This window comes from Sycon ciliatum, chromosome 4 (genome assembly GCF_964019385.1).
Source record: "Sycon ciliatum chromosome 4, ocSycCili1.1, whole genome shotgun sequence".
Lineage (NCBI taxonomy): Eukaryota > Metazoa > Porifera > Calcarea > Leucosolenida > Sycettidae > Sycon > Sycon ciliatum.
In genome coordinates this window covers 21,667,002-21,739,090 of record NC_088646.1, presented here as the reverse complement: position 1 = coordinate 21,739,090, position 72,089 = coordinate 21,667,002, and the positions used below count along the sequence as shown (strand labels likewise).

Genomic DNA, 72,089 nt, shown 5'->3' with positions numbered 1-72,089 from the left:
GCCTCAGAATCCCGCGGATAAGCCCACCCGCATATAAGCCCATGCCCGCGCAAAAGCCCAGGGAAAGTTCGAACATCACAAGGCTTCGTCGCACAAGCCCATGGGCCTAAATATTGTGCAGTCAGACCTCGTTTATCCGGATCCCTCGCCATCCGGAAGAAAATCGCTGGTTACCGATGTGCAGCATATGTTAGGGAGCATCTCATAAGTTCGCATTTATTTTGCAAACGTAACGCATTTCGAATAGACTTTACCCCCCTACCTCCCCCCTCTATTCGAAAGTCTTATCGCACATTTTCTGTGTTTATCTACTGTACACATCCATGCCCCATGCTATGGTATGCGCTTATGTACATGATTGTACAATCAGTCATGTACATGTACACGAATGTTTTGCTAGAGCGGTCGTGAATGGCATACAGTAGTACCGCATTTTAATACTGAGTACAAAGTACAATCAATGACATGTACCCGCAAATAAGCATAGTTCCTCCACAACAACTGTACTGCTGTAAACGCTGGCCAGGTACACAGTTTGATCAGGCTGGTGTGACATTTGACACCTCTGAGTAGCCTGCATGCATGTAGCTGATCTGCAAACACAGGTAGATCTCCACCTAAACACACTCATTTGCTGCAGGGATCTAGCACTAGTACTAGTAGTACAGTAGATTGTACAGTTCCAGAAAATGTGCGAACAGTCATTTTTCTATTCGAAATGGCCGCTACCCCCCTACCCCCGTTTCGAAATGCGTTACGTTTAGAAACAAAATGCGAACTTATGAGATGCTCCCTTATGCATACAACATTCAACATTCACTTCGCGGTCCGCATACCGGTGCATGATTTTGTGTACAAACTGGTTAAAATGTGTACAAAATGCTTCGTCGTATCCGGTTGCATGTGGCTGGCTAGCGCTTGCAGAAGCTAGTATCAAGGAGTTGTACAAGCAATTGAGGTCCTTGACCTGCTGGGTGTGTGCGGACAGCACTCAGTTGCATGCACTTGTCATTTTTCTCGCTTGTTTTACATACTGGGCACGCTAGTTGTACTGCATAGGACCTGTCTACATGTATGTATGATGTCACTGCTTTTGACATGCCACATGCATATACAGTATGTGTGTTCAGTTATCCGGTTACCTCGCCTATCCTGATGTTTTTGTAGAAAACAGATGTGTCCGGTTAAGCGAGGTCTGACTGTACCATGAGTCTTTAGGGTTTTACGTCGGGCCCTAGACGACGGCTACTTTGGCCAACCGGACAACGAAGAAGTTGTGACCAAAGAGAATGATTTTATTTCTTGCGCATGCGTTTGTAGAATGACGTAATACTCAGTGAGTCAGGTCGCTACAGTACTCCCCCGCCAGTGGTGAGGTCGGGAGGAGCGAAGCACGATAAACAAGAAACAAGAGAAGAGAAAGGAAGCGCAGCATGTACAAGGCGGAAAGACAAAACTATAAGAATATGATACATATGTACAAGCGAGAGCGCTGCGTGTATGAAATTTGTTTGTGACGTGGCAACAAAGGCCGAAACAAAATCAAAAACAGTACAGAAAGCAGAAATGAGAGAGATGCATGACAGAGGCGGTTTAACATGTCAGAGAGGTGTTAACGTGACAGAGGTGGAGAGCATGTCCGAGGCAGAAAGAAAGAAAAGAGGAAATGTACGCGTGACAGAGGAGTGTTATCGTGTCAGAGGCGGAAAGAAAGGAAATGTACGCGTGACAGAGGAGTATTATCATGTCAGAGGCGGCTGCATGTTGCAGGCTTGGCGGGATACCAGCAGGAGCGCTGCACTGGGGCGAGGCCGGTGCCGACTGAGGCGGGGACAGATGGAGGCGAGCGCAGCTCCATGGGGTCCGGTGCCGGGCGTGTGCCTGAGTGCGTGCACAGACTCCTCAGTGAGTGAGCTGGTACGACGGGTGGAGGTGGCCAATTTCCAGCTTGAGGCCAGGACGAATGCGGACGACGACGACTGGACGATGCCGTGGCAGGATAGCGGGGTATCCAGGTGGGCCGGGGAGGGTGGCAGGGGCCACAGCAGCTCCGAGGCGGATCCAGTGGTGGTGAGGCTCAAGTTTTACGTCAACAGCCGGCGATTGACGGGATCCCGAGAGTTGAGGCGAGCAGGAAACTGCGGCGGGCCGAGCTCAGGGATGGCATGCTCAAAACTCCGAAGAGCGCAGCGTCTGGGGTCACCAATTTAGGGTTTTACGTCGGGCCCTAGACGACGGCTACTTTGGCCAACCGGACAACGAAGAAGTTGTGACCAAAGAGAATGATTTTATTTCTTGCGCATGCGTTTGTAGAATGACGTAATACTCAGTGAGTCAGGTCGCTACAAGTCCATAAAATTTAATTATGGACTCTTGGTCGTACCATGTACATGTATGATGATTGTACATGTACGTAGTACGAGTGTTTAGGGTTTTTTTTGTTTTTTTGTACATTTCAACACGATCATTGGTTGTTTTTGTTTGCACAGTGGCTTTCAGCAATGTACTTCTCACTTCATTGGCACTTTTCAATAGCACAATGTTGGTGCCCGCGTATAAGCCCATGCCCGCGTATAAGCCCATGCCCGCGTATAAGCCCATGTTCTTGTATAAGCCCACCGAAATGTCCTTGTGAAACAGATAAGCCCATGGGCTTATCCGCAGGATTCTACGGTACCCATTTTGGACCCTTTTTCAAATTTCAAATTTCGCAGCACTGTGTACGATGAAATCTTAAAATCGCCAAATACGGGAGCTCGCTCGAGCCAGGGCCCATCTTTTTGTGAATGGACTGTAGTTCTCGATTTAGCCACCTTGACCCTTTGGAGCTGATCGTTCGAATTCGAATGTCATGTGTGCAAGTGCACTCAACGAGTCACAACTCAGTCAAATCTCAACCGAATTCAACAATCGAAATACCTACGGCTCGAAAAACTCCGGGGTCGATCCGAGCTAGTATAACAGAGCGGCAAGTGCTCGAACGTTCGCTCGATTTCTCATGCGTCAGTGAAGTGCAAATTTCGTTCAAAAGTGGGATTTTTCCCTCTTCCTGCCTACGCAGCGTGTGACATCACTCCCAGTGCTTTTTGTCACGGCTTTTGTGAGGCTGTTAGAAAAAAATGAATGATTTTGAGCTAGCACGAGTGAAATGGCGAGACAAGGACTTACCGTTTTGGATTTGGTATTCAGCTGGCGTTCCTGGCATTCAGTAGCAGTCAGCAATCGCTCTCCTGAATGAGTTTGGGCTCGCTGTTATCCTCGTTCAAAGAGCATTCCAACGAGCCCAAGATCGTCAAAATCGGTGAAGTAGAACCAGCGTTATGATGGAAATTGGAACGAATATACTTGCAATTGCAGCTATCTCCTGACGTCGTGTGATCAGTGCAGTTCCAAAGGGTTAAAGCATCCACTGACCACCAACCATCTCCAAACGAAGAACGTGATTTTTTTAGCCCTTCACAATCCTGATGCTAGACCCTACCAAGCACAACCATCAGCCCTGTGTTTCACCGTTCATTTGACAGTCGTAGTATGCACCGCACCTACTTTTTTGTGAGGTTTATGCTCCGGAAAATACGGTACTCCACAGTGTTGATGGTGACCATCTGCTCTTTTTTTCCATTTTGATTCTCTCAGCCAAGCTGAAGATACTGCATACATCAGATCAAACATATTCGGGCCTATGTGAAAATGTGATTTAGTTTCCAGCTCCCTTCAAATCTGTTTCGATGGTGGATGTTTAAATGCAAAGATCTGGATGTGCCTAATTTGTTATTTGTATATTTGTTATTTCTGGCTCCCTTTTACCATTTCCTTCTACAGGTCATGAGAGATGACAAGGCCCACAGCAAGGGATTCGGTTTTGTCTGCTTCTCATCTCCCGAGGAAGCTACTAAGGCTGTGACTGAAATGAATGGGCGGATGATCGGCACTAAGCCACTTTACGTTGCCCTTGCTCAACGCAAGGAGGACCGAAAGGCTCAGTTATCTCAACAGTACATGCAGGTTCGATCACAGCCAATGCGCATGCAGCAGGTAGGTTTTGTAGTTACTTCCCTGCTCATTTGTGTAATCACGGTCCTGGAAAATGCCGGTGTCCTTGACACCTGGAATCTCCGTTCGCTTGGTGAGCAGGCCCTACTGTACGACTTGGAGAAATAGAAATCGCTCACACTTTCGACGAATGCAACATTGTCAAGAAACTGATGACCTCTGATCTGCCGTACTGGCTAGAACAGATCAATTGACTCGTCTGGTTGATTTTTTTCTTGCCAACAATTCGAAAAGGTTCGCGGTGACGCGAAACATAGAAATAACTTGAAAATGTACTAGTAACACTAAGCCAGAATCTCACCGGGTATTTTTTGATTATGTTGTTGATTCAGGGTCACCAGATGCAGATGTTCCAGGCTCCAATGTACATGCCCATGCCACCAGCAGCGGTAAGTCATGTTGTGGTTGGGGCGTTTTACCTTTACATTGTGGGCGGGTGTATCATTTGCAGATCTTCATTAGCTAGAGGAAGGTGAAAATAGGGGTTAGAATGGTGTCCCTCATTTCTGTGTTGATATGCTGTATTGTAATATTGGTCATCCTTGATGCAGGTCTTTGACCACATGCTGGTGAGCTGATCTACTCACCTCCCACCGCTTTAGGAGCTGCATCTGCGCATTGATCCTTGAAGGGTGGTGGCATTCCTACGGATTCGGAAAACTGGGCCTCTATATAGATAAACCAAGTCTCGCTCAGACCGTGATTTTTTTTAATTTGATGCACATGCGACGTGTGTGGTTTGATGTCACAGTTAAATTCATGTTTGTTTATTGGAGGCTGTTTTTTTGCTTTTGTTTTTAGGGTCAGCGTGCTGCCTTCATCCCGCAAGCTTCTGGCATGCGCCCTCAGCAAGGTAGATTCCAGCAGATGGGACCTCGCAACCAGGGCATGATGCCAGCAAGCGGTTTTGGTGGCAACATGCACAACAGACCAGGTGGCAATGCCCGTGGCCGTTTCCCTAGCAACAGATCGGTGCAGGGTCAACCTCAGGGTGGTCAAGCTCAGCCTCCAGCTCGTGGCGCCAATGTCCCACGTGCTGGTGGGCCAGCTGCTAAAAGCCGGCCAATGACCTACAATGCTGCCGGGGCTGCTGCTGGTGCTGCTCCTGCCGGTCGCCCTCAGGGACCAAGTACGGCTTCTGCTCAAGCTGGTGCTGTACCTAATGCTGCAGCAGCTGCTGCTCCTGCCCCAGCCAAGTCCGACACTGATATCCCTCTGGACATGAAGGCTCTATCTAGTGCCAACTCTGATGAGCAGAAGCAGATCTTAGGAGAGTACCTGTTCCCTCTCATCTTCAAGGTGCAGCCAGAGCAAGCAGGCAAGATCACTGGAATGCTCTTGGAGATCGACAATGCTGAGATTGTGCACATGATTGAGTCGCAAGAGTCTCTGCAGGCCAAGATTGACGAGGCTGTCGAAGTTCTCAAGGCTCACCAGACCAACCCCAAAGAGGCAGCTCAAGCCTAAGGTCATCGGCATCATCATTCATCACATCATCAAGAATGACTCACTCATCGTGTTTTTTATGCTCTTTTGTGTGATGTACGTTGTGTGTGGTGTGATGTGCATTGATATGCTGTTGTACTGTGGTATTATCCTCGGTCCGAAATAAAAATGCAGACTGATCTCTCACTTGGTATGTGTTTGCGCGCTCGCGTCCGTACATGTATGTGTATGCAATGCATTGTAGCATGGGAATGGCGACGATCACACAGCCCCACCCCAGGATTTTTATGCTGTCTTTTGGATGTCTAGATACAGTAGAGTCGCTTGCCCAAGAATTTTGTTTCCAAGTATTAAAAAGGGGTTAGCCTGGGACGTTCTTATCTTTCAGCAATCTGGCTGCGTTCTTAGAAGTTATCAAGAGTAGATAAACAAGAGTGTGCAACTCCGGATCTCTCCTGCACAATCTGCAGATAGCCCCGCCCACGGCGGAATTTTTTGTTGACGTCACCTTTTTTCAGAAGAACGCGGATTTCGCCGCAGAGCAGTGTGAGAGCACGTGCTGGGCACCGACCTTGTAGTGTGAATTGAAGCCGGCCAAGAGCACGAGGGAAAACTTTCCGAAAGACTCGCAGCGCGCGCGTGCGTCGTCGAAAAGATTACGTCAACAAAAAATTCCGCCGTGAGCCTACCCATCCGGAGTTGCACACTCTTGTTTTTCTACTCTTGGTTACCATGGTTACCCACCCTTTGTTAATTCATTGTTTAACGTCCTTTTTTTGCGAAAAGGTACGCGGGAGGGCGAAAAAAACAAAAGCCCATTCCAAAAACTGGAAACCCCAATCAAACATTTTGACCAGTAAAGTGATAATATTTCTGGGTCTAACGGCACTTGCAGGCATAGAACAACACTCTTTGATGGTACATTGGAGCACATGCCTGATGAATCCAACAAAACAGGTACATAGCATGGAGTTAGCATGTCATGAATTCATTACATCTGGATTTTTAGGACACACACCGTACGATATATTATAACTACACAATCATGTATTTACAACTTCGCATATTATTGGTAGATCTACTACATTGTACTACTTTCTTGGGTTTTTTCCGGTCGGAGGCAAAAAGGTACGCGGGCGCGGACGTTAAACAACGAAAAAAGAAAGGGTGGCCTTATACCGTAGAATCCCGCGGATAAGCCCACCCGGTACCCGCGTATAAGCCCATACCCGCGCATAAGCCCAGTAGTTTTTTTTGGTTTGTTCGAACCAGGGAGTAGTCAGGGAGGTGACGTGACACGCCACTAATCGTGATTTTTGATGGGTGCCTCGCGCTTGTTTTTTTTTCTTTCGCAAAAAAAGATGATCTGCTGAATCAATCTTGAGTATTTGTCGAAGAACTAATTCCGTGAAAAGGTCTATCCATCTCATGGAACAGCATTTGTTTTGTTCTTGTGATACATCTGTGTCATCGTCATATGGAAAGGTACCACCAGGGAGTCGTCAAATACCGGGAGTGGAAACGCCGTTAATCTTGATTATCCATGCTCGCCTCGCGCAAAATTGTTGCAGTGCCTTGAGTACCTCAGCGTCGTCAAATGCAATTTAGAGTAGCCTTGAGTATTTTTTGGGAGAAAGCGTCCATCAGAACGTGTATACAGAGATATTTGCAGTGGTCTGCTCGTTTACTAGTAGGAGGACACCTAATTTATCGGTAGGCGTTATCGCAGTGTTGCGATGTATGACTGGAGGCCCGATTCACGCGCGGATAGTGACGTGACTTTTGATGTAATTTATCGAGGAAAATAGCTCAGCCTCAGTAATCAAAGCCACTTGGTTCGACCCACGAAAAAACTTCTCGTAACCATTGTCCTTTCCATATAGGTGCTACCTGTGATTTTTCTCGGTGTAAGATGATATGCCATTGACTTTTTGAGGGACCCTTTGTTTCTAAAACATTATTGTTTTTTAATGACGACCACATTATTATAAAGTCAAGGAATTTCTCTTATTTTCTTCTTCAGTGTAAGAGAACATCACCGCTTTCAGTATGTCTCATGTCAAGAGGAAGCATGACAACGTATATGCACCACCAACACTGAGAATCCAATTACAGATTTGGCCGATTGTGGCGAGTATCACAGAATTGACAAGGCACACCGAATTAAACTGTTAAACTGTTCTAAATCCCTCTCTCTTTCTGTCTCGCTTCTCTTTGCCAACTTTGGGTGTCAGCAGTTACGCATGCGTACATGCACGCACCAATATACGGGTGCGCACGCACTCATTGGCATGCACAAACTGCACATGCACACACACGGCATGCACGAACTGCGCATGCACGCACATTCACACACATACACACACACTGGAATGCATGCATGCATGCACACACACACACCTGGTCCTGGTAAACACTGCCATTACGGTCACCTGTCCCCTTGCGGGGCCGACAACATGGAAGCGACGGCAGAAAGTCGGCAGTCTGCCAAGAGATCAGGGACCATATTCAATCGGCACGACGAGAGAGCCATCTTTGGCAGCACACACACATACTGACATGCCCACACTGTGCATGCACACACACGGTGGATGCTCATGTGTCTCAGATTCAATTATCTTTTCAAAGTTTGGTAGATTCGGAGACATGTTGGCCAGAATTTCATGGCCGAAAGTCGCCAACACCGGCTTGAGGCTAGTTAACTCAGGCTTTCTGCTAGCTTCCAGTTCTCTTCTCACCGCAACAACACACCAACCACCATGGTATCTTTTAGGTGTCTCTGCAGTGCAGTTGACTATGGCGGTGGGCTGGGGTGCTGCTGCTGTTGCTGCTGCGGATGATGCTGGCATGATGGACGGCTTTCTTGCCACTACTGTACCGCAAATTAAACTTGAAAACACAGCTGATGTGGTCTCCAGGTCTGGACAAAACGCACACGGAAAACAGCGCAGTAATTCTATATTAAAATTGTCACAAGTATTCATCCAGGTAGAGAATGCCATGTGTATCCTGATTCCTGACCATCACATAGTTTCTTAAATCTACCATTGCATTTCTTTTTACGAGTTTCACATAAAATTTTATGCACGATCATTGGGCAAGTAAAAGAAAAGCTTCCCTGGGTCTGTACTTGACTGCAGGTTGATAAATGGAATGCTCTGTACATGCAGCATGCATGTGTAACAAACCAAAACAAAGCTATTCAGTGATAGAAGTATTCACTCGATAAAGCTTGGTTTTACTCACCTCTCGCCCAAGTTCCTAAAACATCAGCCGTAAAATGGCTACCGATATCTCCCTGTCCAGCATGCCCATGCACTGCCGACGAAGATTGATAATACTACAAAAGGGAAGCGGAAATCTGACGAGAAGGTTTATGTATGGAGACGTCTGAACTGCTCCGCTTGCAGGAAGAACCAAAATAAATTTTGACATTTTGAAAATCCCGCGGAATTGGTGAATGTGGCACAAAAAAGATTATTTGAAAAAAATCGGCGTGCTCCAGCGCGAGGCGAGCATGGATCACGCTCGCGCATCTCGTTTCCACTCCCGGTATTTGACGACTCCCTGGGTACCACCCTTCCGAAATTCGTCCCGATCGACGGCATGGAGCAATCGAACGAAGGTGATTTCCTTGAGAACAATACGTGTACGATGATGAGCATTTCATATTATGGTATGCTAGAGATTCGGGAGTTCACTTTTCGGAATGAAATGTTCCTAAGTTTGTCAAGGATTGAAATGCGGGCTACGTCGTCGTAAACAGCTTGTATCGACACAGGAAAAATCTACGGCACGCAGGGATATCTCCCAAAGTGATACCACTCTTGCTGGACTTCTATCCTGACATAGTGGTAGTTTGGTCGACTACCAAACTTTGTGAAGGCAGACAATTGCTGGAAATTCTCAGCGCTGAGTTTCTACGGGCTGCAGTAGGAGTCTCTTTGGCGGTAGGTATTTTACTACTCCCTGATCGAGAGAATCCTGATCCGCGCGCGTGTCTGCACACTTCGGTACCCATAGTACCCCAATCTCACCCGCCGGGTGAAAACGGTGCTGAGGCAATCGTCAAACTGGCCGTACATGCTCGTGTCACCTCCCTGTATTTTACTACTGTATAACACCTTTATTTCGGTGTAATTTAAATTTCGGTAACTTCGGTACTGGTCCTAGATCACCTAATTTAACATTACACCTAAATTTTCCGAAATACCAAAATATGTAAAAATCATGAAAATCATTGTCAAATTAAAAAAAATCAACTTGTATACTGGTATAGTACATGTACCGGTATACTACATACTGTAACAAAATGATATGTGGAGCCTAGCCGGAGATATTACCGGTAGTGCAAGAGCGTTTTTTTTTTTTTTTTTTTTTTTTTTTTTTTTTTTTTTTTGGTGCCATGCATACCGAATTTATCCTTACACCGAAAGGTCAGGGGCTGGCTTTTACCGAAATTTTACAACACCGAAAATAAGGTGATATACAGTACTCCCTGGACCTGGTTCGAACATCACACAGCTTCATCGTACAAGCCCATGGGCCTTCAGTCCATTCATAAAAAGATGGGCTCTGGCTCTGGCGAGCTCCCGTATTTGGCGATTTTTCGTGATTTCATCGTACACAGTGCAGTGCTGCGAAATTTGAAATTTGAAAAAGGGTCCAAAAAGGGTACCTGAACTGGGGTTCGAACCGCACAATGCACGTTTGCAGGCGGGGTCAAACGGCCTGGATTTTTATGGTTTTTCCCAATTCAGTGCTGTTGGGGCAAAACCTGGCCGAAATTCTATTCTTGTTATGGCTTGCTTTTTGGACAAAAAAACTTCAGAAACATAATTGGAAGAGGATTCCATAGGGGATTGCAGAAAAAAATTCTAAAAAAACTCAAAGTTTGACCCATTTATGGCCAAAAGCTAGAAGTCCATATTTTTCTGAATGGACTGTAGGTCATACCGGGAGTCCATAAATTATGGACTCTTGGCCATACCATGTACATGTACGTAGTACATGCACATTATAGTTTGTTTCGTACATTTCAGCACAATCATCGGTTGTTTTTGTATGCACAGTGGTTTTCAGCAATGTCCTTCACACTTCCTTGATACTTTTCAATAGCACAACTTGGTGTCGGCGTATAAGCCCATGCCCGCGTATAAGCCCATGTTCTCGTATAAGCCCACCGAAATGTCCTTGTGAAACAGATAAGCCCATGGGCTTATCCGCGGGATTCTACGGTAGTCCTTATAGAAACAATCTGTATATTTCGTGCTGGACATTCTTCAGCTCGCGACTACGTATATCAAGCTGGAAGGCGGTTGGTTAGCACACTGGAGATGTGTTACTAGAGCTAGGTGTCGGTACGTGTAGTTGAATCAAATGAGACTGTAGGCTGTCTCAGTAGTCTGTCAGTTTTGTACGAAGTATTAGTTTATAGGGGAAGTTAAAGGGGAAGTATACCCTAAAATCAAATTTTCACCAGTTGTAGTCTTCTGGGTGCTGAGTCGAATGGTCTTGGTCCGAGGAAGCTGCGACGCTCCCTTCCTTCATTTTTCTCAATCGAACCCGCGCACTTCCACCGAAATTGGTTGACTGCGCCCTACTAGATGGGGATTTGTATGCAAAATGTCACTAAAAGCGCCATTTCGTTCTTATAAAAGCACGGATGACCGCGATTGGCCCATATGTTGTAGTCTTTTGGACGCTGAGTCGACTGGTTTTGGTCCGAAAAGGCTGCGATGCAGCGTTCCTCCTTTATTCCCAATCGAACATGGTTGAACAAGCGGCCACGTGCTCCTGGGTGCCCAAATCACCTGGTCACCACGCCAGCAGGCGACAACTTTCACACCAAGGTTCAACTCGAGTTCAACTCGAGTGACAGAAGACGGCAACGTCTGTAGGGCCTTCCCTATCAAAATAATAAATTCTACTACTACTACTACTACTACAGGACTGCACCCAAAAAAGGTCAAACAGGCTAGTAAGTTGTACCCTGCAGGCACGGTGACCAGGTGACTGGTGTACGCAGCTCGCAGGAACACGTGACCGCTTGTTCAACCATGTTCGATTGGGAATAAAGGAGGAACGCTGCATCGCAGCCTTTTCGGACCAAAACCAGTCGACCCAGCGTCCAAAAGACTACAACATATGGGCCAATCGCGGTCATCCGTGCTTTTATAAGAACGAAATGGCGCTTTTAGTGACATTTTGTATACAAATCCCGGGCGCAGTCACCCAGTTTCGGTGGAAGTGCGCGAGTTCGATTGGGAATAAAGGAGGAAGGGAGCGTCTCAGCTTCCTCGGACCAAGACCATTCGACTCAGCACCACGAAGACTACAACTGGTGAAAATTTGATTTTAGGGTATACTTCCCCTTTAAGGCAAAAATTAAAAATACAACTTTCACACCAAGGTTCAACTCGAGTTCAACTCGAGTGACAGGACTGCACCCAAAAATGGTCAAACAGGCTAGTAAGTTGTACCCTGCAGGCACCCTGCAGGCACCAGTCAGCTGGTCACCGTGCCTGCAGGGTACAACTTACTAGCCTGTTTGACCTTTTTTGGGTGCAGTCCTGTCACTCGAGTTGAACTCGAGTTGAACCTTGGTGTGAAAGTTGTCGCCTGCTGGCGTGGTGTCCAGGTGATTTGGGCATCCAGGAGCACGTGACCACTTGTTCAACCATGTTCGATTGGGAATAAAGGAGGAACGCTGCATCGCAGCCTTTTCGGACCAAAACCAGTCGACTCAGCGTCCAAAAGACTACAAAATATGGGCCAATCGCGGTCATCCGTGCTTTTATAAGAACGAAATGGCGCTTTTAGTGACATTTTGCATACAAATCCCCATCTAGTAGGGCGCAGTCACCCAGTTTCAGTGGAAGTGCGCGAGTTCGATTGGGATTCAAGTAGGAAGGGAGCGTCTCAGCTTTCTCGGACCAAGACCATTCGACTCAGCACCCCGAAGACTACAACTGGTGAAATTTTAATTTTTGCCTTAACTTAATTTTAACCCTTTACCGTTTGTACGTTACAATTACAAATTTGTACGTTTGTACGTTTGTACGTACAAATTTCGACCGCTCGCGGTCGATGACTTCTATCTATGCGCACAGCGCTGGACTGGTTCACCGCAGAGAGCTGGGGTTTTCCCTACTGGTAGCCAAGATGTACGCGCATAGAGGGTGCCGACAATTTTTTTGTGTGATGCAATATAAAAAATCGCGAAAATCGCAACTTGAAAAATGCGCTTTGGAAAAGTGCGTACCCTGCGACTTTTGGTATTGCCTGCAGATTATTTCGACTTTTGCTGGAGCTGGCCTCACGACTGTCTGCCCTGCTGTGCAAGCCATGGACGCGGAGCAAGCTCTTTCGCTTCTGGAGACCCTTCCTGATGACTCTGTCGCTGCCTCATCCAGCGAAGATGAGTTTGTGGAGCCAGACAATCCTGTTGAAAATATTTATTCTGACGACGACCGCGACGATGACATGGCGAGTGAAAGCAGCGCCAGTGAGAGTGACATGGATGTCACAGACGACGACAGTGTCGCTGAGATGAATGCCACTAATGGTGGAAGGGGACATGGCAGAGAGAGAGAGAGAGAGAGAGAGAGAGAGAGAGAGAGAGAGAGAGGATTCGGCCGTGGAATAGGCCGTCGTCACGGTAGAGGTCGTGGTGCACAGGTACTATGTACAGCCAGCGGTGCAACCTGCACTAGTCGATATTTGCAATACTTGGGACAATGCTGACACCGCTGTGACTGGTAACACTCCTGCATTCCACCCAGAGAACGAACCTGGTATCCACTTACCTGAGGGAGCCACTCCAGTGCAAGGATCTGATTTATTGCATATTGCAACAGTTTGCCCGATCGGCAATAAATACAAATAATTATTAGTGCTAAATAGTGAAATCTGTGTTTGTTTTCTGGACATGAAAGTTGTTGCATCGCATTCCGGAGGGTTTTTACTTTCAGAATCACCCCATTTTGTACATAATAAAAGTGAAAAATAAAAAAGTTACGGCATGATCAATGACGGTCGGTTTTTGCTGTACAAATACCTAAAACGATAAAGGGAAACGTGCGCAACAAATAAACACTAAACCAGGAATCGTCAAACAACTTACGACAATCCGGACTGGACACCAAATGCTTGTAGATGGCAGACTTGCTCTTGTCGATGTCGATGTCGAACTCCTCCTCGTCAGTATCACTCTCATCCTCCACTTCCTGTTCCTGCTCACCCTTGCTTTCCTCCTGACCATCCTGTTCATCCCCATCATCATCCTCCATCTCCATCTCCTCATGCCATCGCTTCTTTCTCCTTGACGTGTTCACTGCCGCGCCCGTACTTTCACCTGCCGCTACTGGTTCCTCCTTCTCGATTTTTCTCAGTCGTGTCCCCGCTAGTCTCTGGCTTCTCCTCAGAATCGTTTTTCCTCCATTTTTGTTTCGTTCTCCTGGTGATGTACAGGTTCCTGCACGAGTACGAGGGCAGTACCGCGGAATCCAGCCCGCGCCGCGATAGCGGCAAGGGCTGGATGAACAGCGGTACTGGCCGAGTATGAGTGACTGGAACGTGTTTCCCGTGTGCACCCAAGCCAAATAAAGAGATACCTACATGACAGACACACCTTGTAGTATCTGCATTGTGGTTTGTGATTGTTTTCTGGTACAGTTTTTTGTAGTAGTCCATAGTGCTTTTTTTCTCGTGGTGCCATTGGCATTGTCGACTGGGCATCGGGCATTCTGGCTGTTCTGTTCCTACGGATTTTTCCCACGTCTTGATCGGAAACCTCGGCAAATAATTTTAAAAATTGCGTAGGTCCTGCAGGTTGCTGAGCATTGCGCGCTTTGGTTGAGGCTCATCCGGCTCGTCCAAGATCTCCTTCGCGAGCGACTCGGCAATACAAGTTTCAGTCTCTTCCTCAACTTTTCGGAGGAGCTCATTCACATCGCCAATATCGTTCAACAAAGGGGCTTCTTTTCTCCCAGTTCCAGATCAAACGTTGGAGCGCCATGATGACAGTTGTGGTTGCAAACAGTCGTTCTTCTGCGGCTTTAGTTATTTATTAGTCAACTCTTTTTTTTGATCTTGTTGGTTTTCCACTTACTGAGACTTAGTCGCTCTCTCTGCGGCAAGTAACCAATGAAAGACCATGAAGTAGAGAGTCAGTCCAGTGGCTACTGCCCGTCGTCAAGTGACGACGGGCAGTGGAATCCGTTCCTGCCCGTCGTCAAGTGACGACGGGCAGTAGAATCCGTTCCTGCCCGTCGTCACTTGACGACGGGCAGTGGATCCAGTTCCATCACCTTTGAGCAGGCAGGACCGCGCTTTCCAGCCCGCGCTGTTTGATCTGTCATTGGTCAACTCCAAGGCGACGATCACGTGACATACGGGAACTTTCCGTTACCGCCGTCGGGTTTGTTAACGAACGATCGTCCGGCGGTCTCCCATGCCGTAGTGTTGTCGTCAAGAGTGACACCAGATTCATGTGTTGCGCTCCTGTTGATTCCGGTGTTGTATCCGTTCCTGGTTGTGTTGTAATACTGACGGGCGTAGTACTAGTAGTAGGCAACGGGTGTTTTCGTGGCCTCCCACGCTTTGCCTTTGGCCTGCTTGCCCTGGCCGCTTTTGACAACAAGGACAATGGGACGTGTTGTTTGATACGTTCGGACAAGTGTTGAAGCGTCCTGCCAACATACCGACTACCGCACTGTCGGCATTCAAAATGATAAATGAGGTGACTCAAATGATGGGTCGGCAGGACCGACGTCCTTCAACACCTTGAACGAACGTATCGTGGTGAAGACAGTTACTACATTCACTGCATAGTACGGCTTCTGGACAATAGACTTGACAATACGACTGACCTTTGTCGACTCCGCGCCTTTCCAAGGCAGGCACAGGAAGACACGACAAGGATCCGGGCCGATTGTCAGTTCCTTACGGGGCGCATTGTTCGTGAGTAGTTTCGCTAACAGTGATGATGGATATCCATTCTTAAGAAAGACAGAGCGAAGGAAATCAAGTTCCGCTTGTAATTTACTCTCGGAGCAAATGCGTCTTGCCCTGTCAGCTAAGTTTCGGACAAGATTGGTCTTGTATTGCGAAGAGCAATATGAATCGTACATAATACCAGTGAATGTAGGCTTACGATACACCGATGTCACAACACCCTCACATGTCTTTTCCACGAGTACTACATCTAAAAACGACAGTTTGTTGCAATCCTCGTGTTCGCATGTGAAGTGTAATGCAGGGTGGACATCATTCAACTCATCTAGAAAGGCTTCACTGTCACGTCTTGATTCGAAATAGGTAAATGAGTCGTCCACAAACAAGAAAATGTTGTAGCACTCACACTTTTTAAATAATACGCATCAGGGAGTCGTCAAATACCGGTATTTGACGACTCCCTGATACGCACTCACCAGTTTTGTCCACACGCACTCACAGCTGCCACATTCATCTACTGCTACCATTCTCAGATACACTGCAAAGGTTCAAACTACACGCGCTATGCATAACCGCTAGCTGTGCTGCATTCTCACGCTTCTTTTTCATATCACTCTAGCTATATAATTGGTTGTTTTAGTGATTCTTACTATGTGACGATGTTCCGCTGATGATAGTCACACGAAAACGTTCTGGAATTGTTTCATTTTAATTGTTTATACATGGTTATGAGTGCACAATTGATATTTTTCATTGCAATAATAATAATGTTACTAGTATATAATACCATAGGTGGTGTACATGTATGAAGGGAAGAGAGAGGAAAGGAAAGAGCGGTTCTGCTCAAGTGTAGAAAAGGTGATCTTAGCGTTACAGCGTTCGGATGGAGATTTTGCTCCTCCGCAGTTTTTCTAATTCTTTTATCCACTATCCCAGTCAACCGGTTATTAACCTACTTCATTACTTTCTTCTAGGCTTCAGGAGTCAGCTCCAGTAGTTTTCAACGCTGTGGAGTTGCCCAGTCCGCTATTCCTCCCTCCAGCTGGTTTCTTGTTACCTGGCGAACCGGCCATTGTGCCGTAGTTTCGGGTGGTTTTCGACGCCTTCGCCTTGGGCCGTGGATGAGCTGGCTTGCGGTGTTGTGCTTTGCCGCTGGGTGCTGTCCCGCGTGGCCTGTGACGACTGATGTGCGAGGTACTCTTCACACCTCACGTCTCTTCGCGCCTTCTTCTGGCCGTGCCCGTGTATGCACTGTCACGTTAGTCAACTGGATGCGGTGCACCGGGTGTGATCGGCAGGGGGGATGTCGCAGGTTCGTGGCACTCGCCCATGTTGCTTATGTAGCATGGGGCACCTGTCACTCCTGCTCTTGTGCTACTGCGGGCAGGTGCTGTGAGAATTGCGGCCCTGGTCGAGATAATCGTTGTCGAAATTTTGGCAATTCTGATCTTCGAACTACAATTGTTGGTGATGCTCATGTGCCATCTGCGCCTCCTGCTGCGCCTCCTGGTTGGGTTCCCCGGGATGTGGGGTCACGGAGTGCTGGAGGCTCGTGTGCTGGAACGGACGTGCCATGCACTCACCCATCGTCTGATTTGAGATCAAACTATCATAACCAACGTAATGCGTCTAACAACCAGATGAGAGTGGGCGATGTGTCGGGCGTTGCTGTTCAGGCGGTTGATTCTGTGCATCGCCCTACCCATGATTTGTCAATGCCTGCTGAGTCTGCTAGTCGTGACTCTGCTTCCGTCGTGGTAGCGCTGTCTGTGGTGGATTCTCCTCCTATGGCGCCTGACGATTTGCTCCCACGGCAACCAGCATCCTGTCAGGACATGGTGTCTGGTGCGGATGTGCTCCGTGTGGCGTTGCCCCCGGAGACGTGTTGCAACCCGGCATCGCAGTCCCTCGGTTCTGCTCTGGGTTTGCCTTGTTCACCCTCTCTGACATCGAGCCGGGATGAACGGCAGACTGAGGATTTGCCACAGCACACGGAAGCAACTTTCGATGGTTTCATAATCAATGGTCTAACTAACACCTGTTCAATCGAATTGATTCAGAATACTTATGATGAACTTGTTCATTTTCGCCCCAATGCTTTCCAAGTACCAACAGGAGGTGCGGGTAACTCTTTCGTGACACAACTAACAACTTACCTATCCTGTTTCGGTCGTGCTGGGCCTTACGAAGGAATTGCTATAAAGGTCGCCATGGTCTATCAACAGCTCTTGTTACAGAAACCATGTGGCGTGAGGCCTGACTCTGCAGCAGCATGTTTAAAACGTCGTATGGAGCTATGGAACCGGGGCGGGGTTCGGGAGCTCCTTCATGAGTGCAGAACAATCCACCAGCAGCTGGATGATCGGGCAAAAAGAACTCCTCAGTCCAATATGAATGATACTGCCAGGGATTTTGCCTCGAGGGTGACATCAGGCAAACTCAAGTCGGCTTTGCGAATGCTGGATGGTAATGAGCGGGGAGGTGTACTGCGGCTTGACGACGAAATTGATGGTGAAATGGTGCGTGATATTCTGAAGGGTAAACACCCGGAGGCAGCACCTATCAAGCCCGGATCTGTACCTGATGGTGCCCCGCCACAGCCCCACATCCAATTCTATTTGCTGCCATAACAAGAGATAGCATTCGACGAACTGCTCTGAAGGTCGAGGGAGCTGCAGGACCGTCTGGAGTGGATGCTGATGTCTGGCGGCGTATGCTCGCTTCGTTCGGTCAGGCATCTGATGGTCTATGTGATGCTGTCGCCGCCTGTGCCATTCGCATCGCCACCGCCTATGTTGATCCAGTCAGTTTAGAAGCTTACACCGCTTGCAGGCTTATTCCTCTGGACAAAAATCCAGGTGTGAGGCCCATTGGGATAGGTGAGGTAATGCGACGCATAATCGGGAAAGCGATTATGGGTGTGCTTGGCAATAAAATCCAGGAAGTCGCAGGTTCTATTCAGCTTTGTGCCGGTCAGGAATGCGGTGTCGAGGCCGCAGTTCACGCAATGTGTGGTGTTTTTCAATCGCCGGAAGTTGATGGAATTTTGCTGGCTGATGCATCAAATGCATTTAATAAACTGAATCGCGGATGCTGTCTACAAAATATACGTCATTCATGCCCTTCTCTCTCTACCGCTGTCATCAACACATACCGTAGTCCCGCCCGTCTGTATGTTGATGGTGAGATAGTGCACTCATCAGAAGGTATCACGCAGGGAGATCCCTTATCAATGGCCATGTATGGGCTGGGGTGCTGCCGTTGATTGAGGGCGTCTCAATGGCTGACATCATCCAAACATGGTTTGCGGATGATTCATCCGGAGCAGGCCGATTGCGGGCAGTTCGTGCGTGGTGGGACTCTCTGAGCAGCCTTGGGGAAGCTTACGGGTACCATTTGAATCCAACCAAGTCGATACTTCTTGTGAAGCCAGACAGGTATCATGAGGCGCTTGATCTCTTCGCTGACACAGGCGTTCAGGTGAGGATGGATGGCTGTCGTCATCTTGGCGCAGCCCTCGGCACTGCTCCGTTCGTCGAGGAATACCTGGCTGACAGAGTTAGTGGATTCCTCGGGCAGGTGAACAAGTTGTGTGAGTTTGCTGAGTCGCAGCCACAGGCAGCCTACCATGCTTTGGTGAATGGGCTGCAGAGTAAATGGACGTTTCTCTGCCGGACCGTGGAGGGTGCTGCGGAAGCCCTCAAGCCGTTGGAGGAGGCTATTCATCACAAGCTCCTCCCAATGGTGACTGGATACCACCCTAATGAAATGGAGAGAGAAATGGTTTCCTTTCCTTGCCGCCATGGTGGCTTGGGAATTGTAGTCCCCACCACTCTAAATCACCAGTACACCACTTCGAAGACCATCACAGCGCCTCTGGTGGAACGCATCTGTTCTCAGGCTCCCCTTGGCGACTCGTTGGACTGTATTCGTTCCGCGAAGCGCAAGTTGTCGGCAGCGAACAGACGTTCTATGAAGAGCAAAGTGCTTGATTTCCTTGCGGCGGCACCGGCAGAGCTCTCCTATTCTGGCCAATTGGCCTCCCAGCCGGGAGCGTCCAGTTGGCAAACTTGCCGGCCGATGAAGCGCCACGGATTCGCTCTGACTAAGGGTGAGTTCCGGGACGGCATTGCCCTTCGGTATGGCTGGCCATTGACTGGTCTTCCCAGTAGCTGTGCCTGTGGGGCCAGTTTCGATCTCTGCCACGCATTATCTTGTCCAAAGGGTGGCTTTCCAACATTGCGCCACAATGAGGTACGTGACGTCACCGCCAGCATGCTCTGGAGAGTGGCCAATAACGTTGCGGTGGAGCCTCATCTTCAGCCGGTCACTGGTGAGCAGTTTCGCCATCGGACGGCAATATCAACTGACCAGGCACGGCTTGACATTGTGGCAGGCGGGGTGTGGGGCGGACGGTTTGAACGCTGCTTTTTTGATGTAAGGGTATTCAACCCATATGCAGCTTCGAACCGGTCGGCCCACATCCAATCTGCCTTCAACAAGCACGAAGCTGAGAAGCGACGCCATTATGCTGAACGAGTACGAGAGGTGGAGATGTCGAGTTTCACTCCACTTGTCCTGGCAACAACTGGTGGTATGGGCCGTGCTGCTACTGCTTTCTATCGGCGGCTGGCTGTCCTTATGGAGGAGCGTGGATCAGTTGGGTATCATACCCATATCTCGCTTATCCGGAGCCGGCTGGCCTTTGCTTTGCTGCGTGCTAACATCATGTGTCTGCGGGGGGCTCGCTCACCATTTCCCTGGCATAGAGGGATGGATGACGCCTCTCCAGATGTTCCTGTTGCTGAAGCTCGCCTTGTTGGCAACTAGCTAACACGGGTAACGGATACTGACTGATCAACAGAGACTATCTCAAAAATGGAGTTATCATTGTGTGCAGATTGTAAAGTTTCATTTATTTTTATTTACATTTTTTTGTTTTGTTTTGCTTTGCAGTTGTTGCCGCGGTCAGGCCAGTGAAAAAAAAAGAAAAAGAAAACCTCTTCCTATGAAGTAGATAATCAAGCGAGGTACGGAGGGCTTGATGGCTGATCAAAGCCCAAGGGACCAACCCGAGGGCTTTGATCAGTCACCAAGCCCCAATTCCAAGTGGGAACCGACCTCTTCATCAGTCATCCAGGCCAGATCTACTCACGTGGTGTGGGTCAGCAGTCATTGTGGCATCAAGGGCAACGACAGGGCAGATCATCTTGCCAAGCTGGGGTGCGATGGTGACCAGGGTAACATTGACCTGCCTGTTCAAGCAGCCAAGTCATTCATCCGTAATGCCACTGCCTACCCGAGACCACAAGCTTGGCCCAGACAACACTGGGCGCAAAACAACGTCTACGCTTAAAACCAGCTCCTCACTGGACACAGCAGTCTCCTTAATGAGTACCTCCATCGAATCTCGGCACGACCCTCACCGGACTGCGAATCGTGTGTAGGGACGGACTGCTGAGAACGCCGACCACTTACTGCTCAAATGTCCGTCCCGGAAGAGTAGCAGAGATCTCTTGAATTTAGCTGTGTTCGCAGATGTACGAGAAGCCATCCTCACCGAGCCATCACAGGTCGTCCAGTTCCTGCAATTGGAAGGACTGCTCTAAGGCCTTGCCAAGACTTTATACTAGTAATCAGCGAATGGATTGGACACAAACTATTTGAAGCTTAGCTCCCATACAGGCCTCTAGTATATATTTCATTTGTTTTACTTCCGGCACCTTGCTACTGTTTCGGTTGAGCAACAATCAGATATTTATCGTCCTTTCAATTGTCTCTATTTCTAGCATCTTTGTTTTGATACCGAAGAAGAAGAAGATGGCAGTCATCAAGCCCGACTGTACCTCGCTTGAATATGCTTCAGACGATCCCCAAGTGTACATGTAATTGTATGAGAGCAAGAGAGACTTGATGGCCGATCAAAGCCCAAGGGACAAACCCGAGGGCTGCTGGGCCCGAGGCTTTGATCGGGGTCCAAGTGGGAACCGACCTCTTCATCAGTGATCAAGCCCGACTGTACCTCGCTTGAATATGCTTCAGTTCAGACAATCCCGAACATTTTTTTGGACTGAATCACTTTATTCTTTGGGTGATCTCGAGAGGTGTGGACAATATCGCGGCGGCCTTTCGTTTGGGATTTCAGAGCAGCCTGAAGTCTAGTGCATGTCGTTTTCGTCCCGTTCGTAAGTTTCACGCTGAGATTACAGGAAAGGGAATGTCATGTCAGTGGACGAAAAACCTGTTTCGTGAGAAATTTCTCAAGACTACAACGTGAAAAGAGCCAGATGTGGCTGAAGAGTGAAGTATTTTCACTTCGACCATACACACCTTGCTCACGCTGCATACTGCTGAGAGTTCTGCTGTGCTGGAGCTAGATTTCCAACTCCACAAGTTGGAAGCTGGAAGGCGGTTGGTTAGCACACTGTGTGAAGGAAGCACGGCATGCACAGGTTGAGGGCAGTCCAGACGGGATCCAACCATAGCGCAAATGAAGCGAGTCGCGGAAAGCTTGCTTGTTGAGGACAAACCCGTAGCGACGAATCGGGCGGCAGGTAAGCCAACTAGAGGCTCCCTTCTCTGAAGCCAGTTCCAGCACCCGAAGCATGGCAAGAGGGCAGCTATCCTTGATGGACGTGGCGTGGTCCATGCGTGCACGGCGGGCTTGTGATGAAGCATCTGCCTTCGCGTTTCTTGTCTCGTACGGGATGCCGTTAAGGGATTCATCCTGAAGGATACGCTCTACGAGGGCGTGTGTGATAGCTTTAGAGTCACGATGCTGGACGGACAGGGAGGCCGGGATGATGAGCCCTAAACCTCAGTCTCTGCAGGGTAGAGCTAGGATGGACCTTTCAAGATCACCTGGAGGAGGTCGGTTGGTGATGGCGGGAATGAGCTTCGTGCGGATCGTGTCCTCCAACGGAGCTAGCCGAAATGCTCGGTGTCGGGCACGGTTCGGGCAATGAAGGCCCATTTGTGCTGCAGGCCCTGTCCAAATGCCGCACATGCTGCTTGTGGCTGCTTGTGGCTGCTTGGGGCTGCTTGTGGCTGGGTGACAGCATACTGGGCTAAGACTGTAAACTCTGCGCACCACTCCTGGACTTCCGATCGAACAAAACCCTCACAGTACTAGTACTGTGGGGTGCCCAGAACTGCGCCTAGATGACGGCAGCCGTCGACCTGGATGTCCACGTTGGTGTCACCAAAAAGCTCGGCTGCTAACGTTAGGTCAGCATGATCTGGTTTTGTAAGAAGAATGGACTTCTTGGCGTTGATAAAGTAGCCAAAAGCTGGCCCCTCTTCCTCCAGGATAGACCACCACGTGCTTAGCGTCCGCAGCTTGCCACCTGCTGTTGAGTCGTCTGCGAACCAGGCTTGAAGAAGGGCACCGCTGGACTTGGCTCTTTGTATGATGGGTACCATTCCAAGTGCATACACCACATGGCCATGGCGAGAGGATTGCCTTGGGTGGTACCTTCGCAAGACAGAAGTGTTTTGCCTCCGACGAAGAGCTTGGATGGTGGAGTTGTAGGAGTTGATGACGGTAGTTGAGAACTCCGGGCAGAGGTGGCGGATGTTTGCGAGACATGCAGCACGGTTAATGCAATTGAAGGCATTTGAGGCATCGGCAAGTAGAACGGCTTCAGTGTCGTCATTTGTGAATGTGGCCTTGATGGCGTGAATTGCAGCTTCGATGCCACACTGCTGGCCGGCACAGAGTTGGAGAGAGCCGACTGCTTGTTCTATGCTGGACCGACCACTGTCAAGATGGCCTTTCCTAGCACGCGGCGCACAACTTCCCCAACGCCAATAGGGCGCACACCTGGTTGTTTGTCTAGGGGAATGAGGCGGCAGGTATTGTAAGCCTCCACTGACGCTGGATCAACAGGACTTTTGCTAATCGGCGTGCACATAGTGCTAGGGCATCTCACAGGTCGTCAGAGGACGAGCCGAATGACATGCAGATTTGTCGCCAGTCCACTGCATCCATACCAGAAGGCCCCACTGCTCCAGTGGTGTTGAGTACTGCCTGCTTCACGACATCCCTGGTGATGGCGGAGAACATGATTGGATGGGGAGGTGGAGGTGGGACACTGGCCTGTGATTGCTGCGCTATCTTGCAGGTCTTCTGTCGGCGGATGTTTGGCGGTCAGAATGTCCCTGACTGTTTGCCCATTGATCTTGTCTTCGAGGGACAAGACACCCTTAGAGCTGGTATTGGAGAGCATTCTGACTGCTGGATGATGCGGGCTTCCCTCACCAGCTGGTCGACATCACCACCTAGCACTTGTCCATAGTGGGAGTCTGCGGTTCACGCAGTCTATAATTATGTAGGTCTCCTTTCGGCGCAATGTGGCTTTTGGAGGACTACGCGTATACGGGCGCCGGGCCTGGCATACACGTCTACGTTTTTTTAGGAATGAACTCCTTGAGCCTCTTGTACATTGTACGGGCAAAATAACACATTAAAATTTTGTGAAGAATCAACACAATTACATAAAATGAATCATCAGATACAGTAGTGATTATAGACTCAGTAGGATCGCTGCATGTTCACTGGATGGTGCCTCTGCCACCACTAGCACAGCAGGGGACTCAGGCACGGCAGGAGCAAACATGCTCCTTGAGCAACGTAGGCACATAGCACCACAACGCACCAGGGCAAACCCAAGGCGGCAGCGCAGCAAGGAGATAATCTGCGCGTATGGCTCCTTGCTCTTTTCAGCCAGGAGAGAGGCGATCTGCGAGAAAAGCGCATTGGCATGCTTGCCATAGCCACCAGAGGCAGAAAGCACAACGGACACGAAGGAGGCACGCTCGACTTCGCGTACTCGCTCTTCGTACTTCCGGCGCTTTTCCTGTTCATGGCGTCTGTAGCTAGCAGCGAGGGAGGTGGCACGATTCGAAGACGCAAAAGGGTTGATCACCCGTACATCAATAAAGATGCGCTCAAATCGGCCACCCCACACACCACTAGCCGCAACATCCAGCCGAGCTCGCTCCTCCGTGACAGCTGTGCGATGGCGGAAGGCCTCTCCGGTGACGGGCTGGAGGTGGGGGTCCACCGTCACGTTATGAGCGACCTGCCTTAGAGCTCTGGCGGTGATGTCCCTCACCTCGTTATGTCGCAGCGTCGGGAAGCCACCAAACGGGCACGACAGGGCGTGACTCACATTCAGCGGCTTACTGCACACGCAGAGGCTTGGGAGTCGAGGAGGTGTCCAGCCGTACCGGAGGCACAGGCCATCCCGGAAGTCTCCGGGCGCAGGTCAGCCAGCTGGATGCACCCTTTTCTGAGGCCAGCCCTGGCCAGGTCGAGAACAGGGGCCAGCTCCCGGTGATCCAAGCGAAGGGTGTCAGACTTGGACGCGCTCCGCTTCTCGGCACGAACCGTCGCCTTCAGTAACCGTCCGGAGTTGAGTCAGGGAGTGCACCGTCTACGTAGATCTACGTAGACGGTGCACCAGAGAGGTTCTGCTATACGTGAAACGTAGAGAAATCACGTAGAGAGCAGGTGTCTGGGTTAGAGTCTACGGCTTCGCGTGTTTTGGCTCCAGATTTCAACGCGGAGATGAGGTTCTCTACGTTGTGGCACACGCACAGAAAATGCGTACAGATTTGCTGGGTATCGATCAACTGCATGCAGAAAACTGCCAAATATGGAAGGGGAAATTCCCAGTACACATTCCATGTGACTTCTCTACGTGAAGCGTAGAGCAGAACAGGATTTCTTTACGTTACGGGAACGCGAAGAGAGTTCGCGTGATTCTTTGCGTCGCGTTCCCGAAACGTAGAGCAGAACCTCCCTAATTATCTGCCTCAGCTCCGGACGGTCAAGGTGACGGTTCGTGCCGAGAAGCGGAGCGCGTCCAAGTCTGACGCCCTTCGCTCGGATCGCCGGAGCGATGCGCGCCGGCCTGGCTCACATTTTATGTACTGTAAAAGCCACATAACGTATTATCTCTAATATAAGCACAGTCTCCAATAATAGAACACCTGGGGGCGGCATTCAAAAAATAAAATCATCAGTCTCCATTATAAGCACACTGTGTAAATAATTATTCATTATCTGTACCGGCGAAAAAACCGTGAAATGTGTGTGTCTGACATGAATTTGACATGGCAACATGCCTCTGAAATGAGGATGAAATAATAATGGAACAGTCTCCAATAAAGGAACGTCTCCATTAATAGCACGGGGCAGAGGTACATTGAAAAAATAAAGGACCGTGCTTATATTAGAGATAATACGGTATATAACGAAGTGCTAACTCTAACCGGAGGAGAAATCTGTCGTTAAAATAGAAATCGTTATACAGAAATCGATACCGTGATACTAGTATACTGTCCTATTGAGCGTTGAGAATGAGGGATAATCGTTACCTTTGGTACACGTAAACTATAGTCAATTTTGGGAAATCGTTTTATATACTATATTACCGGTACGGTATATGCGCCTCGTTGTGGCTTTTCCAAGATTTAAGAGTCCATAAACTGTTTATGTCCTCTTGCTTTTACAGTACATAAGTCATAATTCAAAATTTTGAAGTAACGATACCAATGCCGGGCAATGGATTTGTGTGAAATGCAGTGCTCTCTTGAGTGTACATGTAGGCAGGTTGCCTGCAAACAATTCAAGTATAAGTCATAATTATGTACAAAAAAATATGAAAAAAAACTCTTGCTACTCATACGTACTGCACATGTACGAGTACGAGTACAGTCCATTCATAAAAAGATGGGCCCTAGCCCTGGCTAGGCTTTGGCGAGCTCCCGTATTTGGCGATTTTTCGTGATTTCATCGTACACAGTGCAGTGCTGCGAACTTTGAAATTTGAAAGAGGGTCCAAAAAGGTACCTGAACTGGGGTTCGAACCGCACAGCGCACTGTTGCAGGCGAGGTCAAACGGCCTGGATTTTGATGGTTTTCCCGATTCAGTGCTTTTGGGGGGAAACCTGGCCGAAATCCTATTCTTGCTATGGCTTACCATTCAGAAATAAATGAACTTCTAGCTTTTGGCCATAAATGGGTCAAACGTTGAGTTTTTTTAGAATTTTTTTCTGCAATCCCATATGGAATCCTCTTCCAATTATGTTTCTGAAGTTTTTTTGTCCAAAAAGCAAGCCATAGCAAGAATAGGATTTCGGCCAGGTTTTGCCCCAAAAGCACTGAATTGGGAAAAACCATCAAAATCCAGGCCGTTTGACCCCGCCTGCAACAGTGCATTCTGCGGTTCGAACCCCAGTTCAGGCACCCTTTTTGGACCCTTTTTCAAATTTCAAAGTTCGCAGCACTGCACTGTGTACGATGAAATCACGAAAAATCGCCAAATACGGGAGCTCGCCAGAGCCAGGACCCATCTTTTTATGAATGGACTGTACTTTTGGACAAAAAAACTTCAGAAACATATAAATATAGGATTCCAATTAATTCCCTACGGGATGGCAGAAAAAAATTCTAAAAAAACTCAAAGTTTGACCCGTTTATATAGCCAAAAGCTAGAAGTCCATCTTTTTCTGAATGGACTGTATAAATTATAGGTGTGTATCAGTACATGTACGTGAAATCAAACAGTCAGTTTTTATTAAATTGTATGCACTCTACATTGTAGCTTGGTGAAATGTTTCTTCAATAATCACGGTTGTAGATTGTGTAGCGTGGACAATGGCTTGGCGAGGTAGTCTTACCATCATGCTCGATTGCTGTCGCGGTGAGGTGACTGTAGTTGATTTAGTGAACGAATCTATGATCGAAGGAGTAGTAGAGAGTGTTGATTCAGAAGGCAACATGGAAATGAAGAATGCCATACTGACTAAGGCGAACGGTGAGCAAGACGTATTTTCAGTATTCTTTGTTCAAGGCCGGAAAATAAGATATGTCCACCTTCCTGAGGATGTAGATGCAGCCTCATTATTGGAGAATGCAGTCGAGAAAAAGGTGTCTGCTCGTTTCCCTTCTGGCAAAGGACGATCTATGTCAAAGAAAATGGCCAAAAGTCAGGCACTGCGTAAAAAGGTCAAGGATGAACTGGAAGCATCTCAAAAGTCGACGGAGAAAGATACAGTGCAGCAGAGATAGAATTGGCGATTTGGGCAACACAAGGTACATCGTAGCAGGGATAGAGCTGGCGCAAACTGGCTAGAAGTGACTGCGTCTGATGCTGTTGCGTCCCCGAGCAATGCAGGACTACTATCCCACCGGCTCTGGCGGGTTCACTTGCTGTTGTATCACTTGATCAAATGGAGAGCTGGCGGTTATTATCGAGAAGCTTGCGCACAAGAGACTGACGTGTTGACAGTATTATCGTGTTGGAATGACCGGCCATGCAGACTTGTCGACCTAAGTCATGACATGGTTCGGTGCCCTATTTATTGTCCTCATCTCGCACTGTTGCCGCATTGGGTACATCCAGGAGAAGGCATGACCAGAGCATTTCTTTCGAAGCAATACAGCAATGCTTCTCGGACATGATCGTCCCTAGTAGCAAGTTCGAGAGTCTGTCGAGCGTATCAAGACTATAATAATACGATAACTTCGTATGTCTGCTAAAGTATGTGAGAAGAAGTTGGATTAGCCCCACACTCTTGCCTCCAGCTCGATGCCTTGAGTTTTGAAAGGTCACAAAGCCTGTGGATTCGTTGCAGGTACAGCACCAGTGCGTTTGTGCGAGCTCTGCCATTTTTGAACGCACTGTACATTATTTTACCGATTTTTAAATAGTGCACTGTATCGTGGTAACTAACCACTGCGGTGATAGTTTAAAGGGGAAGTCCGGTGAAAAATTTAAATTTCACAGTCCGTAGAGTTCGGGGCGCTGAGTCGAATGGTCTTTGTCCGAGGAGGCTGCGGCCTATGGTTCGTCAGATACGCCCAATCGAACATGTGCGGATTTGAGCGCGCCTCACCCAGATCCAGGTGATGACGTCAAAGCGTGCAGCCAGGTAGCCACACCATCTAGATGTGTACAAAACGGCCATATTCAGAGCCAATCGATTGGGGAACCGTTTGTCGCAGCTTCTTCGGACCAAGACCATTCGATTCAGTGTTACAAACACTACGTACTCTGTGATTTTCAGCTCGGTAAACCTCGAGGTTATACCGTATTTTAGCCATTTCCGAGTTGGACTTTTTCCGTCGACATGCACTGGCCTCTACGCACTACGGCTCTAGCAATCCGCTGCGTGCCTGTACTCTGTAGACTGTGTAGTCAACAAACTCATCACACACGGAACTACTAGTACTCCCGCTGCACTGCCGCCGTGCTGGGGTAGGTACAACAAGACTCGAGTCACAAGTCAAGACTCAGAAAACTAGTCAACACACGGACTTGTCATGATGTAGTACACTCGTATCAGTCGTATTGTTCAGTCATGTAGTCAGAGAACGAGCATTTCTCCTTGCCGGTGCCGGTGCACCGGTACGCGGTGGTTGTGCTTTGAGAAAGAAAATTTTAGTATTCCGCTCCCGCCTCATTATTTTTATGCTACAGCGATGAGTGCACAACCGTGACAAGTGACAAAACAGCGAACAGCTCCCGGACCTGGAACTTTCAGATCCCGTAGCGTTGCGAGCGAAGAGTCGTGCCCGTGGTTCAAAGAGCCTGCACTGTTCTCCAATAATGAATTGAGTGTCCGAAATATGCCAAGTTCGCACCAAAACATCACCATGTGGCAGGTTACTGGAGTCTAAGCGAATCGGTATGGAACAACATTTAGTCTTAGAGCACTCGCATCACTCTTCTCCATTTTGGCGACTCTGCTCTCCAGCGATCTGATAATTATATCAGCCTCGTCTGCAATAGCTGCTGCTTCTTCATCAGTCGGAAACTCAGTAGCGCTCACTCTTGACCGGCCCGCGCGGCCATTTCTTCAGCTGAATACCGGAGTTCTCAGCCCCGGACCGAACTCATGAAGGTCAGCCATGGCAGTGCATCCTCACTCTCACAAGGAGTTACGTCTTCGGGGTCGCTTGCACCACCTCCTATGGGTCGCCAAATCATTTGAAATAGCGCTGACACTTTTGCTTTCACGCACTCCTTTTGACCTAGCTGCACGCTATGTTGCGGAGGGTGTGGCGCGGCCGCATGACGTCATGGCGCAGCCCCCGAAACTCAGTTTTTCAAACGGAAATATCTCGAGAACGCTTTGTCGGAGACACGTGGGACCAACACCATTCGACTCAGCGGCCGAAACTCTACTGACCCTGAAATTTAAAATTTTCACCGGACTTCCCCTTTAATAGTGGTGAGATAGTGTCATGCAGATTGCTCCTCTGCTGGTGTTCAACATTCACATAGCTCAAGCTGCTAGTCGCTGAGTGTGATAGGCAATGGCTGAGAACTTGAAATAGGCCTTTTTTAAAAGTTTTTAGAAATCCTGATTGTTGCAGTCTTGAGGACCAAGCTGTATGTGTATGTGTGTATATAACACACGCCAGCCACCTGATTTATTTTTTCGTAGTGATCGTGGTTCTGAGAGTTGTTATACCATAGTTTTTTTAAATGGTTCCTAGGAATTTGCAGGAATGAGTACGAGTAGTTGATTTTTACAATGGGGTTCTGGAGTTTTTTTTGAATTTTTTTGTTGTTTCATTCTGCGATGTCTTGCTTCAAATCTGTTTTAGAGCTTTAAGCTTTCTTGGAGCAGTGACAAGTTTCTGAAGAGTGGTGACTGTCGGGTGTTGGTTTTGACCGCCTGTTTTCAGCGCCAGATGAAAGGTGAGCTGAATGCTTCAGCTCGTCATTAAAAGTAAAAGTAAATTATCGTGTCCGTTCCCGAAGAGAACTCACGACGGCCGCTAACACCCGATAAACCCTAGCGGCAGATGCAGCGCCTAACGGTGGGGGTGAGTGGATAAGTCGCACAACCACTGGCACAAGTGCCGAAAACGACCCCATTAGCTGCATCCATGTACCCCTTGTGCCTGGCCACAAGCAGCTCGGCATTGCCAGTGATAAAATCTACGAAAATGTGCGCTACTTGGAAGTACAGTCAACTTTGCGTAGAACGACACTCGGCCAGGCATCAGAAAAGTGTCCTTATTCGCGAAGTGTCGTTATACCCGAAGTCTCATTATAATTATTATTTCGTAATAAGTATTCGCATGCAACGACGCAAATCCACACAATTCAGTAGACACTTCTTTTCTATCAAACGTTTTCTTTCCCTTCTCTTCAGGATAGTACAGGGAATGTTGGAAATTTGGAAAAACACATAACTATATAGAAAAATAGAGAAAAAGTCAACACTTCAACATAGGCGATAAAATGACTAAAAGTGTGGAAAAAAAACTCGAAAACAAAAGCAGCAAGTTGTAGACAAACACGTTGAACACATCAAGAAGCACTTGTCACACTTTCACGAGGTGTGACACCAAACAACTGCAACGATAACACATTCTCCTTCTGTACACATAGTTCTGGATCTAGTTTACGAATATACAGAGCTTCTAACACAGCAAGATGTAACTTAGACCTTCCACGAGTTAAAACCGAAAAGACATCATCACTATACAACTCACGACAATTAGCACTTCCCGACAAATGACGCTTGATGGACGATGTCCGATCATTTAGCTCTGTCACCTTCGACGTTTGCCGTTGTTCTCTTCCGTTGGGCTTGTTGACACCTCCAACGTCCTTTGAATTCATGGTCGTTTTCGTTTGACTCCTCGGTCTTCCTCGTTTCCTCTTGTTGATCGTTGTTGTCACTTCCAGTACCGACGTATTCAAATCTCCAGTACTTCGTCTCTTCACCTTGCTTCTGGTAACTCTTCCGGTGTCCGTGAGCTCCGGTGTCACATTGGGCGGTTTTCGGGATGGTCTTCCTCGCTTCCTCACGCTAGTCTGAGATGGGTCAAGCTCCCCGCCCGTCGAGGCGGAGGCGCGCATGCGTACATCTACACTGGATGCAGACAAAGGCGTTCCAGTATCGGACTGCACAGCACATTTTGGAGGACGGCCACGACGAGGACGAGTACCACGAGCGTCAACAGGGACAAGACCTAACGGCACATGTTGGCGGATGAGTGCGCCCAGGTGTTGAAGGGTTCTACCTACGTGCCGATCTTCACATTCTCGGCACCGAAAAAAATAGATAAGGTTGCTTCTACTAAGGGTAGGTAGAACGTCCTTCTTCACACTGAACGCACGCGTCGTTCCAAATACTAAATACAATTTCACGCACGGGTAAGACGAACAGACAATGTTGCGCACCTCCTTCTCGACGCGCGCAGAACCAGCACCCACCCAGGGTAAGCGGAGTACCACGGGGCACCTGTCCGGTCCAAATGGTTTCGGATCCTGCGTGATTGGTTTGTTATTAATAAGTTTTGTTAGTAGTGACGAGGGGTATCCATTGTTTGTCAAAATTGATGTGAGCCGCCTCAGTTCTTCTTGAAGAAGGTGAGGAGAGCAGATTCGATGGGCACGATCACGGTCCATCAAGCGTCATTTGTCGGGAAGTGCTAATTGTCGTGAGTTGTATAGTGATGATGTCTTTTCGGTTTTAACTCGTGGAAGGTCTAAGTTACATCTTGCTGTGTTAGAAGCTCTGTATATTCGTAAACTAGATCCAGAACTATGTGTACAGAAGGAGAATGTGTTATCGTTGCAGTTGTTTGGTGTCACACCTCGTGAAAGTGTGACAAGTGCTTCTTGATGTGTTCAACGTGTTTGTCTACAATTTGCTGCTTTTGTTTTCGAGTTTTTTTCCACACTTTTAGTCATTTTATCGCCTATGTTGAAGTATTTAAATAACCGACGAGGAGACAACAGTCGTAAAATAGCAATGAAAAATATCAATTGTGCACTCATAACCATGTATAAACAATTAAAATGAAACAATTCCAGAACGTTTTCGTGTGACCGTCATCAGTGGAACATCGTCACATAGTAAGAATCACTAAAACAACCAGTTATATAGCTAGAGTAACATGAAAAGAAGCGTGAGAATGCAGCACAGCTAGCGGTTATGCATAACGCGTGTAGTGTGAACCTTTGCAGTGTATCTGAGAATGGTAGCAGTAGATGAATGTGGCAGCTGTGAGTGCGTGTGAACAAAAACTGGTGAGTGCGTATTATTTAAAAAGTGTGAGTGCTACAACATTTTCTTTTTGCTTGCATAGAACAGGGTCACGTGTGCGAATATATACAGCTTCCAACACCTGCAACTGCTTAAAGAAACGCGCTATATAACTGGTTGTTTTAGTGATTCTTACTATGTGACGATGTTCCACCGATGATGGTCACACGAAAACGTTCTGGAATTGTTTCATTTTAATTGTTTATACATGAGTGCACAATTGATATTTTTCATTGCTATTCTATGTTGAAGTGTTGACTTTTTCTCTATTTTTCTATAATAGTTATGTGTTTTTCCAAATTTCCAACATTCCCTGTACTATCCTGAAGAGAAGGGAAAGAAAACGTTTGATAGAAAAGAAGTGTCTACTGAATTGTGTGGATTTGCGTCGTTGCATGCGAATACTTATTACGAAACTGTTTTCCCACCGCCTCCAAACTACTGTTTGAATAATTATTATTGTTATTATTATTATTTTATTTATTTTACTAATTATGTATACAGGTAGAATGGACTTTGCTCTGGGCATGGGAATTCTGTCGTTATATCCGCAGTCGTTATTAGCGAAGTTGACTGCCCAACAGCAGCAGCGGCACTGGTGCACAGGATGCATAACCGGGTTCGATTTTCGGGAGAAAACAAAATGTCGCTATATTCAATCTGTCACTAAACCCGATCTTCACATTTAGTATGCAATATGTGAATCAGAATGACAGAAACGTATTGCAGATATGCATGTGCATAATATAATGCATATGGATTTTAGATGCGCATGTGCATGTGTCTTGCATGCCTAGTTCAAGCCAAAAGTCATCATAGCAACTACTGTAAAAGCCATATATAATGAAGTGCTAACTCTAACGAGTTAACGAGGAGAAATCTGTCGTTAAAATAGAAATCGTTATACAGAAACCGATACATATACTGTCCTATTGAGCGTTGAGAATGAGTGAAAATCGTTACCTTTGGTACACGTAAAATAGTCAATTTTGGGAAATCGTTATATATGCGCCTCGTTAGAATAATGGCTTTTACAGTACACCGCACGCTGCACTGCAGCTACCAGCATGCGTGAAGTGACCCAGAGGTCCGGGCATGTGACACAGATATGTCCCATGCATGCTAATCCGCCTGATACAAGAGAGAAAGTCGTTATATTCGATGCATTTTCAGGTCTTCGGGCACCAAAAAAGTGTCAGTAAATTGAATTCGATCTGTCGTTATTTTCGAGGTCGTTATACCCGATCTATAATGTACAGAAAGGACTTGCTAAACGACCTGGGCAACATAATGTTGTCACTAAACTCGATTTGTCGTTATATCCAATCTCCACTATATAATGTGCCCACTTTCTTATCTGAACACACTCCTGATCTGAACCGTCTGGAGACTACCCTGCACCCCAGGATGTGAGGACATTCGGTACAAAGTAAGGATAGTTAAAATTAGTTTTCAAACGGGTATCTTGTGAAGGGTATGTGGTAGGCCTCAGCAGCGAGGATACAGTAATCATGAGTAATGCTAGAAAATAGCAGATGCTGAAAAGCATTCAAATCGGCAAACCCACATAAAGCTCATGGCCGCTCCTGTTCCTTCTCCATATGTCAGGTATGGAGGACACTTGCTCGCAAAGTACAGCACATCATTCTGATAATTGTTCTGCCGATACTTATTCGCCAAGGAAGGGTTAGTCAGAGGAGGAGGAGGGGGGCATCAACTGCCGGAATGCTGTGCATTCGACCTTCGTCGCCAAGTGTTAAAAACATATGTCTCTCTATCTTGGAAAAAATATTGACGCAATGATCATACTTGAAGTACATTCATGCTGGGTTTTTCCGTTAGCTGAAGGCCAGGATATGAGCCTGATCTATGACCTAAAGTCTAAACAAAAAATATCGCCGTGGGATGATTTCCCCAAAGATGCACACTCTTAATTATTAATGGTAAGGCCATGGTAAAAAATACCTTTGATTCTCAAGTACGCGCGCATCGATTTTTGGCGGCGCACCGACGATTTTTTATATTTCTATGCATGCATATGCGTGCATGAAAACGGTCAATGCGAAAGGCATGAATCCGGGAGTAGTAAAATACCGGTATTTTTCTACTCCCTGGCCTGAATAATAAAATAATTTAAATTAATTATGAACCTGTGACGTACACATGTGTGACCCTATCTTTGGAAATAAAAAAAATTGTGGGAATTAAAATAAAAAATCGCTCACTCGCACCGATTTTCACAGGCTCATGACCTGAGAATCAACTTTATTTTTTACCATGGCCTAATATACAAATATTGACTTTCGGAACCCAAACTCCTTGACAAGAAACCGTTACGCAAGTGGCCTACTCCGGGCATGCAAAGGCGAAGGAACCCATCCACCCGAGTCACCACGATACTACAATCCTGCATGACTGTATTACTGCACTAACAGTACGGCCATGAGTGTTGACAGTAGAACAGTACAATCATGTTGAGTATGTTGCTGGATAGTCAGGGGCATGGCTGGTCCATCATGTACGAGGGGGGGGGGGGGGGGTGCACGATGGAAAGGAAATATCCTCGAAGAAGCTTTAACTTAAAACAGCAGTAGGTTTATTATTGGACAGATATACATGTTCAACAGTACAGCAGCACAGCTAACTACAAGTTAGGGGTGAAACAATTATACCGAATACTCGAGTACTTGCTCGATCTTTCCAAAAATGATCATACTCGGAATAAATCATAGTACTACTACTCGTTCATACACTGTACAATGCATTCACCACAACAAAATCTGCAGTACCAGTGCAACAGTCAGTAGATATACATGTACAGTAGGTATCGGTTATAGCGTGGGTGTTTGAAAAACGACTTTCTATTCTTATTTCCGATATTTCTTACACACGATAAATCAAGTGTGGCATATCATATGCATGTGCGCATGGGCAGGAAGATCATCGTACATGCAACGCAGTACTTCTGTGCATGTGGCTGACCAGAGTCCCATAGGCTTATGTGGCTATGCAACAAGAGTTACATGACCACAACAGTTGAATCTGCAGCACTACGACGCAACGAGAGTCAAATCAGAACGGAAATGGACAGATGTAATTACTACAGGCGATACACTTTGTACTAATCTGGCATGTTTCGCGACACAAAGTCCATTCTTAGGACCGATATATTCTACTATGGGATAAAATTGCTTGTAAGAATAAATGTGCACTTGAAATCCATGTTATGATTTTGAAAACATGAGCGTTCATTCTTGTAGGCAGTATATTCTTTTACACGACCACGCTATAACCGATACGCACTGTACATGTGCAGGCTGTGTGGTGAACATTTGTACACGAGGAGAGAGAGCCAAATGACCCACCAAATCCCATCAATATGCCCTGGAGAAAAATTACTGCCAATCGGTTCGATCAGGGTTGTATCATGTGATTTTTAAGGCCCTTGGTGTGCAAATTTTAGGAGATGAAGAATACTCGGATGGAGACAAGACTGTAACATTTTGGTCCTTCCTTTTTTAATGAAGAATACTCGAATATTCGACCGGAGAAAATCCAAGTGCTCGAATTCGAGATCTCAGTGCCAACTTTCATCCCTAAATACAATACAGCCACGGTACAATGCCAATGGCACTCGATTCTGGGTTTGCAGTAGGCCCTGAATTGCGGCCCCTGGGCCATTTGGCCCGAACATGCACCCAGCGACATACATGTACCGGTACTTGTTGATTGGTTGACCGCATGTTACATGTACCGGTGCTGAACGAAGGTCAATAGATTTTTGGGGGGAGGGGTGCACATGCCCCCTGGCCCTGTGCCCCTCACGGGCTATGCACGCAATAGTACTTTAAAATTTAATAAATTTCACGGTTCGCTTAAGACTCAGGCCTCGTTTACACGACAACGATTGAAAAGCGTTTTCAAAAGAACACGCTTCCACAGATTTTGATAAGAGCGTTTACATGACAACCCTGAAAAACGTTTGAAAAACCTTTCAAAGCAAAAACGGCCTTCGAAGTGCTGTTTTACATCAAGAGTCCATACACATGCACTCTTGCTTACATGTATAAGCCAGTGATGCTCTTCGGGCACAATCTTCCTCAGCCTATGTACTCAAGCTCAACTGATGAGGGGTGAATTCCCCGAAACACTGTGTATTGAGCAGGGAGTGGTGCTTTCTTGCAGGTTTGCCGAGTCGAAGGTTCGATGGACTTCTCGAGCACAGCTACAGAAACATGGGCGTAAAGCTATAAGCAGGCAAGAATGTGTTGCAAAGCGCTCGACTTGAAGGCGGCCAGTTTGGTGATGCCTCGGATATCCACATGGAGGTGGAATTGTCATGGCGATGATGACGTCCGATCAGATCGACCATCTCCACGTACTACGTGACGTTACGTACTGCTGTAGCCAAACTCTTCGGAACTAATCCACCTCTCCCATCGGATGAGGTTGTGGAGTTCCGTTTTTCTGAAGAGGCCAATAAGACCACCTCTTCAGAAAAACGAAACTCCTCAAAAGGTCAAAGAGTGACGAACGGGCCCTAAGTTACTAGTAATATCATGATATAATAATAATAATAATAATAATAAAGTTCTTGTCCCTTTGGTTTTTAGGTTTTATTTATTTATTTATTTTTGTTTTTGTTTTTTCACTTTCTTTTTGCTGTCCCACCCATGGAAATATTTCCCGGTGGGTCTGGCTTATCGCCTTCGAAAGAAGTGAATATATAATATAAACACAGCTCGCATCTTCCCTGAACCTGTTAGACAGGAGCAGAGTCGACGCATCTGTCAACAGTGTCAAGCCAAGTTAGTCTATCTCCTGCAGCTTGGAGAGCGCTCTCCACGGAGAGATCCGCTGCCTTCAGGTCGTGCCGAATCGTATCTATCCACCGCAATGGCGGACGGCCACGGGGTTTTTTTATGTCGTTTGTGTTGATTGATAGCTCCAGTGCTTTGAACGAGGCGGATTCCGGACCCTCTCGCACCACATGGCCAAACCACAGCAGCCTGCGTTGCCGACATGTGGCGCTAACTGGAGATTGTTTTGTTTCTGTGTATAAGTTGTTATTGGTGATGCTTTGCGGGTAGACAATCTGCAGCAGTACGCGTAGCTTCCTCCGTTGCCATTTGTCCAGTTTGTCGTTCAGCAATTTGGACAGAGTCCACAATCCGCAATTGTATAGAAGGATCGGCATTATGAGGCAGTTAAACATACACAGTCGGGATTGAAAGGAATGCCGTCTCCAAGAAATCGAACCAAACGCCCTGTTTGCTTTTGAGATTCTCATGTCCACGTCTTCTGCAGAGCCCAATAGAGAACCCAGGAGTTTGATTGATCTCCATTCGTTGCTGTTTCTTGTAACATCAACATATTCAGTTTTCTGTGTATTGAGCTTGAGGTTGTCTTCGTTAAATATAGGTTCACACTCAGCAACAAGAGCCTTCGCCTCATCGTCATTTCGGTTATGCAGAGTAGTATCGTCAGCGTACTGCGTTGTTGGAGCAGGCATTGGTGAGCGAATTGTGCATCTTTCCCTGATCTTGCGCATTGTGCCTTCTGCATATGTTATGAACATAATAGGGGACATCGGGTCTCCCTGGACCACTCCGATGTTAGTTGGGAAAGGGGGACTCAGGGAGCCACTCAGCTTGATCCTGGCTGTCGTGTTGGAAAGTAGAGACTTGATGGTTGTTGTGCTGATATCTGCCTCCTCTAACCTGTCAAGTGCTGTGGTGCGAATTATAGTGTCAAAAGCACCAGAGAAATCTAGAAGGGTGACGGAATATGTCCAGTTGCCAAGCAAGGCCCGCTCACACAGCGACCTTGTGTAAAATACACCATCAGCGGTTGAGCGACCTGGACGAAATCCAGCCTGGGTTTCAGAGACATAAACGGTGATGTCATCCGTGCTACGTTTAGTAATAACTGACGTCAGCACCTTTCTCACTACAGAGAGTAACATGATGGGGCGATAACTTTTCGGTTTTCCGAGTGGCTTGCCTGGTTTGTATACAGGTGAAGAATAATAATAATAATAACTGGTTTGAGGGAAAGAGACAAACGGGAAAGGTCTGAAGAAAAAATTGACTGCCACCACCAGGACTCGAACCAGGGACCCTCGCCAATAATAATAATAATAATAATATTAACTGGTTTTGAGGGAAAGAGACAAACGGGAAAAGTCTGAAGAAAAAATTGACTGTCACCACCAGGACTCGAACCAGGGACCCTCGCTTGTAGCCAGCGATGCTCTAACCACTGAGCTATGGTGTAGTCGTCATCCAAGCAGAGACCGTTCAACGTTTTCTTCAGACTTCGTAACTCACACTTCCTGTGAATCCACACAGGCGGGTGGGACGCAGCCCTCACTGTACCCACACACTTCACGTACAAACTAGCACGCGGGGAGCCCCAAGTCATAAAATATTAACTGGTTTTGAGGGAAAGAGACAAATAATAATAATAATAATAATAATAATTTGGAAAGGATTGGGAGAACTTCAAATTCAAATGATCAGTCCCATAGCTCAGTGGTTAGAGCATTGCTCATGACAAGCAGGGTCCCAGGTTCGAGTCCTGGTGGGTCTGGCGTTTTTTTTCTCTTTTCAGGCAGTTCACTTCCCCGACTGATCATTTGAATTTGAAGTTCTCCCAATCCTTTCCAAATTTAATCACTTTCTTTCACCTCTGGTAGTTTCCAGAAACTGACCGTGGTTGGTCCCCTGGGGGAGGGAAAAAAGACCCAAGTGCCATCAGTATGTGTGGCACGTGTTGTGAGCTGCCTTTGGAGTGAAAAACTTGTCAGCGCCTTCTGGGTTTAGCCTGGTCCCATAGCTCAGTGGTTAGAGCATTGCTCATGACAAGCAGGGTCCCAGGTTCGAGTCCTGGTGGGTCTGGCGTTTTTTTCTCTTTTCAGGCAGTTCACTTCCCCGACTGATCATTTGAATAATAATAATAATAATATTAACTGGTTTGAGAGAATAATAATAATAATAATTTCGTAATAAGTATTCGCATGCAACGACGCAAATCCACACAATTCAGTAGACACTTCTTTTCTATCAAACGTTTTCTTTCCCTTCTCTTCAGGATAGTACAGGGAATGTTGTAAATTTGTGCAGCAGCGTTGTACCATAACAAGTCCGTGACTCCACCAGATTTGAATGAGAGCGAATTTGTCAAACTCATGTTAATGGTCACTTCTGGTGTTGAGTTTTCCTTTGACAATGTCATGTATAAACAGTTGGATGGAGTTGCGATGGGATCTCCACTTGGTCCGGTATTAGCAAACATATTCTTTGGATTTTGCGAGTCATCCATTCCCCCATCGCTATGGCCCTCGGTATACTACCGTTTTGTAGATGATGTTTTTTGTCACGACGAGGACCAAGAAACCTGCGAGAACTTTTTAACAACCCTAAACGGACTACATCCTGCATTAAAATTCACTGCAGAAGGTGAACGGGACGGGGTGATATCCTTCAATATTACCCGCAACAACGACACCAAGAGTTTAGACATGACGGTTTACAGAAAACCCACCTTTACTGGCTTGTATATTCCATGGGGAAGCTACACACCAACTAAATCCAAAGTTCACCTTGTCAAAGCACTAGTCTATCGTGCCCATCGAATCTGCTCTCCTCGCCTTCTTCAAGAACTGAGGCGGCTCACATCAATTTTGACAAACAATGGATACCCCTCGTCACTACTAACAAAACTTATTAATAACAAACCAATCACGCAGGATCCGAAACCATTTGGACCGGACAGGTGCCCCGTGGTACTCCGCTTACCCTGGGTGGGTGCTGGTTCTGCGCGCGTCGAAAAGGAGGTGCGCAACATTGTCTGTTCGTCTTACCCGTGCGTAAAATTGTATTTAGTATTTGGAACGACGCGTGCGTTCAGTGTGAAGAAGGACGTTCTACCTACCCTTAGTAGAAGCAACCTTATCTATTTTTTTCAGTGCCGAGAATGTGAAGATCGGTACGTAGGTAGAACCCTTCAACACCTGGGCGCACGCATCCGTCAACATGTGCCGTTAGGTCTTGTCCCTGTTGACGCTCGTGGTACTTGTCCTCGTCGTGGCCGTCCTCCAAAATGTGCTGTGCAGTCCGATACTGGAACGCCTTTGTCTGCGTCCAGTGTAGATGTACGCATGCGCGCCTCCGCCTCGACGGGCGGGGAGCTTGGCCCATCTCAGACTAGCGTGAGGAAGCGAGGGAGACCGTCTCGAAAATCACCCAATGTGACACTGGAGCTCATAGACACCGGAAGAGTTACCAGAAGCAAGGTGAAGAGACGGAGTACTGGGGATTTGAATACGTCGATAATGGAAGTGACAACAACGATCAACAAGAGGAAACGAGGAAGACCAAGAAGTGAAACGAAAACGGCCATGAAATCAACAAAAACGGACATGAAATCAACGGACGTTGGAGGTGTGGACCGGAGCAACCAACCAAACAAGCCCAACGGAAGAGAACAACGGCAGGCGTCGAAGGTGACAGAGCTAAGTGATCGGACATCGTCCATCAAGCGTCATTTTTCGGGCAGTGCTAGTTGTCGTAAGTTGTATAGTGATGATATCTTTTCGATTTTGACTCGTGGAAGGTCTAAGGTACATCTTGCTGTGTTAGAAGCTCTGTATATTCGTAAACTAGATCCAGAACTATGTGTACAGAAGGAGAATGTGTTATCGTTGCAGTTGTTTGGTGTCACACCTCATGAAAGTGTGACAAGTGTTCCCTGATGTGTTCAACGTGTTTGTCTACAACTTGCAGCTGTTTGTTTTTGAGTTTTTAACACTTTAATCATTTTAACACCTATGTTGAAGTGTTGACTTTTTTCTTTCTTTCATTCTCTATATAGTTATGTGTTTTTTCAAATTTACAACATTCCCTGTACTATCCTGAAGAGAAGGGAAAGAAAACGTTTGATAGAAAAGAAGTGTCTACTGAATTGTGTGGATTTGCGTCGTTGCATGCGAATACTTATTACGAAACTGTTTTCCCACCGCCTCCAAACTACTGTTTAGATAATAATAATAATAATAATAATAATAATAATAATAATAATAATAATAATAATAATAATAATAATAATAATACGAAGTAGTGGTTGCGACTTCGGCGATGATTTGTAAGAAATGGTTTGCTCCCCACACCGGAGCTCGCGCTGTCTCACCGTCCAGGAGCGACACTGACTCACGCTGCTATCTGGTGTTCACGAGGTGTTTGTCGCGCTTGAAACGGAGCGTCTCTGTAAGTTTGTATCCCTGGTGATGTTTGTGCCTGGAGAGCACTATATAAGTGGTGCTCTTCAGGCACAATCTTCCTCAGCCTACTCAAGCTCAACTGATGAGGGGTGAATTCCCCGAAACACTGTGTATTGAGCAGGGAGTGGTGCTTTCTTGCAGGTTTGCCGAGTCGAAGGTTCGATGGACTTCTCGTGTGCTCTGGATGGCAGTCGTGAGTCAGTCAAGTGTCAAGTAAAGTCGGCGGAATAGCGCGAGCTCCGGTGTGGGGAGCAAACCATTTCTTACAAATAATAATAATAATAATAATTTGAAAGTAGGACGGAGGCAGAAAATATTACAAAAAAAGTATTGTCTACGCATGCATCTAAGCAAGAGTCACCACCAGCCAATTAGGACATGTGTCAAAGTATTGAACGTTTTCGTTCCCTTCTTGTCAAAATACTACAGGGAATGATGGAAATAAGCTAAAAGACTACAACTATAAGGAAGTCCGCTGTGGATACGCTTGCCGACGCCTCCTCCTTTTCGTCGGGCGGAGGGCTGGAGCCAACCCAAACAACAGTCAACAAGAAGAAGAGACCGATACGGAAACCACCGAAACTGACATCTGGACAATCGAGCCCCGGACGAGTCACCAGAAGTCAATTGAGGAGACGAATTGATGACGAATCAAAAGAACCAATACTGGAAGTGACAACAACGGTTAATGTGAAGAAACGAGGTAGACCACGGAAGCAGGACAGACTGGACGTGGAGCAGCACACGGATCTCGACCGAGGCAATCGGAATTGCAGGGACGCAGGGCGTAATAGGAGAGATTCGCAAGCGGCAATATCGGAGGTGACAACGGCCAAGTCGTCGGGTCAGGGAAACGGTACCTCGGCAATCAAGTGTCACCTGTCGGGCAGTGCTAGTTGTCGTGAGTGGTATTCCGATGATGTATTCTCTGTTTTGTCGCGTGGTAGGTCTTTGTTACATCTTGCCGTGTTGGAAGCTTTGTACATACGTAAGTTAGACCCTGAGCTTTGTGTTCAGAAGGAGAATGTGTTGTCTTTGCAGTTGTTTGGCACTGTTCGTCGTGAAGGTGCGAAATAGATCTCTTGATATTTCTCTCTTTTTCTTGTCACTACGTTTTTGTCACTTATTGGATTTGCATGCTGTTTTCTTGATTCTTCACATCTATTTTTTCGTGTCACTTCTACACATAATTGGAGTGATATATTTCTGAACTTCTTTTCCTTATAGTTGTAGTCTTTTAGCTTATTTCCATCATTCCCTGTACTATAGTATTTTGACAAGAAGGGAACGAAAACGTTCAATACTTTGACACATGTCCTAATTGGCTGGTGGTGACTCTTGCGTAGATGCATGCGTAGACAATACTTTTTTTGTAATAATAATAATAATTTTATTAGTGCAATTAGGAGTATAATCGATGCAGACATGGCCAGACAACAACGAGTTCATGGAATTTTTAAGGATTTTTATGTTATTCAAAATCGATTTTCGTGTTCCGCTCATCAGTGAATAGTATCGGAACTGAGGGTACTGTGTACAACAATAGAACATTTTATAACAGCATAATTAATTAAAAGTGTGAACAACAAAGGAAGTGCTACAGCATTACATAATAGGTGTCAAACATAGTGCTAAGGTATATAACTGAGTGCAGCCACAAAGCAAGAGGTGATACAGTGCAACATGACACAACATTTACATCTGATAACCAGCTACGAGAACAACTTTAGCGCAACTACATGCTTCTTTTGTTTACAAAGAACAGGATTATGCACACGAATACATACAGCTTCCAGAACCTTCAACTGCTTAATGTGATACTGCAGGGAGTCGCAGGCTTGTAATAATCCTGGCTCGGTTATAATTATGGAGCGCTGTATCGTCCGCGTAGAGTGAGGTATGATCCAAACCTGCCAAATCATTAACGTATACGATGAACAATAGAGGCCCCAAGATAGAGCCCTGGGGCACTCCAGAGTGGACTGTTTAATACCATAGTCCATAGTCTTATACCTGAGTGCTGGCACCTGAAATCCGACCCCCTGAGCTGTGCGCTCACATCGCAAAGAATGTGAACCCACCGCTCAGGGGGTCGGATTTCAGTTGCACTGTGTACATGATGTAGTAACAGTCCACTTGCACTGTCTGTCGACGTACATGTACGTGTCACCACTCACCAGGCGCTAGCGCTAGCCGCTAGGCCGGCATCACTCATCACTGACATCAGCAAGCGCCGCGCCTGTACCATGACATGGTACAGGCGCGGCACTTTTTGTGTACTGTGTCACCGTGTGTGTCAGTGCACACTGCATGCACGTACATAATATTATACATAATAATAATTATGTATATACTAGCTGTAAAAATGATTGATTTCTGCATTTTCTACACAGAAAATCTCATTTCCACAGCCAAGGCAAGTGCGTAGATCTAGCTCTACGTAGCTGAGCCTAAACTAAAGCTAGTGTCAGATCAGTACCGGGTGCGATGGCCTTTTGGAAGTACACGCATTGTACAATGTCATTGTATAAATAAATAATTATTAGTTTTGCACTGCTTCTAGAATTCTCGCGTTAGTTGTTGTCTTTCTGTGGCAAGACATGCGAATATTTTCTAGACCAGTAATTATAACGATTGTTGCATATCCCAGTACCTGTATCGTTCAGCTGCTTGTTGTGTCCTAGCGTTCCAATAAGTTTGCAGTGCACCTCGATCTCGACTTTGAATGCAATGTGCTCTTAGCGGACTCTGTTGTCATTGATAGGGAACTGCATGTTACATGACATTCTGGTCGTTAGTGAAGTTTGCTTCCCCTACTGTTAGCTGCGACTGTGTTCGCGCTCTGGACGACTGGCAGCTCGACAAAGTGCTCATTTGAACACACACACGCGACTTCTAGCTGCCGCAGCAACGAGTTTCAGGAGCGTCGCCAGATCGGTAACAACTGCGACAATCTGATCAAGTCTGCTGCTACTGAGTCTGGACATTTGGAGTGGGCTGTTTATACCAGTACCCTACTATTAAAGTTAATGTAAGTTATTCGCTTGACACATACACTCTGCCATGATTTATCTGACTTTCACGGTGGAAAGACACAGTGACACAGTGTCACAGTGGTGTGTTTTGTTCGGAAGTTATCGGTACTCAAGTACGTGGGCAGTACACAAAAGGTTGAGCCACATTTTCATAGTTTGATTAATGCAATTGTGTAGGAAATGCAGCCCCACAAATATATGTAAATTGTGAAGAGATGAGATCCAGTATCCAGGCTAACCAAGGCTGAAATCCCACCAGCCAGCCACCATGCTATTTTGGATTTTCTGATACCCCCGCATGCCACCTGAAGTTACTCAGAGGATGCCCAACTTTTCAACAGCTTATTGTCGAAAGTGATACCTCGATGAATAGAAGTGATGCGGCAGTGTTGTGGAAGAGAGCCATGCTGGAATTGTCTGGGCACCTGAATGAAACGCTTTTTACTGCGCTAAATGCTGCGGTGCAAACTATTATGCACTTTTTTTAAATTTTTTATGAGAAGTGCGATCAACCGACATTTCTCTTGTGTCACAAGTACTGTAATTTCACAAATTTTCGGTGTACAGTCGAATGTCACTTATCCGGTCGCCAGTTGTCCGAGCACGTCGGTTATCCGACAAGCCCGGGAGTGGTAATTTTATGACTCAACTGTAAAATTCTTTAAAAAAGTTTTTTTGTGTATATTATACGGTGTAATATGCATTTACTTGAAGTAGATGTGGTCAAGTATGCTAACATGTACATGTATGTGTACATGGAGCAATTCATGAATATGCATGAATATATTTGGGTATTGTGTACATAAATCAGTGAAATCCAGCCATATATGCACCTAAAAAATTATGTCAGTTATCCAACATGCCTGATTCCCGAAGTGGTCGGGTAAGTGACATTCGACTGTACTTCTATTTTCGGTACTTTCGGTGCATCTGCTTCATACCTAAAATTTCAATACACCGAACAAACACTAACAGGTCATCCCTCAAATAAAGATAATAATAATAATAATACGAAGTAGTGGTTGCGAAGCACACACACATAGTCCAATAGGGAATAGGGAACAGCTTCCCTGTACCGAAAATTTCTGTTCACCTAACCCGGCCTTTTGCCCTCATACCGAAAATATTGAGCACCGAAAATTTCTGAAATTAGAGCAACTGTCCTCCATGACTAGCCAAACCGCATCTGGAGGGTGTGCGTAAGTCGATCGATGTTGTCTGGTACAACAAGCATTGCCTTTACACTTTCCAAGGCCTTTCCCTCAAGGCTTTCTGCAAACGGGTCATGTTCTCTTGATTTGAGAAGCCACACTCTGCCGTGGAGGTCGTAAGCACTCGGTTGAACGTAGGCGATGCTGCTGGATCACTGTTGAAGGCCGACAGGTCTTTGGTGGCTGACTGTCTTGCCAACATTCTCCGCAGATCCTTGTCGGAGACATTCTGGCAGGCTGGATTGGCTGCACTTGGTGTTGTCAGCTTATTCGACAATGCCGAGTCTATCGTATTGGCCTTCTTGAAGGAGGGGATTGCCCGCAAGGGCAAGTTCAATCAAGCTCTGACCACTGTTCTGTCGTATGCGGAGTTTTTTAAAAACTATTTTCATGGTTGTGCGCTCGCTACACACTACATGCCCGCTACAGGGGCTGGTGGGACCCCTTCAGTCACCTCAACCACCTTGTGCTCTGGGTGTAATTCTACATGTTGAGCAGACTCCCCACCGTCCCGCACCAAGTAGTGTGACTGCCATGTGTCCATTCCCCTCGCGCTGTGGCCGTCGTCGAGCACGGGCACGTCTATGCGCTTGTCGGCGACCACCTCGTTGGCCTGAATCACCGCCAGGTCCACGGTGAGCTGGAGATTGGAGAGTCTTTTCTCGCTTTCCAGCCTATCGTTCCTCGCTTCAAAATGGAGAAGAAAATCAAGCAATTTTAGGGGCCCTCCAAGTTACCAATTGTTTTTTCAAAAAGGAAAGTTTTCGTTCGGGGTGGCCGGGTTTTAGGCGCTTTGACAATAATTATTGAATGCACACGGGGAATTGCCAGGTAGAGGGGACTGTTCGATACCGGAACGGTTTGACAGCCAAATTTGTATAGACCCAAACCGATCATCAGCGTGGATTGTTCACTCGAAATATATTTGTGGAAAGAAACTGGCATGTTGAAGTTTGCTCTGAGGCAGAGTCAATCGAACTGAGCCACTCCTTTGTGTTGGCCCATTGCCTCCAGCCCAATGTTTCGCTTCAAAATCAGAAGTGCCTCCAAACCGGAAAGGTTTTAGAGTGCACGTAAAATTCACTCTGAGTTGTGAAATTAGGTAATTGCTATCGCTCCACGACGGCCAATACAGAGTAACAATAAGCCTTGTGTGTGCTTCCATTAGTTTTCATTGGTATAAGGTGCTTTATTGGCGAGAGGCGAGCCGCTGTTTACCTGCGACAAGAAGTTGATTTTTCGAAAGATGTCAAACTCAAGTCGCAGTGCGAAGCAACACGTCAAAAACTCACCTGCTTGGTATGGCGCTTCTGGTCATCGCAGAGCCATGACATTTTGGCTCAGAATAAAACACATCGTAGTACCATTGTGCCATATGTTTTCTAATCAAAGTACCAAGAGAGAAAGTGAATATTGAGTCCGTTCCGGTTTGCAACCTATTTCCTATTTGAAACCGTCCCCTCTACCACTGGGTGCCAAAGATTGAAAACAGCATTTTATGGAACTTAAGGTTCATGTCACCTGCAGAAAGGGTGGTTTGGTTAGGTGGAGGCTGACATTTTTTAAATGTTTCATTTCAAAAACCAACAATGGTAACCCCGGACGGCCCTTTGCGTACATACATGTACGTGAAGTGAACCAGTTATATAACTTACCCAACATACCCAATCTGCGGACAGAAGTGTTTTGTCCTTTGTGGACTCACCAGCGCCGCACAGAGAAAATGAGGTCGGACCGGATAGCAATGAAAAATAAAATTTCCAAAAAACTTACCGAACAAGATTTCCATCGCCCTTAATGCTGATATTTCTTGGTCTGATGCAGATATTAGTGAGGTTCTGCCACACGGTAAAACGTGCCAAAGTACGTATGGAAACTTCGCCGCGGTACGGGATTTAGTTTGATACGGATTTTTTCATACCGTTTTCCGTGTGAAGCGCGCTTCACACGGACTGGACTCCGTGTGAAAAGTGAGCGTACAGAGTACATGTGGCGGGGTGTTCGTGCATGCTTCGAGCATGCTACGTACAGCAGAACCGGTGCAACGTACGAAAAATCCGTGTCAAACTTCACTGCGGTTGACACGGAGTTTGGTACGTAGTTCCGTGTAGCAGAACCTCTCTATTGTTATAAGGGTAAGTCGACTGTAAGTGCACGTTGTCACATACTCCTTTGTTGTTGCTGCTTCTGGCAGAACTAATTGAAGATGGCCGCGTCCTCATCTAACCCGGCTTCTAATGATGCATGCAGTCTGTACGTCGGAGACCTTCACCCTGATGCCACAGAGGCCGCAATCTTTGAAAAGTTTTCGGCCCAGGCACCTGTGATGTCCATAGGCGTCACCCGTGATCAAGTCACACACCGCTCTCTTCGCTATGCTTATGTCACCTTCAAGGATCCGAAAGATGGTGAGTGAATTCTGCGAAATTTTTTTACAGTGTCATCTCTCTTCTGGTTGTTTAGGCTCCACGGCAAAGATATACCGGCATTTGGTACATTTGTTTAGCACCCCAGCTAAGTATGGAGGCATGTTTGAATTGTTCCCCGGGGTTCTTTTAGGCTTGTTTTCATGTCTACAGTGCGGTTGGCTATGCCGGTGTGTTGGTGTGGTCTAGCGGCATGACACGTTTGCAGTATGGCCCATGGCCAGCTGAGGACATGCACGTATGTGGGTTGTTTGTGGAAACTATTTAATTTAGTAGAGAGGTTCCGCACTACGGAAAGTTGTCTACGTAGATAGGGCTCTGATAACGTAGGTACTCCGTAAGTGGATTGGGGTACTTGGTCCGACTTATTAAAATATGCGCTTCGTTTCCGAAGCCTACCAAACAAATTCCAATAATCTCAGGGTGGAATAAACTTCCCAGCTACCTAACAGTGTCCTTCAGTTGTTGATTTGTGATATTGAGGAAGGAATGGCTCGAACTCCAAAGGAGGCAGCGACTCATGCATTTCGCGTTCAAATTTTGTCGCCAGAGGACTCACTGAGACGGGAAACACTGAGAAGGCCTGGTGCTGATATCAAGACCCCAATGCAATGGAGAATTGTCACGGAGTACCAGAAGGTCCTGGGCGGCCGTTCTAGATTCCCTCCTGGCGTATTGAAATCGCTGCAGTCGCTGTTTGCTGGGCAGAATTACAGCAAACGCATCATCCAGAAACTCGTGCAGCAGCACAAGCAGCGCGTCGTCCAGTTTACCGATGTCTCTCGCAGTCGCCCACGATGTGCCGGCCGACGAATCAAGATCGCAGAAGAGATCACCGAGAAGCTGATCGAAATAAACAACCACCCCCGTAGTCGCCTCTCACGCACGAAACTGGCTGGAAAACTGAAACGAACAAAAAGTGAATTATTCTGCGGATACGGTGCGTGGATGGTGCAGAGTTATCGGACCCGCGAGGCGTCATCGTTACATCAAGCCTATGCGAAGGCTTCGTCTCCAGTGACAGTGCACTAGTGCCAGTAGTGGCCCATCGATTCGTGCAATAGAGATGAGCGTGCACGGTCTGACTGTATGACACACCCTGTCAGTATGCGGAACATGGTGGTGAGAAGTGATTTTTTTGCTGCGTGTTGGTCTACCTGTTCGCCTCTTTTGAAGGTATCGTGGGAACGTCGGGTGAAAACCCCTACAGTTACCATTCTGGCAGTTGCACTGCACAAGGAAGAGGCGAAGGCGATCGTCAAAATCGGGCCTATTGATTGAAAAATCAAGGAAGCGCAGGGTAGCTTGAAGGAGAGGAAAAAACTGTCGATGTTTTGCAGAGTGTTGCACTTGCAGATGCGCCCGGAGACACCAGCAACGATGAAAACTAGGTCAGCCCAAGAGATGATACAGTAGTTATCTATCTACCGTCTCTTGATTGATTTTTTAGTTCTGGTGCTCATTTGTACAAACGATTGAGTTTTGAAGTGAAGCGCACATTTTAATAAGTGGGACCAAATGCGAATTTATGACTCTCGACCCGGTCGTACACTGCCGCGTTCCGAGTTGCCAAGGGCAGCTACTTGATTCGAAAACTCCGTATGGCAGAACACAGATCTGCATGCAGTGTACGTAAGACATTCCGTAGATCGACTACGTTTTTTACAAACGTAATTATGTTATGCGGAACCTCTCTAGTATTTGCCCGTCTATACGGTAAGCGCGTGACCTGTCACAGTGAGTGGTCTCTTTCAACAGCACTGGTTGATGATTCGTACACTGGGTTTTATGGCCGACTGTCTTACTGTATAGCATGCATGAAGTCTATGTGAATTGCAGGCCAAGGTCAAACGGCAATCAATGTCCAGGGGAGAATAGTTGCCTGCCTCAGTCACGACTCCAGGATATGCAGTCAGCTCTGTCTTGCCTGCTGGCTTCAGGGCTTGCAATCAGTTTGGATCATTCACGAGAGCTGGACAGGCTGACGAGCCAAGATACTTATGTTTAGCTGAATCATGGTACACACACTCATGTGTCTCATGTTAATGTCAGAGTGGGGAGAGTGTGTGTACTTGTACCAGCATGTCATTGTGGGGTTGGGCTCAGATCTTTTGCTGGGTTTATTCTCGAGTTCGTGGGAGCGCCCACAGCTGTGCATTTATCATGTATGCCTCTTGCTGTTTTTCGCTCCAGCCGAAAAGTGTATGGATGTGCTAAATTTCGAGCCGCTCTTTAATCGCCCAATGCATATCATGTGGTCTCCACGTGATGCCGCACTGCGCCAATCCGGGGGATGTACTAAGGTCTTTATCAAGAACCTGGACAGAGCACTCACTACCAGCAAGGATGTGCATGATGCATTTAGATCTTTCGGAGAGATTGTGTCCTGCAAGGTTGCTTGTGACGACAGCGGCCAGTCCAGAGGGTACGGCTATGTTCACTTCACGGACCGTGAAGCTGCCCAGTCAGCTATTGACAGTGGCGTGCTGGTGAATGACCGCAAGGTGTAAGTATTAGTTATGATCATCACACACCGCAGTGCACTGTCTCCCCAGCTAAAGCCAGTCAGACACCCGATCACAGCACACTGCCACATCATTGTTAGCCCACATGGTGGAGATGCACATGTCCTATATAGCTCTTTGAACTCGTACATGACTGTACAGACTAGTGCACTGCATCTTGGAAGACCAGTATGATATTTGGGAAGAGCAAGGTGTGGGTGGGTGTGTGGGAGGGGGGGGGGGGGGTGGGGGTGTTGTGTGTGTGTGTGTGGGGGGGGAGAGGATGTGTGTGTGTGTGTGTGTGTGTGTGTGTGTGTGTGCGAGGGGGGGGGGGTACACTATGAGAGAATCTGCTAACAGATTTAATTGCTAGTAACAGTGCAGCTTTCTGAGTTGACAGCTGCGCTGGTTGTGAAGAATGCAAATAATTCGGTCTGTGCGGTGAATTCTGTTGGTGTTCACTAGGGTTGCCAGCCGCTTCATGTCACCACGTGAGCATATCGAGAAGCTTGGCAGCACCAGCGTTTACATCAAGAACTTCCCAGATGACATCGATGGTGATGAGAAACTCGAGGCGATGTTCGAATCGTTTGGGAAAATCTTCAGTGCCAAAGTTATGTTCGATGAAAGTGGAAAAGCGCGTGGATTTGGCTTTTGCAATTTCGAGTCTCCGTCTGATGCTGAGAAGGTACTTATGTTGCTAACTGTTTCGTATGTCTCCTCCTGCCATTGAATATTGCTATTGGTGACCTCCATGGCGTGTTTCCAAGGCATAGGAATGTGATCTTTTCCGGTCTTTGCTATTGTTTGTTTACGTGGAAGTATGATGTGAATTTGCACAATAATTCCGTGTGGATTTGAGATGGGCTTTTCCAACTACGACTTGAATTTTGAATTTACACGTACAGTGTTGCTTACTTTATGTGCACTGCAGCTTGTCCCGGTATTGTATTAGTAGCAGTGGTGAGGCTTTGTGCAGCTTCATTCATAGGAAAAAACGGTTTAAGAGCAGACCCGCTCTCTTCCCATTCACTCTGCAAACTCGAACTCGTTTCTCAATCAATTATTAGAACGTTTCGGCAAAATTGCCCTCATCAGACATGCAATGGTGTGCAAGTTTGCAAAGGAGCAGTTATATACATGCAATTAGTGATGCTATGATGTGCTACATCGCACCCACCGTGACGTGCCAGAATCATAAAGATAATGATAACTAAAAGAAGTGTGATGCCAACAACAAACATAGTCAAAGAGGACAATGTGGTGATAAATTCACACAGACACCCACGCACACCTACACACCCATGCACACACACATAAACACACCATTTGACCATTTGACGCCCATCACCGGAGGCGAGGATAGCGATGCTACAGCAGAAGCCATAGCAACTTGTGCTGGGATTGCACCGTTCAACAGCCTGCAAGGCTGAAGAATTGACAGCCACTATTCAGCCTGATCTACACCACACAGCTATGAAATGGCTTGTTCTGGCCAGTGAACCCCTACTTTTTGGTCTTTTTTAATTTTTTTCACGCACACAAATCACACCACATACTCCGTCCGGCATGCACTGGCTGTTGGTAATCACCCAGGAGAATGAAAGGAAAGTCAGGAGGAGTCTGAGAAAGAGAAGAAAGACGTGTGTGACCATAATCGTCGGGAATCGAACCCGCAACCTATCAATTGGAAATCGCTGCACATCATACAGTACCACTGCACCATATGGGACACACACACGTACACACACACACACACATACACACACACACACACACATACACACACACACAATCCAACAAAATATAAGATAATGCACAGTGGTGTATGATGTAGCAAAATTACCAGCTAGTGCCAGATGTCACATCAGTGCCCACATATCAAGAGTGAGTAACTAAACGCACAGTAATATTTTCTAGGTGCGATGTTGAGTAACACTGAGCGCACCGTCATACTCACAGAAGTCCCCAGCCAGGGTTGGTGTTAATTTGTGATCCCAAGTTCCTTATCTCCACAGCTTCTCTCAATTTCCTGCTTGCCCTGTCACCTTCCCTGGCTAATACTGACACATCCTAAAAAACAGTATCCCCCAGCGCCAGTCTCCTTCGGGCATGCTTGGTGCGCATGTGCTCACCCCAGGGCTTGTTGCGGGTACGGCGGCGCGCTTTCCATTAAGCTCCGTCAGTCTAGTTTCTCAATGATCTCAAGGAACTTGGGACCACAAATTGACACCAACCCTGGCTGGGGACTTCTGTTAGTATGACAGTTCGCTCAGTGTTACTCAACATCGCACCTAGAAAATATTACTGTGCGTTGAGTTACTCACTCTTGATATGTGGGCACTGAGGTGACATCTGGCACTAGCTGGTAATTTTGCTACATCATACACCAGTGCACTGTGCATTATCATATTATTTTGTTGGATTGTGCGTGCGTGTGTGTGTGTGTATGTGTGTGTGCATGTAGGTATGTGTGTGTGTGTGTGTGTGTGGGTGTGGGTGTGCGTGGGTGTGTGGGTGTCTGTGTGAAAGCACTTTGAGCTCTGCGTGAATTTATCACCACATTGTCTTCTTTGAAAAAATGTTGTTGGTATCATACTTCTTTTAGTTACTATTATCTTTACGATTCTGGCGCATCACGGTAGGTGCAATGTAGCACATCATAGCATCACAAATTGCATGTATATATGTAGGACTCAGTATAGAGTCCATGCACTATATGATGTCCACCACCCTATATGGAGTCCATTGGTCCAAAATCCACTATACAGAGTCCAGGAGTCCACTCAGTTTTGATCAGCTTCATCCTGCCGCGCAATCCCCTATAAGGAGTACACTTTTTCTACAAGTCCCCTATTCACGGTCCAGGAGTCCAGTTTATCCAGTCACGCCGTCCTGTGTGTTGTGCCCGAAAGAAGAGAACAGACACCTTTTCAGTTTTGCTTGCCTCATGGCAGCGCATTCCTTGCTTTACTTCAGCCATGGCTGCCAGTTCTGCTGTGTAGTTGCTGACAGTAATCTGTCTCGAGGTAACCAAGGAGGATAAGGAGACGTTCAAAATCAAATCTGGAAAGCGTCTTGTGGTTCTCTGAAGACGTTTCAACGATGCGCGGGATGAAAGCAGAAATTGCAGAACGAGAAAAGTTCAGCACAGTTCAAATCTGACGAGTCAGGTACACTGACACTCTCTTTCGTTCGACGCCACAAGGATCCCCCGTCTGGCTGGCCATTGCTGCCAGTAAGGCGTTTGAACGGTTTCATCAGAGCGAGGGATGAAAGCAGAAAGCGGAGAACGAGAAAAGTTCAGCACAGTTCCAATCTGACGAGTCAGGTACACTGACACTCTCTTTCGATCGACGCCACAAGGATACCCTGTTTGACTGGACAAGAGCTGCCTGTACCACCGTGTCAAAAGGCTGTCCAACTACATGGCAGGACGATGACTGAGGTAAGGAAGCTTTTCTCGTTTCGATTGGTCTGCTGTTCTGTCGTTATGCTTGAATTTTTTCCATTTTCAAGGATCGTATCGCGTTTGTTTGATGTTGCTTGAATGAATGCCCTAAAAGTAATCAACCACTTCGTAATAGTCCTCAAGGACTGCAAGGACTTTGCATCAATCGTATACGATCGTATAGCTATCATCAATTATTATTTTATTTCATGAGAAATGTATTTTTATCCCTGTGATAATTATGTGAACTCCACGACACTCTTCCTCTACTAGGCTCTAGTATGATGTCAAAATGCAATGGGATCCACAAACGCAGTGCCAGTGTACTAGTAGTAGTAGGAGGAGGAGGATTTCTTGTATGCCGATGACAAGAAAAAGCCTCTCAAGCTAATACCAAGAGTACATAACCCCCCAGAGTGTGCAACTCCACTATGGGTGCTGTCCCGACAGAATTTCAAGTTGACGTCATTTTGATGATGCAATGCGCACTGTACACGGATTATCAGACGAATCCGGAACCTGTGGTTGACCGAAGCCGATCGGTCCTGTACAAATTATTGCAAAGAAAAACGTGTGATGCGTTGACACCCGTACACATGTTGTAAATCACTGCTGCAAGGAGCATTGCGTCATAAATAATGACGTCAACTTGAAATTCTGTCGGGACAACAGGGTATGTGGGAGTTGCACACTCTGGGGGGTTATGTACTCTTGCTAATACATGTACTCGTATTCCATGAAGTAACCGTTTTGATGTCACAAACATGACATTGTGTCAGTGAAACTGCCTCGTGACAACAAATCATTGCATTTCCATCTTGGGGAAGACTGACTGACTGCAACGCTGTACAGATTGTTTAAATCATCTCATTTCAATTTAGTTGCAGTGAAGTGAAACACTGTGTACACTACATGTATGGCGGTGTGTCTGTGCGTCTTGAGTGTGCACAAACGATCTTATTCCTCGTATTACTAATAGATTATTGTCCCCACCGTCACCTGTTCACAGGTCTTTGTGTGGATGGATTTTCATTGAGCATCACATTCGTTGAGAACTTGGTAGTTGTGTGCTCCCATGCATCATTACGGTAATAAGCGTATCCTTGTGCTATCTATTTGTTGCAGGTGTGCTGATCTTCAGAAGCTTGCGGAACTGAGTGCTGCTGAACATTTGCATGGCCATGAGCAATGGTGAAGCTTGCTATTGCACTCTCAGCATGTGCTAGTATTATGCTGACTACTGCACTATGTTATTCTCTTACACTACTACATGTATGTAAACGTGCGTGCATCCGCCCACGTATGCATTCGGTTCGTATAATTATTTGTTATTCCTCTTGACTTTACGTGTAAATGGGTGGACGTTTGCATGGCTGTTGGAGTTGCGTGTGTATTGTGTCTCTACTCTTTTCTTGGTGTTTTCTTGGCGTTGTATAAATTTGTGTGTGTGTGTGCGTGCGTGTGTGTGCGTGCGTGTGTGTGTGTGCGCGCGCGCACAATAATTTGAAAACAAATAATTAATCCTTGGCTCTCCATTATTCTCTTTCGATTATTGGTTTTTTCTAGGTATTTTCTTGGCGTTGTGTGGGTGTGTGCATGTGTGTGTGTGCGTGCACAATAATTTGGCAACACTACCTAATTGAGATATTGTAATTTGCAGCGTCTGCGAAGAGACCACTTGATTTGAGGATGGTGTTTGTAGGGTTTTTTCATGTAATGAAATGGCTGCAGCGGCGCCTCAATACTTATTTTATATCTTGAGAAGTAAATGATGTAAAGGATTAAAGGGAGAGGCCGTTTTCTGGTTAATATTCACTGCTTACAGCAGATCCTATGTCTAATTTCGAACTCTGGATAGGGGATGCCTAATTGGCTGGACTTTATACAGGGAGTGTTGTCCACATAAAGACTCCTTATAGTTGATTTCAAAGTTTGGACTCCATACAGTTGATTTTGGACCAATGGACTCTATATAGGGGTGAAGCCAATTGGCTGGACTCTATACAGGGAGTGATGTCCATCTAAACTTTGAGCTCACAGTTGATTCCAAGTTTGGACTCTGTACAGTGGATTTTGGACCAATGGACTCTATATAGGGGTTGGACATCATATAGGGGCTGGACGCTCTACTGAGTCCAACATATAACTGTTCCTTTGCAAACTTGCACACCATTGCATACCTGATGAGAAATGTTGTGATAGTTGAGTGAGAAACGAGTTTGAGTTTGCAGTGGGAAGAGAGCGGGTCTGCTCTTAAACCTTTTTCCTGTTGTATTGACTGATTGTTTAGGCTATTCGTGAGATGAACGGAAAACCCATGGGCGGAGGAAAGAATCTGCATGTTGAACGGCATGTGAAGAGGGACGGGAAGCCGAAAGACCAGCGCGGTAAAACCTACCCTGGTGTCAACCTTTACGTTAAGAACATCGATGACACCATTGACGATGATCGCCTGGAGAAGGAGTTCTCTTCCTATGGAAGTATCACCTCTGTCAAGGTATGCGGTTGTGCCGTTCTTTTTCAGTGTTGTTTGAACCAATCCACTTGCGCTGCTGCATCGTGTGCTGTATTGCGTCCTGAAGCCACACAACCACATGTGCTAATCATCATACAGCAGCAAATGTCTGCTGATCGCTGAAATGCGTGATACTTAAATTTACAGCTACACAATCTTTCGCCTCTGTTGTGTGTGTGACCACGTGCGCTAGTAATCCGCTGCAGCAGAACTTCACTTGCGGCGTATACCTCAGATGTGAACTTCACTCGCAATGTATACCACAGATGTGCCCACAGAATGCAGCAGCCATCCGTTGAAATGCCATGAACCTGACATCATTTTGCAGCCTTGGTGTTTGGCTTGACCAGTCGGTCATCACCCACTTTGATACCCGAATTGACATGAGCCGACTGACTATGCATGTGCTGCCTTTAATTCCATGATTCTTGTACAGGTCATGAGGGATGATAGGGGACATAGCAAAGGATTCGGCTTTGTCTGTTTCGCTAGTTCCGAGGACGCTGGCAAGGCGTTGCGGGAAATGAGTGGGAAAATGATCGGTACTAAGCCACTGTACGTTGCCCTTGCTCAACGCAAGGAGGACCGACAGGCTCAGTTATCCCAACAGTACACGCATGCACCACCGGCAATGCTTATGCAGCAGCCACCTCAGCAACCACCTCAGCAGCAGCAACAGGTATGTTCTAGATTAGTGTCGGCATCGGTCGGTCATCCGTATAAGAGTTGAACGGTATAACTCTGCTGTCTAAAATTGTTGTCTTGATTTCGGCTTCACAATTCAGCGTGCCGCTCCTGTAGCTATAGCGTTCATGATGGATGTTGTTGGTACATGCACGTCTATTTGGGCTCTGGGTTCCGGTACTCAGTTACATGGGTAGACTGATAAAGTATGCACACGCGTATCCCAGGGATCACTTCAAGGTACCAGCACGTGGGCGTGCAACCAGCTTACTTGCAGATTCACATGTTTGTTTCTTATTCTTTCCTTCTAGCAGTCGACACGATACCGACCCTGTCACTAAGCAGGTATATTCTGCGGCAGTCGTGCGATAATAACAATTGTTGGGTAGTGGGATGGCTGATGGATGTTTTGCCTTACCCATACCGTAAAATCCCGCCAGAGCGCCCCTACCTCCGCCACCTTTTGAGTAGGTCCAGGCGGGGAGGGGCAGATGGGCGAGTCCTACTTGCCGCATTCAGTACTACATGAAAAAGTACTCACCCTACGAAAACTGTCCGTGCACCTCGTACACCGCCCAAAGGTCAAGAGCAGGGAGTCGTACAGACCCATCAACACTCAGGGTTTGTGCGATCCCTGGTCAAGAGGGTGGGCACTGTTGCGTGCATTTCCAACAGGGTCGGGCACGCGTATGCAGTACAGTACGACTCATACGACATCACAGAGGATACAATCAATCATTTCCCTGACAAGAAGTCAGGGAGGGGCGGATGGGAGAGACAGGGCGTTCTGGTGGGATTTTACGGTACTTCCAATATGAATTCATGACGCTGACATGGACCCGGCTTCAATTTTAGCAACATGCATACAGTGCCTCCCCCCCCCCCCCCCACCACGAATCCTTTCTGTCTTAAATTTACAATTCCGTTGCCAACATTTTGTGAAATTTTGATGTCCGCCGTCTTTGTGGTGGTAGACCGGTTACTGGGTAACCATAAGGCCAAATCCACTTACGTCCTATTGTGTGCAGGCTGCCGGTCAGCAGATGCCGGTGTTCCAGCCTCAAGTCTACTATCCCATGCCACCGCCACCACCGCAGGCAGCAGCAGCAGCAGCTACAGCAGCTGTAAGTCATCTTTTAACTTACAATTTGTGACTTGGGGCGTGGTGTGTGTGTGTGTGGGGGGGGGGTCATAATCACATAATCAGAAGCATCCTCATTGCTGGGTGCATGCATATGCATGAACAGTGCAAAGAATCCAGGCACAAGTGAGTAACACAAAGGCTACGTACACCATGCAGACTATAGTCCATTCATTCGAGACTTTTTTCTCTTTTTTTTTGCTTTGCTTTAGCACCCGCGAGCTCCCTTCATGCCTCGACCGTCTGGCATGCAACCGCCGCCACCGCAGGGCAGGTTCCAGCAGATGAGGCCACCCAGCCAGAACCCACACGGGATGATGCCACCGGCGGGTGCCTATGGCGCCAATGCTGCTAGCAACGTGCACTATTGGCCGCAGGCCAGTCATCCCCAGGGACAGGCGGCGGCCGCGGCGTATCCTGCTGGTGCTGTGCCTGCAGCCGGTCACATTGGCGCGGGGGGTGCTGTCTCCACAGCTGCTCGGTCCAGCTCCAACGCTGAACACTTCAATGGACTGTTGTATCCACCTCATCCACGTGGTGGCCCAGCCCGGGGTCATCAGTACCGGTAACCCAAATGTGGAAGCTGCTGCTTTGCAGAGAGTGTGCATCTCCGGTTTTCTTCAAGCGTAAGCTGGCCCCGGAAAGCAAGCAGCGGACAAGATCACTGGGCACTCTTGACGGTAGACCATGCAGAGATTGCGTGCGCAGGACCAACTTAAATTCTCTTCCAGCTGATAGTGGCTCTGAAAACACGTCTGTGTTGCGGACGCCATACCAGCAGATTGTGGAGATCAGTACATGCAACCCTGGAGAGGAGGTGATTGTCACCGCCATCTTCTTTACTGACACCAGATTGTGTGTCCAACTGTTTATGGTTCTTGTACACTGTGGCTCACCAATAACATGGGCGCGTGATGTCAACATGGATACTGGAAAGACTTACCTAGTTAGGTTGTCTCGGTTACAACTAGCAAGTCCGATGGAAATTACGATTGCTTCTGTTGCTGGAGAATCGTAAATGCACTACTCCTGACAATCAAAAATATACTTGAAAAAAAATGTTAGTCACGGAACAAAGTTCATTTTTGTAGAGTCTGGTTACTGCGTATGTAGGACTGTTGCTACTGTAGAGCTTGAGTGGAATTCCACATTAATATATACAAGTACATGCAATTGTCGTCTTGGAAATGGCTGGGGGTGCTGCACCCATTCTTCGTGTGTCCCCAAAGCCGTCTGCACCCATTCTTCGTGTGTCCCCAAAGCCGTCTGCACCCATTCTCCGTGTGTCCCCAAAGCTGTCTGCACCCATTCTTCGTGTGTCCCCAAAGCCGTCTGCACCCATTCTCCATGTGTCCCCAAAGCCGTCACGCACTAACTAAACACACTGATGTGTGCAGCTCGTAATACAAACTTCGTCCCGCGGTAACGTGGAATGGCAGAGCTTTGGGTATTGTAAATAGAAGTTGAAAAAATTCCACGTGTAGACAAGAATCATAAGATCGAGATCAAGAGTGTGGTGCGTAACGTGGAATGTCAGAGCTTTGGGTATTGCAAATAGAAGTTGAAAAAATTCGATGGGTAGACAAGAATGAAAAGATCGAGATCAAGAGTGTGCTCGGTGCAGTCATTCGACACAATCCCAACAGTTATCAGAGTAGATAATTATAGGGGTTGTATTTCCAGAACAAAAGTTAGTTCTCATGGGACATTGTTCAGTGGAATTGCCGTCACTGACGGACTTTCAGGAACATAATTTAGTGGATTGCTGTATAGGGTATATAGAGAGTTTTAATCATCAGGAAGAATGCATAGTGCATATAATCATCTCATGCAATCCCTTCCAGCAGATGCTGCTTTTCAGTTGCACTTTCGACCGGTAGTACAAGCGGCCAAGTCTTTCTGGGAGATGTTTTTAGAATACACACTTCAGTAGATACTTCTCTCTCTAGTGTGCTTCCCATAATTGTTACTGTCTTGCAGTCTTTATGAATTTTTCTTCCTCTTCTCTTTCTTTAGGGGCTGTCTAGTTGCTTTTTCAAAACGAAAAGTATTCCGTTGGGGTGGGTGAGTTTTAGGAGTTAGGTTTTGAAATCGGAGAATGTTCCGGTGCTACTGGGTGCCGAAGATTGCAGTCAATGTTTTGTTGGAATTCGTTTCAACCCCCCCCCCCCCTTCAGAAAGGTTGAGTGTGAGTTGAATAATACTACAGTGTTTCGTTAGAAAAAAATCCGGAACCCCACCCCAGACGGCCACTTATTCAATATCCCTTTTGTTAGGCAAAGCGGCGGGCCAGTGCCTGTTTGTTCATATGATATGAGTCTCTGAGTGTAGAAGAAATATATACTATAAATTATACTAGCAGTATTGTTGGCCAACATAGGCCGCAAGATCCGCAGGGTACACCAAAGTGAAGGAAGAGCTTGAACAAATGGCAAGGCGAGAGAAAAGTTCGAAAAGAGAGGGCCAACGGTTTACAAGTCGGTATCCGTTTTTGTCCAACACTCAACAACTATAATGCATGATACTGGTGGGTCAGAAAAACATGCAACAATTCGCACAATTCCTACCTTAGAACCTTCCAAGTTTGAATTCTGTCGGTTTGCGCATTCCAAGGCGTGATGCAGCCAAACATTAGGTTGTTGAATGTCAGTATCCGAGACATCAGTCAAACCGGTACGTGCTAATTATTATTATTGCATGTTCTGACTCACCAGTATCATGCTTTACCATGCTTTTAAAATTGCTAGTGTTGGACAAAACGGGTTAATCCTAGGCTCTCCATCGGAGCCGGACAGAGAAATCATAATGGAAAGCAGCAGCATGAACTGAATCAGCATTGGTTTAAAAAGAAAGTCTCTCTGTTTTGATCGTGCATTCCCTGTAGGTAGTATCATTGTCGGTAATCGCAGTTATGTGGGGAGATCATGCGCTCCTGGGAACTTTACCTAGGCCCAATGCATAGCCGCACGGAAGTGCACAGCTTGATGTTCAAGAAACCTAGTCTGCCGTGTTGACCTATTTACATTTTTTAGTTTGAAGGCCAAAGACAAGGAAACTGGTAGTAGCAGTTCACAGCAGATAGTGCAGGAATCAATTACGTGGATATAGCTTGTAATCCTCATAATAATAATTAGAACTTTGGCTCTGACTGCCAGTGTCTGGGGTGTGCTCGGCTCCTCAGAAGAAGAAGAACGCTTGGACTAGTTCCATGTCAGCACAGCTACGCTATGCCGTCTTCGCGAATTCGGAGGCTTGGTGTGCTTGATCTCGGTGTGTCCGGCGTTGCGATAGACCTCGCCAGCTATAGAATGGTCTATTTTATCCAGTCCCTGTTGCCATAGAACAAAGCAGCACACATCGGAAATTGTTTATTGGAAGTACAGTACTTATTGTCAATCTAACAAGGTTTATCTAATACTAGTTTTGAACTAGTAATATTACCAGTATTGGGTTATATATTACCAAGTACAGTACTGTATAGTAGCATTCACTGCACACCTCTAAGTTTGTAGCTCTTAAATTTCATGTCAATCTGTGGACAGAACAGTTTGGTCCTTTGTGCATTCGTCTCACTGCGGCAGCACATAAAAATGCCCCCCACCCACACACGAACACATTGCAGTCCGTCCTTCCGTGGCACGAGCTAGGATGGCATGCTGCACCTGCAAAATGTGCAAATCCCTTGGATGGCTGCTATGGAAATAGTTCGCTCTACAACATTTGTTTCTCCAATACTATGCGCTGAACCTGGTCTTGAGCAAAGCACACGCCGTGTTACACGTGGCCAGGTCTCACGTCTTCTCCAAATTCCATTCGTTCGTGGACCAGCATCTCGAGCGTCCATGCAATTCGTGGGCAGCGTGTATTGGAACAGGCTTCCAGCAAATATTCGTAGCCATGAAGATATTCTGGGTTTCAAAGCCCTGCTGTGCCCAGATGTTCTTGACACGCTTTCTCTGTCTTGACTCATTCGTCAGACATGTGCATTTTGATCTTTTGGTTTGGTCTCTAATCGACAAACTGACTTTTCTCCTCAAATACCTCAACTTCTTTATTTCTATTTCATACATCTGCTTCGTTTATTCCTTACTCTTTTCTTTATATCTTTTTCTTTTCTTTCCCTTGTCATTTAATCACTGCCACTCACATACAAATACCGTCATAAAATATAAAACACAAGATTTTCTCATCTTTTTTCTATTTCTTGTTTTTCATTAGCTTTAGCATGTTCATTCACATTCTTCATCATTTGTGAGAACTAGACCTGGTCTAGTGAGAAGGCATTCTACTGCCTGTAATTCTGGTGAAGTAAAATAAAGTAACAACAACAACAACAACTATAAACAGGGAAGCTGTTGCGCTAGTTTTACTTTTAACAATTTGCAAGCACAGACCAAGTTGCACCTCCGTGGAAATGTTTGCGTTTGGAGTCCATATGATTTTTTTAAGCTACAGTTCTACGCTTTGCTCTAGCTCATTTTTCCGATTTCACACTCTTCGCGAAAATCATGAACGTCTCCAGATCACAAACTGGCTTTCTGGTTTAGAGAGTATCCCGGCCTACACAGTATCCCGGCCTATACAGTATCCCGGCCTATACAGTATCCCTGTCTATACAGTACCCCTGCCTATACAGTATCCCTGCCTACACAGTATCCCGGCCTATACAGTATCCCGGCCTATACAGTATACCGGCCTATACAGTATCCCTGTCTATACAGTATCCCGGCCTATACAGTATACCGGCCTATACAGTATCCCTGTCTATACAGTACCCCTGCCTATACAGTATCCCTGCCTATACAGTATCCCGGCCTATACAGTATCCCTGTCTATACAGTATCCCTGCCTATACAGTATCCCGGTCTATACAGTATCCCGGCCTATACAGTATCCCTGTCTATACAGTACCCCTGCCTATACCTCAGGCGGCATGTTGGCATCGTGTTCTTTGACCTAGCGAAAGCTTTCGACACCGTCTGGCATCGTGGTCTGCTTGCAAAGCTAGAGTCCGTCTTCTTGGTACACGGTCCAGCCCTGCAATGGCTCTCATCCTATCTTTCCTGCCGCCACCAGACTGTCAGAGTATCTACCTCCCTATCAGACCCATTACTAGTCGTGTCTGGGGTACCCCAGGGGTCCATACTTGGGCCGCTCCTATTTCTACTGTACGTTAATGACTTGCCAGCCCTTGTACCAAATGTAAGTCTTTTTGCTGACGACACTGCTCTGATGTGCTCCGACAGCTCGGCAGACAACCTCACGGCCTCCATGCAGTCCGGGGTCAACGCTACAGTAACATGGATGGAAACCTGGAAACTGAAGCCTAACCTCGCCAAAACCGAGGCCATGTTCTTCTCTCCCTCGCCCCCCACTCAACTTCTGTATTTTCCTGGTCTAAATAGTACACCTATTAAAGTTGTTAACGAGCACAAGCACCTGGGCGTTATTCTCGACCGCCAACTCTCCTGGTCTCCACAAGTCCAGTCTGTGTGCAAGCGTGCGAGTGCGTCGTTAGGTATGCTACAACCCCACTGCCAACACTTGAATGATAACTGCAGAGAATTGTTCTTTAAGTCGTACATTTTGCCTATATTTGACTATTGCGATATAGCTTGGTGCGGGTTGTCTCAGACTTTACTCCACAGACTGGAGGTACATCAACGCTTGCTTCTGAAAATTCTGTTTCGAAAAGACCAAACATTTGCCTCCCTTTGTCTTTATAAACTTGCTTCCACGCACCCTCTTCTTGCCCGACATCAGCAGCATCTTTGTATCCTTGTGCAAAAAATCTTCCTAGCCCAAGTCCCGAAACATATTGCCAAGTACAACTGGTTTGTTACCACTAGACCAACACGCAATGCCTTATCACTGCCCCGAGCTAGTTCCTCTCTGTTTTTGAAATCCCCTTTCTTCTCAGCATACTCCCTTTGGTCTAACCTGCCTACTAGCATTAAGACATGCCAAGATATCAGGAAATTCACAGTCCAGCTTTCCACACTGTCTCATCCGAAGTGATCCCATGTATTATTAATGTGCCTCCCTTTCTTTTTCTCTCCCTATCTCCTTTCCCTCTCTGACAGCATCTTTCTTTTTTTTCCCTTTTTAGCTTGCCGTGGTTGGCTATCACCTGACCTCTCATGTTTATTGGCAGTCTTCGGACGGGCCAGGAGATGTTGAATAAATAAATAAATATACAGTATCCATGTCTATACAGTATCCCGGCCTATACAGTATCCCTGCCTACACAGTATCCCTGTCTATACAGTATCCCTGCCTATACAGTATCCCTGTCTATACAGTATCCCGGCCTATACAGTATACCGGCCTATACAGTATCCCTATCTATACAGTACCCCTGCCTATACAGTATCCCTGCCTATACAGTATCCCTGTCTATACAGTATCCCGGCCTATACAGTATCCCGGCCTATACAGTATCCCGGCCTATACAGTATCCCTGCCTATACAGTATCCCGGCCTATACAGTATCCCGGCCTACTGTAAAAGCAGAAATTTTCGGTGGTGTAATATTTTCGGTATTCACCAAAATCGGCGGTTCGGTAGAGAGAAATTTTCGGTAAAACCCGTTTTCCAGGTAGATGTACTAGTACTAAATGTATACAGTACCGGTTGTACCGAAATTTTCGGTGCGTTTTATTTTCGGTAGAAATTGTCGACACCGAAGTTACCGAAAATAAAACACCACCAAAAATTTCTGCTTTTACAGTATACAGTATCCCTGCCTATACAGTATCCCTGTCTATACAGTATCCCGGCCTATACAGTATCCCGGCCTACACAGTATCCCGGCCTACACAGTATCCCGGCCTATACAGTATCCCTGTCTACACAGTATCCCTGCCTATAGAGTATCCCGGCCTATACAGTATCCCTGTCTATACAGTATCCCGGCCTATACATGTACCTTTTTTCCATGGTCAAAGCCGAGCTCCTGCTCCCATCGCACCATTGCTGCCGGCCTGTAGTTGGTGATGAATCCGCGCCGCGTCGTCTTGCTGCTGTTGCCGCGGGAGTAGTGCAGCGTGCGGCCATGGTGCATCGTGCACGAGCCTGGCGAGAGTGGCTGCGGCACCCCCTCATCCTGTATCAATCCACCAACAACAATAATTGGATGTGAACTGTAATCGTGAACAAACACATGTTTGCTAGCATACCAACGGGCATCACCCTTTGGGTGTGGGAATGTGATAAATATGAGGAAACTAGATCCAGATACAACCCAAAACGACCCACTCACGCACGCACATGCACACACGCTCATGCACACACATGCACACGTACACCACACACACACACACACACACACACACACACACACACACACACACACACACACACACACACACACACACACACACACACACACACCCACACCTTGACCTTTGACGCCCATCGCCGGAGGCGATGATAGCAATGCTACGGCAGAAGCCATAGCAACTTGTGCTGGGATTGCACCATTCAACAGCTTGCAAGGCTGAAGAATTGACCGTCACTATTCAGCCTGGTCTACACCATACAGCTATTTGAAGTGACTTTTTCTGGCCAGTGAATCCCTATTTTTGGTCTTTTTCTTTTTTCTTTTTTTTTCTTTTTTTTCCCACACACACATCACACCACATACTCCGGCATGCACTGGCTGTTGGTAACCACCCAGGAGAATGAAAGAAAAGTCAGGAAGAGTCTGAGAAAGAGAAGAAAGACGTGTGTGACCATAATCGTCGGGAATCGAACCCGCAAGTTGGCGCAACCTATCGATTGGAAATCGCTGCACATACCACTGCACCATATGGGACACACACACACACACACACACACACACACACACACACACATACACACACACACACACACACACACCTCAGACCTCAGACCTCAGACCTCAGACCTCAGACCTGCCCATCGCGGAAGCGATGATAGCGAACAGCTACATGTATGTTAGACATAGAAACTTGTGCTGGACATGGGATTACACGGTGTACTAAGGTCTTCATCAAGAACCTGGACAGAGTAGTCACTACCAGCAAGGATGTGCATGATGCATTTAGATCTTTCGGAGAGATTGTATCCTGCAAGGTTGCTTGTGACGACAGCGGCCAGTCCAGAGGGTACGGCTATGTTCACTTCACGGACCGTGAAGCTGCCCAGTCAGCTATTGACAGTGGCGTGCTGGTGAATGACCGCAAGGTGTAAGTATTAGTTATGATCATCACACACCGCAGTGCACTGTCTCCCCAGCTAAAGCCAGTCAGACACCCGATCACAGCACACTGCCACATCATTGTTAGCCCACATGGTGGAGATGCACATGTCCTATAGCTCTTTGAACTCGTACATGACTGTACAGACTAGTGCACTGCATCTTGGAAGACCAGCAGTATGATATTTGGGAAGAGCAAGGTGTGGGTGTGTGTGTGGGAGGGGGGGGGGGTGTGGGGGTGTTGTGTGTGTGTGGGGGGGGGGGGGGGGAGAGGATGTGTGTGGGGGTGTGTGTGTGTGTGTGTGTGTGTGTGTGTGTGTGTGTGTGTGTGTGTGTGTGTGTGTGTGCATATGGTGCAGTGGTACATGTATGTGCAGCGATTTCCAATCGATAGGTTGCGGGTTCAATTCCCGACGATTATGGTCACACACGTCTTTCTTCTCTTTCTCAGACTCTTCCTGACTTTTCTTTCATTCTCCTGGGTGGTTACCAACAGCCAGTGTATGCCGGAGTATGTGGTGTGGTGTGTGTGTAGAAAAAGAAAAAAAAGAAAAAAAGAAAAAAATGGAAAAATGAAAAATAGGGATTCACTGGCCAGAAAAAGTCACTTCAAACAGCTGTGTGGTGGATACCAGGCTAAAAATAGTGGCGGTCAATTCATCAGCCTTGCAAGCTGTTGAATGGTGTAATCCCAGCACAAGTAACTTAGTTGCTATGTCTAAAAAAACATAGCTGTTCGCTATCATCGCTCCCGCGATGGGCATGTCTGAGGTCTGAGGTGTGTGCGAGGGGGGGGGGGGGGTACACTAGTATGAGAGAATCTGCTAACAGATTTAATTGCTAGTATTATTATTATTATTATTATTAGTACTAGTAACAGTGCAGCTTTCTGAGTTGACAGCTGCGCTGGTTGTGAAGAATGCAAATTCGGTCTGTGCGGTGAATTCTGTTGGTGTTCACTAGGGTTGCCAGCCGCTTCATGTCACCACGTGAGCATATCGAGAAGCTTGGCAGCACCAGCGTTTACATCAAGAACTTCCCAGATGACATCGATGGTGATGAGAAACTCGAGGCGATGTTCGAATCGTTTGGGAAAATCTTCAGTGCCAAAGGTATGTTCGATGAAAGTGGAAAAGCGCGTGGATTTGGCTTTTGCAATTTCGAGTCTCCGTCTGATGCTGAGAAGGTACTTATGTTGCTAACTGTTTCGTATGTCTCCTCCTGCCATTGAATATTGCTATTGGTGACCTCCATGGCGTGTTTCCAAGGCATAGGAATGTGAACTTTTCCGGTCTTTGCTATTGTTTGTTTACGTGGAAGTATGATGTGAATTTGCACAATAATTCCGTGTGGATTTGAGGTGGGCTTTTCCAACTACGACTTGAATTTTGAATTTACACGTACAGTGTTGCTTACTTTATGTGCACTGCAGCTTGTCCCGGTATTGTATTAGTAGCAGTGGTGAGGCTTTGTGCAGCTTCATTCATAGGAGAAAACGGTTTAAGAGCAGACCCGCTCTCTTCCCATTCACTCTGCAAACTCGAACTCGTTTCTCAATCATTAGAACGTTTCGGCAAAATTGCCCTCATCAGGTATGCAATGGTGTGCAAGTTTGCAAAGGAGCAGTTAGGGCCGAAACGATTGCCCATTTTGCCTTAAAACGATTAGCCAATAACACTAACGATCGATTTATTGGTTTTACCGATTTTCCGAACAAGTTTTATATGTGTCATGTTGGACATCAGTATACCGCAAAAACAAAATATTTGTTCAACTATGTACAGGTACGTACGGGTGAAAGATCCACACAGGCCCAAAAAAGACCAAAATGAAATTTGCAACGTGATATGAGCAGTGTTCCTCTGCCATTAGGCATGAACGATCAGTCCTCTGTCTTCTACAATGGAGAAGGGTCGACTGGAATCGACAATCCAGTCGATGATCGACTCCGTCAACATGCCTGAGCGCCTGCTGTCGCACGTTCGCAAGTAATAGTTACCTGTGCTGAAGAACGACGTGACGGGCTTCGTTCCAGCACTGGTCGTCGCATTGTCACTGCGCTCAACATTGCTGGTAGTCGTCGTTCCTGTCGACTGGGTTGCTGATCCTTTCCCTACCGCAGCGGCGTACAGGTCTTTATGAGCAGAAATCAGGTGCTAGAACAAGTTGGTTGTGCCGCTTTGACGGACGAACTCGCGGCTGCACAAATTGCATCTCACTACGCTATCAGCTTCCTCGAAATATGCCCAAGCTGGCGATCTCTTGGTCCAACTAACTTTCGCTTTTACAGGCGGCAGCATTGTCACTGCTCTCCTCGCTAAAAGTAAAAAATCAAAAGTACCGTACTGGCAATATATGTTGCCGCGTAACGCGTAACGCAGGGGGTGCGGCGTAACGCGCGACCAGGCTAGTGCGACAAATTTTCGTTGAGTTCGTAACGCGCGTCCGGCGGGGTGCGGCGATCTTTTCATTGCAGTTTGCACTGCACAAGAAAAATGATGCGGCAAAAGCAAAAAAATGATGCGGCAATAGCAAAAAAGTGATGCGGCAATAGCAAAAAAAGGACTGCGGCAATATAGAAACCTGTGTAACGGCTCCTGTGCGACTTTGCATGTAACGCCCTGCGTGCGGCAAACATGTGCCAATGTAACGCTTCATGGCCTCACTGCGGCAACATATATTGCCAGTACGGTAACTAAGTTTTTGACAAGAACTGAACAAAATAGAAGGCCGGCAGCCATACTCACAGTTTCGCTACAACCTAAAATTATGAAGCTTTCCGGTTGATACTTTCCGGCTACGCTGACTAGTGCAGTGAATGCGCGGAGTGTACGACTACAAGTACAAGTACAGTACCCAAAACTTGGCAAAAGGATCAAGAGCTAGCGCGCAATGATCATGATGATTGTACGGACCTACAGCTTCATGCACGTGTACTTCGACGTTCATGTACTTGTGCGCATGACGCGCGTGCATGATGCCATGCATGGTCTTCATGTACTGACGTCGTGACCGCTCTCGCACTGTACAGTCATAATCGTTATGGATCATGACGATTATCGATTTCATCCATAACGAGTGATATACGAGTAATCGGTATAATCGTTTCGGCCCTAGTTCTATACATGCAATTAGTTATGCTATGATGTGCTACATTGCACCCACCGTGACGTGCCAGAATCATAAAGATAATGATCACTAAAAGAAGTATGACACCAACAACAATTGTTCAAAGAGGACAATGTGGTGATAAATTCACACAGACACCCACGCCTACACACCCATGCACACACACATAAACACACCATTTGATCATTTGACGCCCATCACCGGAGGCGAGGATAGCAGCAGAAGCCATAGCAACTTGTGCTGGGATTGCACCGTTCAACAGCTTGCAAGGCTGAAGAATTGACAGCCACTATTCAGCCTCATCTACACCACACAGCTATGAAATGGCTTGTTCTGGCCAGTGAACCCCTACTTTTTGGTCTTTTTTAATTTTTTTCACGCACACAAATCACACCACATACTCCGTCCGGCATGCACTGGCTGTTGGTAACCACCCAGGAGAATGAAAGGAAAGTCAGGAGGAGTCTGAGAAAGAGAAGAAAGACGTGTGTGACCATAATCGTCGGGAATCGAACCCGCAACCTATCAATTGGAAATCGCTGCACATACCACTGCACCATATGGGACACACACACGTACACACACACACACACACACATACACACACACACACACACACACACACACACACACACACAATCCAACAAAATAATATGATAATGTACAGTGCACTGGTGTATGATGTTGCAAAAATACCAGCTAGTGTCAGATGTCACATCAGTGCCCACATATCAAGAGTGAGTAACTCAACGCACAGTAATATTTTCTAGGTGCAATGTTGAGTAACACTGAGCGAACTGTCATACTCACAGAAGTCCCCAGCCAGGGTTGGTGTTAATTTGTGATCCCAAGTTCCTTATCTCCACAGCTTCCCTCAATTTCCTGCTTGCCCTGTCACCTTCCCTGGCTAATACTGACACATCCACAAAAACAGTATCCCCCAGCGCCAGTCTCCTTCGGGCATGCTTGGTGCGCATGTGCTCACCCCAGGGCTTGTCGCGGGTACGGCGGCGCGCTTTCCATTTAGCTCCGTCAGTCTAGTTTCTCAATGATCTCAAGGAACTTGGGACCACAAATTGACACCAACCCTGGCTGGGGACTTCTGTGAGTATGACAGTTCACTCAGTGTTACTCAACATTGCACCTAGAAAATATTACTGTGCGTTGAGTTACTCACTCTTGATATGTGGGCACTGAGGTGACATCTAGCACTAGCTGGTATTTTTGCTACATCATACACCAGTGCACTGTACATTATCTTATATTTTGTTGGATTGTGTGTGTGTGTGTGTGTGTGTGTGTGTGTGTGTGTGTGTGTGTGTGTGTGTGTGCATGTAGGTATGTGTGTGTGTGTGTGTGTGTGTGTGTGTGTGTGTGTGTGTGTGTGTGTGTGTGTGTGTGTGTGTGCATGGGTGTGTGGGTATGCGTGGGTGTCTGTGTGAAAGCACTTTGAGCTCTGCGTGAATTTATCACCACATTGTCTTCTTTGAAAAAATGTTGTTGGTATCATACTTCTTTTAGTTACTATTATCTTTACGATTCTGGCGCATCACGGTAGGTGCAATGTAGCACATCATAGCATCACAAATTGCATGTATATAACTGTTCCTTTGCAAACTTGCACACCATTGCATACCTGATGAGAAATGTTGTGATAGTTGAGTGAGAAACGAGTTTGAGTTTGCAGTGGGAAGAGAGCGGGTCTGCTCTTATACCTTTTTCCTGTTGTATTGACTGATTGTTTAGGCTATTCGTGAGATGAACGGAAAACCCATGGGCGGAGGAAAGAATCTGCATGTTGAACGGCATGTGAAGAGGGACGGGAAGCCGAAAGACCAGCGCGGTAAAACCTACCCTGGTGTCAACCTTTACGTTAAGAACATCGATCACACCATTGACGATGATCGCCTGGAGAAGGAGTTCTCTTCCTATGGAAGTATCACCTCTGTCAAGG

General features: G+C 46.8%; 3 protein-coding genes and 1 long non-coding RNA gene across 5 annotated transcripts in view; 3 read left to right on the top strand and 1 right to left on the bottom strand.

Moving 5' to 3' along the window:
* Nucleotides 1-5,678, top strand: part of LOC135815015 (polyadenylate-binding protein 4-like) — an 18,517-nt gene extending 12,839 nt beyond the window's left edge. The window contains exons 5-7 of the mRNA XM_065328230.1: nt 3,823-4,035; nt 4,386-4,442; nt 4,855-5,678. Coding sequence (XP_065184302.1) covers nt 3,823-4,035; nt 4,386-4,442; nt 4,855-5,520 — 936 coding nt within the window. The 3' untranslated portion in view covers nt 5,521-5,678. The remainder of the gene's footprint in view (nt 1-3,822; nt 4,036-4,385; nt 4,443-4,854) is intronic.
* Nucleotides 5,679-8,101: 2,423 nt separating this feature from the next.
* On the bottom strand, nt 8,102-9,065 carry LOC135813659 (uncharacterized). The gene is made up of 2 exons (XR_010553074.1): nt 8,746-9,065; nt 8,102-8,419 (listed from the first exon to the last, which is right to left on the bottom strand). It is a non-coding gene; the product is annotated as an uncharacterized LOC135813659 (long non-coding RNA).
* Nucleotides 9,066-44,372: 35,307 nt separating this feature from the next.
* LOC135815013 (polyadenylate-binding protein 4-like) lies at nt 44,373-59,973 on the top strand. Of its 2 annotated transcripts, none has more exons than XM_065328226.1 (8): nt 44,373-44,849; nt 48,259-48,472; nt 50,684-50,996; nt 51,460-51,682; nt 56,736-56,942; nt 57,397-57,639; nt 58,619-58,768; nt 58,998-59,973. In XM_065328226.1, exons 2-8 carry the CDS (start codon nt 48,271-48,273, stop codon nt 59,352-59,354), a joined length of 1,695 nt encoding a protein of 564 aa, XP_065184298.1. In that variant the 5' UTR covers nt 44,373-44,849; nt 48,259-48,270; the 3' UTR covers nt 59,355-59,973. The 2 variants fall into 2 exon arrangements, with proteins under 2 accessions (XP_065184298.1, XP_065184299.1); XM_065328227.1 differs by having other exon boundaries at nt 44,375-44,849; nt 58,673-58,768.
* A 6,768-nt stretch (nt 59,974-66,741) lies between these two features.
* The window catches only part of LOC135813461 (polyadenylate-binding protein-like), an 8,654-nt gene continuing 3,306 nt past the window's right edge, over nt 66,742-72,089 (top strand). The window contains exons 1-3 of the mRNA XM_065326554.1: nt 66,742-66,995; nt 67,970-68,192; nt 71,882-72,088. Of these exons, the coding sequence (XP_065182626.1) occupies nt 66,742-66,995; nt 67,970-68,192; nt 71,882-72,088 (684 nt within the window). The remainder of the gene's footprint in view (nt 66,996-67,969; nt 68,193-71,881; nt 72,089) is intronic.

Coding starts and splice junctions, on each gene's coding strand:
- LOC135815013 (XM_065328226.1), top strand. CDS start 48,271: ATGGCCGCGTCCTCATCTAACCCGGCTTCTAATGATGCATGCAGTCTG. Junction 51,683..56,735: donor CTCCGTCTGATGCTGAGAAG/GTACTTATGTTG, acceptor CTGATTGTTTAG/GCTATTCGTGAGATGAACGG. Junction 57,640..58,618: donor CACCTCAGCAGCAGCAACAG/GTATGTTCTAGA, acceptor TTGTGGTGGTAG/ACCGGTTACTGGGTAACCAT.